General features: G+C 39.9%; 4 protein-coding genes across 12 annotated transcripts in view; 2 read left to right on the top strand and 2 right to left on the bottom strand.

Moving 5' to 3' along the window:
* LOC113583742 (scavenger receptor cysteine-rich type 1 protein M130-like) overlaps positions 1-860 on the top strand; it is an 11925-nt gene extending 11065 nt beyond the window's left edge. The window contains exons 13-16 of the mRNA XM_035528180.1: positions 15-80; positions 184-261; positions 591-653; positions 754-860. Of these exons, the coding sequence (XP_035384073.1) occupies positions 15-80; positions 184-261; positions 591-653; positions 754-860 (314 nt within the window). The remainder of the gene's footprint in view (positions 1-14; positions 81-183; positions 262-590; positions 654-753) is intronic.
* A 19274-nt stretch (positions 861-20134) lies between these two features.
* On the bottom strand, positions 20135-27822 carry LOC113583744 (histidine ammonia-lyase-like). Of its 7 annotated transcripts, XM_027020226.2 has the most exons (21): positions 27770-27822; positions 27443-27614; positions 27304-27355; positions 27057-27087; positions 26849-26923; positions 26500-26572; positions 25141-25207; positions 24864-24955; positions 24646-24771; positions 24347-24486; positions 24134-24181; positions 23892-24039; positions 23589-23684; positions 23355-23410; positions 23155-23235; positions 22163-22228; positions 21735-21900; positions 21497-21631; positions 21243-21351; positions 20903-20972; positions 20135-20826 (listed from the first exon to the last, which is right to left on the bottom strand). In XM_027020226.2, exons 2-21 carry the CDS (start codon positions 27609-27611, stop codon positions 20752-20754), a joined length of 1875 nt encoding a protein of 624 aa, XP_026876027.2. In that variant the 5' UTR covers positions 27612-27614; positions 27770-27822; the 3' UTR covers positions 20135-20751. The 7 variants fall into 7 exon arrangements, with proteins under 7 accessions (XP_026876027.2, XP_026876022.2, XP_026876024.2 ...); XM_027020221.2 differs by lacking the exon at positions 27770-27822 and having other exon boundaries at positions 27443-27761; XM_027020223.2 differs by lacking the exon at positions 27770-27822 and having other exon boundaries at positions 24879-24955; positions 27443-27761.
* A 12822-nt stretch (positions 27823-40644) lies between these two features.
* On the top strand, positions 40645-50645 carry podxl (podocalyxin-like). 2 transcript variants are annotated; one of them, XM_027020253.2, is made up of 9 exons: positions 40645-41058; positions 45133-45702; positions 45981-46289; positions 46514-46617; positions 46739-46765; positions 48329-48446; positions 48560-48603; positions 48691-48813; positions 49251-50645. In XM_027020253.2, the coding sequence occupies exons 1-9, from the start codon at positions 41016-41018 to the stop codon at positions 49449-49451; spliced, it is 1539 nt and encodes a 512-aa protein (XP_026876054.2). In that variant the 5' UTR covers positions 40645-41015; the 3' UTR covers positions 49452-50645. The 2 variants fall into 2 exon arrangements, with proteins under 2 accessions (XP_026876054.2, XP_026876055.2); XM_027020254.2 differs by lacking the exon at positions 49251-50645 and adding an exon at positions 49077-49243.
* Positions 50646-50708: 63 nt separating this feature from the next.
* On the bottom strand, positions 50709-70360 carry mkln1 (muskelin 1, intracellular mediator containing kelch motifs). Of its 2 annotated transcripts, XM_027020251.2 has the most exons (18): positions 70271-70360; positions 69083-69152; positions 66451-66593; positions 66139-66227; positions 65276-65385; positions 64362-64554; positions 63580-63657; positions 63217-63282; positions 62413-62525; positions 60308-60520; positions 59791-60012; positions 59196-59325; positions 56371-56518; positions 54998-55112; positions 54428-54567; positions 53721-53823; positions 53335-53389; positions 50709-53193 (listed from the first exon to the last, which is right to left on the bottom strand). In XM_027020251.2, the coding sequence occupies exons 1-18, from the start codon at positions 70348-70350 to the stop codon at positions 53072-53074; spliced, it is 2190 nt and encodes a 729-aa protein (XP_026876052.2). In that variant the 5' UTR covers positions 70351-70360; the 3' UTR covers positions 50709-53071. The 2 variants fall into 2 exon arrangements, with proteins under 2 accessions (XP_026876052.2, XP_026876053.2); XM_027020252.2 differs by lacking the exons at positions 69083-69152; positions 70271-70360 and adding an exon at positions 68576-68869.
* Positions 70361-71890: the final 1530 nt, after the last annotated feature.

Here is a 71890-nt window from a genome sequence, read left to right as displayed (position 1 = left end):
TCATCTTTTTCCAGAAAGGTCTGTGACTGTGGACCAGCCTGAGTATTACGATGATGTCACCACCACCGGTGACCTCATAAGTGAGTTCCTTTATTAACTGATCATGTGATTCTACTTCCTTAAACCAAACTATGAAAAGATGGCTGGACTGTTTTAAAGACAGTCTGCTTTTATTGAACTTAGGTGACATAGAAAGAGAGGACATACCAGAGAACTACGATGATGTCATCACTGCTGGACCCAGCCCTGATATTGTAGCAGGTGTGGTTCTGTATTGGGGATTGTCTGCCAGACAGAACAAACATTCTTACTACAAACCCATAACTGTTCATTTGTTTGGTGTGAATACAAGTATGAATTTGTATGGGGAGCACTTTTATATTCAGTCATCATTAAAAACATCTGAGATCACAAATAAAATAAAAATTAATAAATAACCAAACAAATAAATCAATAAAAAAGAAAAGAGAATCATTAAATTATCTGTAAATTAATGATGCCTGTGCTACGTTTATGAAGCTTTTCTCTGCTTTAAGAGCTGCCAGCTCAGTTACATCTGTTTGTCTCGGTATATCTGTGTTTTGGTGTAGAGGACGTATCTGAGAATTATGATGATGTCATTACTGATGATCAGAACGCTGCTGTTGTGACAGGTATGACTAGTGATGTTACAAAATTGTAGCCTCATACATGAAAGGGGTTGTTAATGAAGTACATGCTAATGTAATTGTATTTTCCTCTATATATTAACAGAGGAGACCTATGATAATGTTATTACCACAAGACTAAACCCAAACATTATAGCAAGTAAGATTTTTAATACTAGACAATTTGTTTCAAATGGAAGCATCAAAGCCTAAAAATAGGTTTTGTATTGTAATACATATTTTATTGATATCAGTATGTTACCTTTCTTGGTGTAGTGGCCACACAAGAAGATTGTGGTGATGCTGGACCAAACCCAAACATTGCAGCAAGTATGTATTTTTAATGTAGAAAATGTATTTAATCAAACTGTAAATATATGGGTTTTGTTATATTTTAACATTATAATTGATCTTTGCCTGTTGGTGTAGTGGACACATCAGAGAACAGTGATGATGTCATCACTGCTGGACAGGATGTAGGAGGTGTAAATGGTGAGTGGCTTCCCTTGTTGTGTCCTCCACTACATTCCACCTGTATGGTGGAGTCAGTGTGTCAAATCAAGAACACAGGCAGCACAGTGAAAACATGATCACATTAGTGATGGCATAAGATAGAAATGTTGTTATAATGTTGATGCAGGCCAGAAGGCCCCTCTTTATATAACAACTACAATACAGTCTCCCTTCACTTGCAACACGTTTACCCATATTTGAACAAGTGGAGACAGTTGAGACAATACAGGACTCTATTACCACCTACATCTAAGTGCAACCTACAAATGCTGCATCTGTCTAAGTGCAACCTACAGTTGATGTGTCTGGTACCTTGAACCATGTAAATGCTTAAAACTTAGAAAGATGGTTGTCATAAATTATAATAGGTTACATTTTATCCTTAAGATATTTTATCCAAGGCATAACATTTATATATCTTCACAGAGTATATTTCATTGGAATCATCAAGTTAACCTAATTCAGTGCTGTCTGACATCACTGTACCATCACACACATGGAACTTCTTAGCACAGTGGTGTAAACTCAGTAAACACTGAGACAATTGCTCTTTTTGCCAGTTTGTCTGTTTGTCTTTGGAAGCTGTTAGAATGTGTGTAATAAGATTTGACAGAATGCAATTAATTTCTAATAAATGTAAAGGGAAAACCTATGAGGACATGAAGGAGAAACCTCAGAAAGACATGAATTGTGTGACTGAAAGGCCACACTCTATGCTTTTCCTCAGGAAATTACATTTGAACTTCATCAAACTCAAACAATTATCTGTAACATTTAATCACAATTTGTAACATTCTGTGTGACCTCAACCTTTCAACTTCATATATCAATTTAAATAATCGTGTATGTCAAGCCGCCAGACGCACACACGCACCACATGCCCTTCTAGACCACGCTCCTGTTCCCCATTATCCACTTATTGGTTCATTCCTGGCACCTGTCTCTTGTTGTCCGCAATACTACTTTATCCCCACAGATACTGTTGTTGAATATTCATATAAATGACACAAAATGTATCAATGATCCTATATTTTTAAAAAGTAATAAAGGTTTATATATTTGATTTTTTTAATAGTTTTTTTAGTTATATAAAACTACATTATATATAGGGTTTTATATTTTCATACAATGCTAAGTTATAATCTAGCAAAGGCCATTTCAAAACACCTATATTTTATCAGATGCTTAGCAGTTTATAACTGAATTCTACATGTTTAGTCGTCTACATTTCGACAGATTTCAGTCTTCGGTTCACGTCTACCATTTTAATACTAAAAGCAAGAGCTATAGGCTACACAGGGTTTCTGTAACGCGATGTCGCCCGAGTGCCGCAGGCCCAGGGGCAGGACGCACAGGCTCCAACACCTGGGACGTACATTTATTAACATTTAACATAGAACACTAGCGGCGCTCGCAAGCATTACAAACATTAACACAACCATGAAACGGTTAACATTTAAACACGGACGATAAACACGAATACTTTTAACAACGATAAAACGGCCATTACATCCACAATGACCAACACACTGCACACCTCGACACGGGTTTATACATATAGACAAACAAGGTGCAGATGTGCAGGCGTGGCCATAAACAGATCCTCCCACTAAACGTGGCTGGCCAAACCACGTGATTCGCGGGAGGCGAGAGTTCCGTGACAGTTTCAGAGTTTTAGATAAAAGTGAGTTTTGTTCGCGAAGTAAGGCAAGTATCCATGTATTATCCTACAACATGACTTGACTCAAGTAAAACACTGAACGTAAATAGAAATTCACGGAAAAGTCTGTTGGTTTTACATGAAAAAATGTAAATCGGTTTCACATATTGGGTATGTTAACTAACAATGATGTCTTCATGGTCTCAACATAAAATTATTTGTTAAACCATCATGACTTTTTAATACAAATTTAAAGCTTAACTTTAAAGTATATTAATTATTATATGTTAAATTACCATGGCTTTTTATATCAATTTAAGGCTTTAATGTAAAGTACATTCAATTATCAGCATAATAATTTGTGTAGATTTTTGTTAGAATGTAAATATTGCAATAAACAAACACATTCCTTCACACAAAATATCTCTATTTAGTAAGAATAATGGTAAATGTGCAAGTGTTCTGAAACAATTATAATGGCTTGCTTCCCAACTTTACCATATTCACAGTAAAGAAAGCATAAACAAATCAACACCAGTTATATTATAAAACAAAAAATCTGCATATTTAACAAGGCACTTGGATACAAGGATTAGGTGTGATCACAAAATCAAGGATGAATATCACCAAAAAAAAGTACAAAACTGTGGAAGAAGTAGAAAGGGCAGTGCTAAGGCCAAGTGATTCACTCCAAAACATGATAGTTCGATAATTAAGTATGATTTCTAACATTTGGATTTCTTGGAAAGTGTGTTGCCTTCCAGCTTCATGACAAACATTTGAAGCATTTGAAGGTATACTTGAGTTCAGGATGGTAGTTTAGATTCAGAGCATACATTAGGCCAGACAAAATGGCAAAAGCTCATGGAATTTTATCCAACTCCTGCAACACAACTGATGTCTGGTTTATTACTGGCATCTCTGTTTGAAAACATATTTCCACTGTGGTCTCCTCAATGGATTCCTGGATGAGGGCTTCATCTTATGGGTGCATTCACAAAATGAAACAAAATGATATTACACATAATAAAACACATTACATATGTGTATAGTGAATATTATGCTGAATATCTGCATTCAGTAATTTAATCAGATACAGTAGGAAATGTGAAGCTGCAGAATGTAAGGACAGGTTCTGACGAGAGCAATTCAAAATAAGAGACAGTTCAAGGGTCAATATAAACAAGTGCCAACAAGGGCAGGTCAACAAAAATGAAAAAATGAGTGTTACACCATGCTACCAGGATTGCAGTGTTTACTCGAGGTTTCTAGAGGATTTAGGTGCTATACCTGGGGAGGGTTTGAGTGTTTGTTTATATAAAGAGCAATTCTAAGACGAGATCATATCTTAGAATGAACCATTCTATGGCATTTGCCCAACCTTAAAAAATATGAAAAATTTGGGCATATCAAACCTCAGAAATCATATTCACCATGTGCTTTCTCAAAATGTTTTCTGGATCCTCACTGAGGTACACACAGAGTGCCTTGATGACACATACTCATCCTAAATCAGTGTCATCATCCTATTCAAATGGGATAAGCAAAGAAAGTTGTTTGCTTAGAGCTCTTTTCCCTTCAATCAATATTACATCAACAAAGCAGTATTTCTTTTGCAGAAAGCATATTTACTTGAGCCATGGGTGCTACAATGAGCGCTAGGCATTTGCCTGTTTTTCCTCCTCCTCTTGTAAAAGATTTATCAGTTTCTCTGAGTGCATATCTAACAGACAGAAATCTGGACTGCAGGGTCATAGTAGTAATATGTACAAACTCTGCATTTATCTGAAAACAAGGATGATTACAGACATAAACGCTCTGTACAGCAGGAATTTGGAAAGGCTTTGATCAAAACATTTAACACAAATCAAGTTTTCTTGTGTTGATTGTTCCAATCAGAACTCAACTCTTTTTGTCCAATTATCTTGTGTAGAATGTATCCCATTTTGATGCATCCTATGCACTTATATTTTAAAGCATCCCATGTCTTAAATGTGCATTTAGAATGTATACCTGGAAAAAGTATGGAGCATCTCTTAAATATTATATTGTAAACAAGGTCATTGAGGAAGTGTTACTTTCAGACTAATGCTGAAGGCTCATCATTTTGAATAGGGGCATAAGAACACTGTATAAACCAAGATGGCAAGAAACTGGCACAAAATCTGACAGAAAAAAATATAGATTGCTAGATAAATTATGCAGACTTTGTACAAAAATTATAGCACGATAGCAATAGCAATGAATACAGATACAAGGGAAAATAAGTTATCTAGCTAGCTAGCTATGAATCTTACTGCCAACCTATATGCTAGTTGGGTTTGAGGTGGAGGGGGATGGTAACAGTATTCATATTAACAGGTAATCTCTTATTTTGATTTTTCTGTTAATCTGGTGAAGAGTAGTGCTAGAATACGCCAAAAATGTTTGTAAAACTCATCAGGAAAGCCATCTGGTCCTGGGGCTTTGCCATTAGGGATCTGTTTCAGGGCATTGTGGGCATCTGGTTCAGGCTATAGTTCTTCTCATGATATTTCTGCTTCTAGTGTCTGTTTTTGTTCTTCAGTTAGTTTTGGTTGATCAGTATTATTTTAAATGGTATTTATTTCTTTAATTTTTATGTCCAGGTCTGATGTATATAGTCTTTCAAAGAAAATCCTAAAGATGTTTGTAGAAGCCATTTAATTGTTTGTTTGTATTTTGTTTGATCACATGGAAGTGCAGGAGTAGTTAAAGTTGGCTCCAAGTACCAGCAGTATAGATGGCTAGGAAGTCAACAGTATTTTGATATAATGTTAATGTTGACTTAATGTAACTAAATAAATCCAAATAATTTGCTACAATAAATTAGGTTGGACATACCTGAATCCGTTCTCATATTCACCTTGTATTTTACTGTTATGATGTGTTTGGAAAATAAATGTACATATTCACCGTTTATAAGGGTATGGATGTTTGATTCTTCATTCTAGCATGCCAAACGAATACAGATACAGATGTAGCCAACCTTTGCTACCTTTGCTACCTTTTGTAGCAACTTATTTGTATTTATTTCGTTTTATAGGAAAGTTACTGCAACAGTGTTATTTCCTCTAGCATGTGCATGGTCTTTCCTGCTGTGTCCTTGATTACTGGGATTATTGTTTTTCCTTGTTTTGTTTGATGAGATTAGCTAATATTTTAAAAGTTTTTTTAGTTTATATATATATTATTTGTTTTATTCAGATAAATGAGACAGGTGCATGATGTGAAATGTTCTGATCAGAAAGTAATCAGTGCGTGAGTATGAATGGTGGACTGGTGAATAGAATGTACATTTTTAGTACTTGAGTCTTTATGGTGCCAACCATCGCCAAGACCAAAATCATTCATGAATGTTGTTTCTGTTCTGAGCGTAGTTTCCATTGCTTTTGGTGCTTGTATTTGTTGTTTGTCAAGATATAGGTCTATTAATTTATTAAAATAGTGAAAAATTTGAGAGTAGTGTAAAGGCATTATAAAATAAGGAAGGGCTGTCAATATTTGGCCATATACATTTGTAAGAGTTACTGGGTCATCGCTAATGGTAATATTTTTATAATGCTCTTTGGAGTCTGTGGTAGTGGAATTGTGTTTAATTCTGATATTTTATTTATTAGGATGGCTTCCCCTCCTTGTTTTGAATTATAATGGGCTAAGAATGTGTGGCAACTAGGCTGATTTTAATTTGTGATGGTCTGCTTCTGTTATGTGGGTTTCCTGGAGTGGGCATATATCAGATTTACGTTTGTTTAGATGATATTGAACTCTTTTTTTTTTAATCTTGAAAGCCAATACCACAGATGTTCCAGGTTACAAATTTCAGTGCTGACATTTTGGGTGATTAACTGAAATATCTATGTATGTATATATGTACATTAGCATGATGTTGGGATGTGCATGTAGTGTTGTGTTTAATGGTCTATATATGGAGACGTTTACTTATTGGTTTACTTACTGGTGTGGTTTGAGTATGACCAAAAACTAAAGTTGTGACCTGAGATGTACAACAAAAAAACTGCTACAAAAGAAAAATAAAGGAAAGGAAGAATAGCGGTGCTTTCAGATTTAACAGTTATTTCAGCAGTTCTTTTAGATGTATTTTAAATGCAGTGGTCTATTTTATAGCTATAATTATAGGTGGTGCCTGTAAGCCCATGTTTCAGTGACTGTTTTATAGGGTATCGATTGTATAGGGATACTGTATGTATAAGTGGGTGGATGGACAGATAACAGAAAGATAGTTGTTTATAGTCAGACAAATTGATAGACAGTGATTATATTGATATACAGATATGTAGATAAGCAGGCGGTTAGGTAGATCAATACATCAGTATATACATATAATCAATTATATATCATATTGTTGATCAAGAACTTTAGTGATACCTAGTTATTTTTAAAATAACCATTGCATCACATCTTTGTAGCAAAGATAGACTGCAAGTTATCCCTCTGATCTGGTCAGGGTGGGCTTCCTCTCTCCCCAGTCCCATGGACAGGAACCAGGAACCCTCTGGCACCATAATGCTGAGCAACAAAGCTATAAAATGGCTGATGGCTTATCATGCTAGCCTGGCTTTCTGACCCTTCCCCCTTTTCTTAGGTGTCATAAATCCACAGATTGGAATGCAAGAACCACTTACACCCCTGGTTATACTTCAAGAAACTGTGGCCATAAATTCTATCAGGCTCAAAAACTTTCCATGGCAACCAACTTTTCTCATCCCACCATCTCAACATTTCTCATGTTCACACATGTACATTTCCCAGTTTCACAAAGTAATAACTTACTTGTATACGGCTTTTAAGTGTTGGAGATGTTGTCCTTGAGTTTGAAAAAACACAATGATGTCATCAATATAAACAAAACGTCCTCTCTTTCAACTCACCTAATACATGCTCCATCAGCTGTTGGAAGGTAGCACTAGCATTCTTCAGACCAAAAAGCATAAACTTAAACTGATGCAGGCCTTGTGGAGTGATGACAGCAGATTTTTGCTTTCTCTGCTTGCCATAGCCACTTTCCAATAGCCACTCAAGATATCCAAAGTACTGAAGTATGCCACACCTTCCAATGACTCCAGAATCTCATGTACCAGAGGCATTGACTAGGCATCCAGGCATGTTTTGGCATTCAACCCACAAGGTCCGGTATACTCGCCACCTGACTGGCACCTCATCAGTAGTGTAGATTCAATGTTGCCTAAACTCTGTCTATACAGTAGACCACTTCTGCAGCAGCAGTATAACGATCTCAGGTTGAGAGACAATGTTCTGATAGAGTGCTGAGGGTTGATCTTTCTTTACGGCCATATAAAAGTTGGTGCTAGTCCCCCTTAGTGATGATGTTTTCTTATACTGAAACTGGTGTACCTGGTCATTGGATGTTATATAATTTTTGTGATAAGGTTGGAGGGTGAGTTTGTTAACTACTAGAAAATCTAGTCCCAGCAGAATAAGCATGTGCAGGTTGTTGTCCTTGAGCACGTATATCTCCAACTTATAAGAGGTGTCATGAAGACTGAGAAATAATAGAGCCTTCCCGATATCATGGCTCACCTGTCCATCAGCCATCACAAAAGTTTGGTTGTCACAATGTAGGAGATCTTCTTTATCTCTGGCTATATGTTTCCATAGACTCTCGTATGAGGGGGAAGGTACTTCCCAGTATCCAGCATGGCATCACAATCAACTCCCCTGATTTGTACAGGAACCACAAGAAGAGAAGGCTCCGCATGCAAAGTCACAATCTCACCCTCTCTGCTGTTCTACTTCCCACTTTTTTGGGGAGTTTTCTTGGCGGCTTGGTGATCACCACTGCTTGCATTCTGCACTCTGATCCAATACCCCTTAGAGGATGCCCAGTATCTTTCAACTATGGAGCCCAACTTCACAAGCTGGTCCACAGTGGCTATTACTCCGCTTAACCCACTAGCAATACAAGGATTACAGGCATTTAAAATCCTCCTGACCGTCTCCTCCTCAGCCATCTAAGTTCGCCACTTCAGGCACAAAGCCCTATAGTCATAAGCGAAGTCTCTGAGGCACTGGTTCGGGGCCTACACCATTGCAGAAAGCTGATTCTCAATCTCAGCAGAATAATCTTCAGGCAGAAAAGCTTCTAAGAATGCAGTCTTTTACATCACCCAGTTCTATATCTTGGCTCTGGATGCTAACCACCAACTCCGAGCAGGCCCAAGTAGAACAGCATTCAGTGTACCAAACAGCGCAGTGTCATTCAGGGGTCTTAGTGTTAAAAAAAATTCACATTGCTCTATAATATCTGTGACATCATTAGCACGGGTCTATCCAAATAGGAGGAGTAGAAGGAGCACCCATCAGAAAGGCACTTATCTCACTGTGGAACGGTCTTGCTGTGGGAGTAGATGATGTGGACGATGGTCGTGTGGCGGATACATTGTCAGATGTTCTCTCTCATCTGCCCTTCCCACACCCGATTTCGACGGTGTAGGCAATCAACAATCACACGATCAAAATGACTGAACATCTCATCTATGCAGGTCTTGATATCTTCCACTAGTCTCTCCAAGGAAGACCTCAACCCTGCTTCCCTTACACAGGAAGAGTCAACTACATCTTTCAGTTGGCCTTCCACATCATCCATTCTCTCCTCAAGCTTTGTGAGATGTTCCTCCAATATGCCCAGATTATCCTCGTCTCACTTTCATGATTCTCCTTATTTAGTAATCCGGGTGGCCTTGGCTCGTCTATGCATAGTTGTTCCAACAAACTAGAGACCTCGGCGATGTCGCCATGGGGTTGCTTGCATGTCACATGCTTAGGGGTCTCACCAAGGTGTACTATGGTGTGTATAGGAGCGAGTATGGCCCTCAATATCAGCTCAGCCTTACAATCATCAAACCGAGAGAAACGGAGATCAAAAAATAATAATAATAACCCAAAGGGTTACAAAAAACAACGCAAAAAAGCCCCTAACGCCTAACCCCAAAAGTACATATAACACATCACAAAATGTGTTATACAATCCCCATACGGAACACCACTATGTGATGTTCGCCATGTTTTCCTCAGGACTGTCTCACAAACACAAACATAGGGTGGTGCGACTAACACTCTAGCACTGTAATATTTTCAAATGCACAAACTAACGCTGAAAAGTAGGATGTTTAATAACTTCCCCAAACATGTGTATACAATAACTGTACAAGTAGTCTTATAAAAAATATTCCCAAGATAATATCACACGTCAGGTCATCCAACACAAACACTTTGACAAATAAGGATTCATAACAGGGAAGGAATGAGCACACTAAATCAAGATGAAGACTCGGGGTCTCTTTACCAATTCTCTTCATTGCTCACCCCATTTACTGGGATTGCCTATTTCATTGCCTGTCCATTTGCGATCATCCTGCCCATTGGGCAATCAGTCCCAACTACAGTCATCTGCTCCATGAGGGACGAGCCTTGAACTCATGTACCACGATGTTCCTTTATGGGGTATGCGCTCAACTGAAAACACAAGTAAAAAAACAAAAGGAAAAAGGTTGATACATATGTACACATTATTTATCATATGTGATCATTAGAATTATTAAGTGGCATTATTCATTATAATCAATTCATTTGTATGTTACTTACCTTGTGTATAGTGTAAGCAAATTGTTAACCACAAAATAGTTTATAGCTTCAAGAAAATAAAAAAGGAATTAGACTGACTCTCCATCACCTCACCATCCTGAGCTTTGATACTTTGTTTGTAAACTTCATTTTTGGACCATGGAGGTATGAAACTGTTTAAGAAATATGTGGTTATTTTCTTTTGTATAACTGAATTGTTGTTAACTTTGCTAGAATGTCATACAGGTGTGTTACCTAATCTTATGAGACAACAGGGGTCTCTTTGATAAAGGAGTTAAATTTATCTTACTTTTAGTTTTTCCTTCAACTTTATCTTTATCCATGCTGTGTATTTGATTGTAGTACTGGTCAATGAAATCTTCTAGTTCTATTGCCTGTTTGTGCTGATGCAATGCGAAGTTGAGTTTTCATATAGAATTGTTTTGGGTTCTGGATCTAGGAGCGGGAGACCACCATCTTGTTTATAGCATTCTGTCTCACCAAAATGTCTCGTAGAAGTGTGCTAGTGCATTCTGGGGCCAATCTTTCTCCCACAAGCTTTGCTGTTTGCAGATACTGCAGGTTCTTGTTGTCTGTAATGATTAAAAAAAGGGTGTTGTGCACCCTCCAGCCAGTGCATCCACTTCTCAAATACCTGTTTGATGCAGGTGGAACTTGCACATCTCAAGCTTACAGTGCAGATTTTTGCAAAAAAAAGTGTGACGGACCTGGCATACATCATGAACATGTTGGTCTAGGGAGGCAGAGTAGACCAGAATGTTGTCAAGGAAAACAAGATGTAGCAGAGAACACCCCCCCCCCCCTTTCCAACTGAACTCTAAACCTTAATTGACCCTAACAACTCCCATCAGGAGGTTATTGGGAGCAGATAGTTATAGTTATAGGAGTAGAGTTATCGGGAAACAGAATGCTACACAGCTATAGCAAGTTTGAAATCCACCTCTATTATAAGGTTTTAATTTTTTAGCAAAGAAAGGTTCTGCAAGGATACATGGCCCAACATTATTGACCCTTTAACTTCATCTCATGCACTCAGAAGACATGAAACCACCCTTGGAATTTAGGAATTAGGATTTACATTCTAGACTGTTCAATGCTTTATAAAACTACTTTCTTGGATAGGTATAGGATAATAATCCTGCCTGAAGGATGCAGCTCTTCATGGACATTTGAATGAGAACATATTTCACTATCTTCCATCGAGGGACCTATAATTACATATCTGATTGTTTTGAACTGTGGACCCACAGTGCCATCCAATGACTGCAGCAAGATTGTCAACATGAACAATTAAACTGTGCATTACCCTTTTATAAACAGCTTGTGATACATAACATTTTAGAATTGTGTTTAATCATGAATAATAACCAACTAGATATTATTACTGTGAGTTATGTGGCTGCTTTATTTGTCAACTTATACTGATTTTTATTTTCATGTCTATTCATGCCACGTACTTGTAGAAATTCTGGTACACATACCTTCCCAATATCACAGAATGTGCATAGCAACATTGTAGCTATTATTAATGAAGTTGGTTGCCTCCTCAGTTTAGGCAGAGCAGGCTGAAGAAGACTGAGTCATGGACATCTCTGGCAAAATTCTAGAATGTTTACCTATTAATCAAGTTTTCTGTCTTTAAGTATTATGTCTTTAGTAAAAGTGTATAACTGTTTTCCTTATATATTGTGTTTTATATTACACAGAAGACTATCTTAGGTATGGGTGTTCTCAAGTGAAATTAGTATGATAATTATTTATTTATTATGTATGTTTATATAGTAATATTCTCTCTACAGAATTAGATTTATCACTATTTTATAGTAGGTATTAGGTACAAAGTTAAATTCCCTGTTATTCCCTGGGCAGGGTTCTCCCTTTCAAGGTATTTTTCTTTTGATTTATTTGATTTGTTTATAACGCTTTTTCCACTGTGAATGTGTGGATTAAATGGTTTATGAAGTTTCAGTTTCATGGTTTTGTTCATTTCTTTAAGTGTTCTCTGTATGTTACTGATTAGTTAGTATAGTTTCATATATCTGAGTCATGTCTGTTTACCTCACATTTACTCTGTCTTATAATGATAACAATTTCTTGATATTGATTAATAAATAACTTCCCATTTACTCTTTGAACTGGTCAATGTAGAAAGTTTAATTTAAACCAGAGGCTTCAAATCACTGCATACATTTCAAACTACCTTCAGAATGAGACTGATAAAGCATTAATTAACCTTGAGTATAATTAATCGTTAACAATTAATAATAATTTCCATATATTTAGGGTGGTGCATAGTTGTCACTAGTTTATCGATTAGAACACATACTGCTAAAATGAACAGATATATCGAGGTACTCCCAGAGGACCCCATTCATGTACACCTGAAACACATACTCCATCACCTGGTTCTCCTCTTGGGAAAGAGGATAGATCTTTCACTGATGATAATAGCCCATTATGGGGTTTCTGTGTGGAGGGAATTGTCAAACATGGGTTGGCAAGCCTAAAACCTCTGCCAGGTCTTGGTAGGATGCTGGAACTAGAGTTTTGGAGTCTGCAAGCAGGCTCTTGATGGAGGTGGACAGAAGAGGCAGGACCATGGGACTAAGGCAGTGTGTGGAGGTAGGGGTACCATTTAATAATCTGGTTATCAAACCATGAGATGGGCAGGTTGTGTGTGTGCAGCCAAGGGAGCCCTAGTGTTGCACACATGAAAAGGACAGGAGCCTCCACGATTCTTCTTTTTTAATTCTGTAACCCAAATAATTAAGTTAGCCATGTAGCACCTCTTCACCGTGTTTTCATCACTGTAATGAAACTAGTTACATAATGTACAAAAGGATTTTTCCTCCTTCAACATGTTCCATACAGTTGTTCACTATGTAATTCACATTTCACTGACTCTTTAATACAACGGTTTCCACCTTGCACCCCTTGTTAACACAAACGTATGGTAGTGTTGTTCCTAGATCTCCCTAAATTCAAGACAGTTTATTAAATACACACTAAATATAAATAAAGATGCAGACTCTGGAATTAATTGAAGAGAAGGGCTGGTCTTGTCTTTATTCTGAGCTCAATGTTACAAACGAGGCATTGTCCGGAGAATGTCTAACAGTCTCAGGTAGGCACACCTTTTATACAGTTTCTTCATAACCATTTTTATTTTTTCATAAAAACTTGGCCAGGTTCCACTATTGTTCTCCAAACCATATTCAATACTTACACCAACCTGTTCTTGGTACCATTAGGGTCATCCTGAGCTACTTCTATTTTTTAAACAGGCAATCATATTGTATATCACTGGCTGCCCATATTGGTTGTTCCGTTGTTTGGCCGGGCTGTCCCGTCCTTGAACCAAGGCTCCCTCCTCGACTGAGGCCCCTAGAGGCCTGTCAAAGAGGCCTCCTGATGATTTACGCTGAAGCCTACAGAGGCCTTTCCTGCATGAAACCAGTTTATTCTTGACCATCCCTATTTTTCAATATTATTTTATTACCTTAGTAGCTACCAGCATTCAGTACAAACTAGCTAGCATCCATGCTAGCCCATCAAAACAGAGATTTCTACAGCAAAACTTCAATGTCATATAGATTAAATGACAACTCTCAAATGACAGTCATCTTTTAAAAACACACAGGCATTTAGCATTTTATATAAGTGGCTTTCAAATGCTCTTTTGATAAAGGACTGATTTATTTTCTTTTTTCCTACATGTGCCTTCCTCTGCACTTCTCTTCTGCTCCCTTGACCTCTTGCCCTCTTTGTTCTGTTTACGCCTTTACCTCTTTTTCAGGTTCTCTCTCCAGCTTTCTCATCTCTTGCTGGTTCTCTCTCTACATCCATCACCTCTCACTGGTTCTCTCTCTCCACCTCCCTCATCATCTTTCTGGTTCTCTCTCTATCTCACTCTCTTCCTCTCATCCACATGAGTTGTTGGCACTGCTCTAATAATGACCCAGACTGCTGTGCTTGTTTGTCTTACTTATTTTTGCCCTTCTGCTGATTTTATTGCTTTTATTTTTAAGTGTCACATTTTAAGTTTAAAATGATGACGTTTGCAGTAAGTTTAGTCCTGATAGGGTTTTTTTTTGGTTTTGTTTTTTGCTCTCGCTTTGCTCTGCGAACCATTCACCTGCTGGAGGTTATAAGGCAGCAGAACGTATGTGAAAGAGAGTGGTGAAAAAGAGGCAGGCAAGGTGGCATGAGGCAGCGGCTATGAAGGCGCTGCCCTCCATTGTACCGAGCGATAAGAGATCACTCAAGAGTAAAATGGAGGAACTCAGAATCAACATAAGGGCATGTATTGAATATCAAGTATGAAGTTCACAGAAACCTGGTCACATTAAGATATTCCCCACTCTTCGGCACTCTCTCCCTCGCCCGTGCTGACGGAATACATTTATCAGGGAAGGACAGAAGTGGTGGTGTCTGTGTGTTTGTGGAAGGAGTACGAGGTGAGAGGGAGCGTCTGTAATCCTGATGTTGAATTCATCTGTCTAAACCTGAGTCTGTTTTAATCTACCAAAGGAGTTTGGGAGCATTATTGTGTGTGCAGGGTATACTACTCATAATGTAAATGCTGCCAGAGCTGTGGCCTGTACAGCAGACTGTGCTCAGAATTTGTCACGGCAGAACGTTTGATGATTTCTCCTTCTCTGTCTAATAAGGTAACAGTGAGTGTGAATGACAGCTGTGAGGACTTCTCTCTCTCTCTCTCTCTCTCTCTCTCTCTCTCTCTCTCTCTCTCTCTCTCTCTCTCTCTCTCTCTCTCTCTCTCTCCCGCTCTCTCTCTTCTGAGATGAACAGAGTGTGTGCAGGGCATTGGGAGATGGAGAACTGTCTGACTTTAATCCTTCTGATGTCCACAGTCTCATTCACTACTGCTTGTAAGAATGCATTCAATTATGCAAAACATTCTCATATCAGTAAGAAGTAGTCAGCACTGTGTTTTAATTTAATTAATTTCTAACTTTTCGATTTTCATCATTAAAATGCAGCTTTATTTATTTTAATTCTTAATTTATTCTGTCTTTATTTTCATCTTTAATCTTAGCACATGTTTAATTTGAAATCTTTTAGCACTTTCATTTTTACCATCTCTTTTAGTATTGGTTTAGCAATAGTTTATTATGTAACTTGTTCTAAATAAATCAATTTACAATTTTTATCTTTTATGTGAAGCACATTGAATTGCCATTGTGTATGAAGAAAATGCTACATGAATAAACTTGCCTTGTCCTAAATGGATTAACAAATTGCTATATCAGATACTATAAATGTAACTCTGTAGTGGGGTGAAGCCTGGACTCTCCACAGGCTGTGACAGAGAGGAGGAGGAGGAGGAGGAGGAGGAGGAGGAGGAGGAGGAGGAGGAGGAGAAACTGCACTCAGTTCCTGAGCCCCTCCCTCCCTCCCCCACTGCACAGTACACTGGTAGAGCTCAGGATCTCCTTCAGTCCCCTTCATCAGGACAGAGAGCAACACTGAACATCTTCAACCCTCTTTCAGACCTTCACTCCTTCACATTCTCAGTGCTAATGGGAGATGCCACCATTTCTCCCTGGTTTGTGTACACACAGTAATATCTAATCACACAGACGTCTGCAGGAGTTTTTCTCAGTAGGTCATCTGTGTCTCCTCAAGAGCAGTTCTAAGTTACTCATGTTCCAGTACAGTTCAGTACATGTGAATACTCTCTGTTCATTATTTATACAGTCAATAACTGATATGCAATAACTTGCTCAGTGAGTAAAATGGTCATTCCAGAAATTGTACTGAAATAAAGAACTTTGATCAAGAAGTTGGTTGGAGAGGGGAAACATATAAAGACGTGCAGAAAATAATAGGCTGCTCAGCTAAAATGATCTCAAATGCTTTAAAATGGCAAACAAAACATGTGGTAGGAAAAGAAATACTACCATCCGCGTAGATCATAGAATAACAAGAATGGCAAAGAAGCATCCAATGATCAGCTCCAGGGAAATCAAAGAAGATTTTCAGTTACCTGTGAGTACTGCAACAATCAGAAGACACCTATGTGAAGCTAAACTATTTGCTAGAAACTCTCAAAGTACCATTGCTGAAAAGACATGTTGAAAAGGTTACAGTTTGCCAAAGAACTCATGTCTCTGTGGTTATACTTCACATTCCCTCTGGGAATCATTTAAGTTCATGTTATCATCTTTTATCAGAGGTAAAGCAGATCAATTGGAATCAGCAGTCTTTGTTGTTCTTACCTCTAGATGCTGCTCCCAGTAGTCCATCCATGGTTCTAACACTCTAAATTCTGTCTCTGTCTCGCTTTCTCTCTGTCTCTCTCTCTCTGTCTCTCTCTCTCTGTCTGTCTCTGTGTGTGTCTGTGTGTCTCTGTGTGTCTGTCTCTGTCCAGTGTGAGCCTGGTGGATGGTGGTAGTCACTGTGCTGGGAGAGTGGATGTTCTTCATGAAGGACAGTGGGGAACAGCGTGTAGAGGTGGCTGGGATATGAGAGCTGGATTGTGGTGTGGCTGTAGATATATTGCATAATGCTCACTTTGGTCCAGGGTCTGGACCAAGATTGAAGGGGTATGCAAACTGTTGAGGATCAGAGTCTACACTGAATGAATGTTTGGTTGGTCGTAAGATTTATTACTGTACGTCTCATACAGGATATGCTGGAGTCATCTGTTCAGGTAGGCTGCAGCCATTCATTTCACTATCACACCAGTTGGTAAAAATGTACTTGTATGTCTTTTAAAACTTTGGTCCTGCAAAGCAATTTCTTAGAGACAACCATGATTGTGAAACACCATAGTTATATTGTTTTGATATAGTAATGATGCACACAAAAAGAACTTTACTGTTTGTGGCTATTTTAATTGAAATCTGTAATATCTGTTTTGTTAGAATATCTGTTCTGTAATACCCGATTTGTTATGTAAAATTCTTTTAGTGGATGTGTTTGCTCATAGTTATGAAATCCAAACTATCAACTATATAGATACTATACTATATGAAGTATTTCATTAGACATTGGACTAATGACCTCCACAAGGTCACTGAATAGATTTTCCTTGGACGTGTTCTCTCATATTCTTGTGTGTTTGAGGTGTTATCAGTTCACTTGTGTTCTGTTCACACTGTTAATACAAATATGCAGCTTACAGGAAATCCAGACTTACCAACGGTCCTCACCTGTGCTCTAGGAGAGTGGAGGTGCTTCATGGGAAGACCTAGACCATAGTGTGTGATGCTGACTTTGACCAGCAGGATGCAGAGGTTGTGTGTAGAGAGCTGGGCTGTGGGCCTCCTGTGGAGGTGCTGGGAGTAGCTGCTTTTGCAGAGGGGAGGGCCAGGTGTGGACAGAGGAGCTTCATTGTAGAGGCAACTTCTGGGAGAGTATGTATGTTAAATGTCAGTGTGTTGTGCTTTTATATTGACAGACCGACCCTTCTACTACACCCACACCAACCACCAGCACCTCCACCATTACAGGTTCCTACTTTGTCTCTTGGTCTTTTTCATAAATGGTTATGGATGTATTGTAAGATGTTCTGTAGCGTTATGTTTTTTTTTTTGTCCTGTTCATCAAGCATTACAAGCATTAGCCAGTCTTCCACTACCTCCTCCAGCAGCTGCTCTGTCCACCCCTCCAGTGGTCCTGCTGGTACTGGGAGTGCTGCTTTTCCTGGCCTTAGTGCTTCTCTCTGGGCTGGTTTACCAGAACAGAGTGCTCAGAAGAGGTGGGATACATTCACACCATCTACTGTCCAGTTTCTGGACATTCTCTGAACATTAGTCCTTGAGTCTGTCTGTCTTCTGTTACACTGAAATGATACCATGTTTGTGTATTTCTCCATCCAGTGATCTCTAAGAGGAGGCGTAAGACTCTGCCTGAGGCAGTCTATGAAGAGATCGACCGCAGATAAATCAATAAAAGAAGCCGTATCTCCACTCGAAGTGGTGGGTAATGTTTGTGGAGTCTTTTAACTGAGAATTAGTGAATTACATCTTTATTGTAACTGAGAGCTTTCTTCCAAATAATCAAACTATCAGGATGAGGAAACCACAGAATATCAGGTGGAGAGAGAGAGCAAATGAGACAGAGAATGTGTGTGCATGCCATCTAACCAGCCCACTTGACTATGATCCGCAGAGGTCATAGATTTGTGGTTGATTGACGTTCTGCCACATCTTCTGCTCTCCTCTAACCGGAAGTGTCCTTTCTGAAGTCCAGCATTCGGGATATGAGGATATGGATCAGGAGCTTCTCTCAGGTAACAGGGCCACCGCATGCGTGTGTCAAACTGGATCCCATTTAGAAACATTACATTAACAGATAAGAAATTAAATATTTTTTATTAAAACTGACCTAGCTGAACCTTAGTTATAATGCTATTCCAGGAATGGTTACAGTAAATATAAAATTTCTTCAGGAAATTAAATTTTCAAACTCAAAAATTGATTTTAAACATTCTTTCACAATATGTAACATTTTATACGACTCCAACAACCTTTTTAAAATGGTAATATGTAATACATAATCAAAGCTTAGTAACATTTGCTGACTGCCTTTATTTCATTAATAGCACCTGTTAATTTATTGAAATAATATTGTAATCTAATGTAAGACTTCACGTTTAATTGTCCTGAAAACATTTTGTATCTGCGAATAAAATGGTCCTTCTCTAATGTGGAGCGATCAAGAGGTGGACACATACGTTGAGAAGAGCAAGATTTATTAAGGGCAGTTCCAGAGGCAGAGACGTTAGAACAGTCCAGGGTCAGTGAGCCAACAAGTAGAGTCTGGGAATACATCTTAACAAACAAACAAAAGCGCACCATGACAAAAAGGGAGCAGGCTATACTATGATACAAGTAACGAAAAGAACAAGCAACTAACACCAGTGAGAACGAGGGCTAGATAACGGGAACAACAGGCAGAGAATAACACAAGATAAGAATACGAACAGCTCGAATTAACACAGAATTTACCTGAAGAGCAGCAGGCAGGTGAGAGTGCAGGGAGAAACATGGCTGCAGCATCAGGACTCACTCCTGTGAGAGAGAGAAACATAGAACAGAGATGAGGATTACATGAGGTACAGGACAACAGGTCTTCCTGCTGGTTATGTGGATCAGGGCTCTTCTCATTGGCTCTTCTTGGCTTGGTCGCCTCCTCCAGTGGGGCCTCAGGCAGTTGATAGTCCAGTGATAGCACCTGCATCGGCCCTGCAGGTGGTGAGAAGATGAGTAGACAGAGGGGAAACAAAAGTGGAGAGAGAGAGAATCTAATGACAGTACTGATACACCGTGCCAGTACACCAGGATCACCTCCTCTTGAGCAGGAGGACTTTCGAGGAGCAGCGACTCCAAAGCTGGGAGCAGCTTCCTCCAGCAGCTGTTGACCACACTTACTGCGGCCAGCCAGTGAGTCTGATCACAACACCAGCCACTGATTTTCCCTTCTCTTTCTAATAAGGAAATAGTGAGTGTGATTTGATGACTGTGGGGAGCTCTCTTGCGTTCTCTTTAGGGGGACTGAGAAGACACAGTTCCTTCTGTTTCTCTAAGGAATTAAAGGGACCCACACATACTTCTGTACTGTAATCTAGTGTGGGTATGGATGGTTTAGGAAAAGTTTCACTAAAAGAAGTAAAGGGAAAAAAAATTGAACTAATTCAACAAAATGTTTTAATATTTTTATTCACGTATCATTCATATTTTATTCACGTAGGGCTGGAAATCATTGCCCATAGGATCACACTATCTAAAACAAATAAGAAATCCTCATGGTCAAATGGACTGACATCTTCCCTTGCAGAGAATAAAGTCTATGGTGTGAGACAGTCCAACAAGGCTTATTTTTGTACAGATAAAATTATACTGAAGACTTTTCATGGTCTGTACCACTTTTAGACACAAGGTTTGAATCACTTTTCATTGTTGAAGACATTTAAACACATACATACACCCTATATTGTTTCCTATTATCTGGCCACATGTGCTTGGTGAATTTATTAGTGTTAATCCAAAAGGCATCATCAAAACAGGAAGTATGGGATAATCTCAGGAAGACAAGGAAAACATCGGCAACTCCATTACCAATCCACAATATCAGGCCAAACCAGATGGAACAGACAGAACAAGGGAATCGATGACCCACAAAATGAAATGGAATTGTTTGAATCTGATAAAAGCATCAGCAGAAAGTCTAGATGTGTTAAATTATTGAATCACAAACATCTTAAAATGTTACCATTTAATCATATAGAGTAAGAGAGAGAGAGAGACATGTGGGTCCATTTCAGTCAACGGAAGAGATGTGGTCACGGTGACTGTCCTTATACTGCTCCATGTATGGTAGCACTGCCTTCCATACCTGCACACAGACACCATCACTGTCAACAGAGAACCAGGTGGAGCAAAGCAGTGGGTATGGAAGTTGTGATACTCACCTTTTCCTCTAGAAGGAGCTTGTGAGCTACTTCAATATCTGAGCTCATAACGCGGTCTTTGTCCCATGGCCTAATGGGAAATGCAGACTTTCAGTAATATTACACACATTAATGAATATTAACAATCAAAACTGCATGTAAAAATTGACTTGAAAACAATTACTCTACCAACGCAACAGGTTTCTGAACACTTTTATGTACAAATATTTAAACCAATGCTAATTTTTTAATAAAATCTTCAATTATGCCTAGGTGATAAGGTCAATAAATGAAAAACTTCTGAGAACACAGTGGTACACCAGAAACAGATATACAGAACTGAGGAGGAAATGGCGGTCACCTGACGACAGTGCGGAGCAGCTCATAGACTCTCTCCAGCGGCGCTGTGGTCCCCAAGGGGCGAAAGAACTCCAAAGCCTGGCAGGCTGCCAGCAGCTCGATGGCAAGAACTGTGTGTGTGGGTGGAGACAGAGATGGAGAGGGAGGCAAAGAGAGAGAGATATTTAATGCCAAATGCTGGATAAACATAAGCCAGAAGAGGCCTGTCCCAGTGCACTGCTATTTATTGCCCCCTGCGTGGGGTTTCTCTCCTACCCTGCTCTACGTGCTCCACCACCCTCAGCGCTTTCCTGGCTGCCCAGCCCCCCATAGACACATGGTCCTCTGTGGCCGCGCTGGTGGACAGGGAGTCCACAGAGGCCGGGTGGCACAGCACCTTATTCTCCGACACTAATGCAGAGGAGAGACATCACTGCAAATTTTTGCAAGGTTTGGACTGGAGCGTTCAGGTCCATGTGTGCTGTGGATTAAGTGAGAGGGAGTCAGCTGTCACCCAGGGCTGCAGCGGTGCAGTGGGCTATCATGAAGCCTGAGTTGAAGCCACCCTCTTTCACTAGGAATGCTGGGAGGTCACTGAGTGAAGGGTTACACATCCTCTCGATGCGCCGCTCGCTAATACTCGCCAGCTCATGCACGCCTATGGACAGGAAGTCCAGAGCCTGTAAAGGAAATGGAGTTGGGCCTTATTTTTATTTTACCATCAGAAACAGTCTGAAGCAGTTTGCCTATTGTAAAGCTACATGGCAGACCCTGTAAGATTGTATGGAGGAATATATGGTAACTCCAGCCTGTTCTTTCCTCTTCAAAGTTATCTTCTTTGGATCTAAGGAGCCCTGTGGAAGCCCTTTTCCTGATCCTTGTGGATTTCCTGATCCTTGTAGATAGAACTAAAAACCTGGTACAGAGCAGGACACTGGTTACCTTGGCAGGATATTCTCCATGGAAGTTTCCTCCTGAAATAGTGATCCCTCGTTCAGCAAATACCAGCTGACAGGAGAGAGGTTAAGAAAGTGATAATATCAGAGCTGTTGGATATACCATTTACTGTCACTTTTTTTAAGAGCCTCATTTGCAAAATTTTCAGTATATTCCCTTTACCCCACTTATAAACATTTAAGGTAAACATGACTTGTTTGTAAGAGAGGCTTGTAACAAACATGACTTGTTTGTAACAGAAGTTTCCTTTATTAGTTACATATCAAAACCATTAAGATCATTTAGCCAGCAGGTATTGGAATTCAGTACACCAAAATGTTTTTCATGAATACTTTCCAAAATCTTAACACACCTACTTCAAACCGCACATAGTTCAAAGTATTTTCACAAAGACTCACTGATGTGGTGTAGGATGTACTATGACGCATAAAAATGAACAAAACTGCTGAGTGTAACAGTTAGCAAAAACCGCTTTCAAACTCATCATGAGACATCCTGTTGGTTTTCTAACTGTTAGACTGGTCTAACTTCTTATAAGTGGCCTACTGCCTGTCTGCTTATCTGTGAACTCAACCAACCATAATCCAACCTAAAACCACATCAGCAAGTCTGACATTTCTTAAGAATCAGCTGTAGCTTCAAGCAAGTGTGTGTGAAGGGTTGTGTATTTACAGAGTGTATTTATGGAAAAGATATTTCAGTGTACAGAATTCAAGTATTTACAAGCTAGCCACAGAGTTCTGGTATGAACATAATAAAAGGAACCATAAGTTAACAAGTAGATCTTGGCTGGTCTGCTACATTTGTGCTGAATGGAAAATTGTGTAAATTTTATTTTTTGTTGAATTATCACATTAAGTTATTTTTATCAGCTCCCTGAACAAACACACAAACTGCTAATGCAAACTGATTTAATGCAAAAGTGTATTTAGATATGACACATATATTATAGAAAGATATAGCCAGTTAGAGGATACAGGGTTATCTGTGCTGCTGTTTAGTTCAGTGTTGAGAATTTTTTTCACAAAAGCAATGGTGTCATTGGCCACGCCATGCACCTGTAAAAAGAACCACAGCTGATTCTCTTGTTTAATCCAGGTATGCCTTCAGCCAGCAGCCTTCTAATCCTGAATCTCTGGTTTCAGCGTCTGAACAGACATAATTTAACATTGGTCACCTGGGGGCAGCATCGTAAGGTGTAGGCATCCTGAACACGATCATAGGGCTTCTCTTCTAAATGAGCATAAAAACAAAATATCAATTACTACAATCATCACAAATTACTCTTTCCATAAAACAAGGAAAGCCTAAATCTGTATAGTCCAGTAGTTAGCCAGCACTGGCACTCAGAGACACTGGCCTACGGTATGTGAACTCACTACCAAAGACTCTGTTGTTGTTTTTATTCTACCTGCGATAGCAGAGGGGAAAATGTCAGAGTGGAGCAGGGCACGAAATCGCTGGGCCACCAAAATCTGTCCTGCGTGTGGCCTCACTGCATGGATATCTGATTCAGAACACAACACAGGAGAAATGGTATACCTAAAATAACAGTTCTAAACAATACCGACTTTGAACAAACCCAAAGCTTTCATACACACAAGCAGACAAAAGGGACCATTTCCTTTCTGGAAAACCAATTATTTCCTATAACTAAGTCCACAAGGAAAACTATGTTACATGGGTACAAAGATGCAAAGATTCCCAGGGTTACCATTGTCAAAGGCCTTGTTCGTTCCTCTCAGAACCTCCAAAGTGAGGGCAGCAATGACATCAGCCTGACGAGCGATGGCCTCTGCTCTCTCTACAGCCTCAGCACCCAGTGATGACATCATCTGAGTGCCATTTATCAAAGCAAGGCCCTAAAATATATAACATCACCACTCAGTAGTTGAACAAAAGTAAGTCATTAAAACTAAATTTCACACATTTCTCAGCAGTACTAGGCATGAATACCTCTTTAGGTTTCAGTGATATTGGAGTCAAACCATGGCCCTCTAGTACCTATGGAGGAAAAGTATGAAAAAAAAAATAATTAAGTGTATCCAAAAAATTACTGCTTCACTAGAACATACTAGTCAACAAGCTTGGGTTGGTGCCTGGTGTTTCAGTGCGCTTCTGGACTTGTTTTATGAGGTAGGAGGTTAACTGTGGTAAACTGAGTTTCACCGTTCTGGCATCAGTCCAGCCGGTATTTGGGGACCACATTTGGCCCTCTCCCATCAGCCCCAGTGCTAGGTGAGCTAGAGGGGCAAGATCTCCACTTGCCCCCACTGTCCCCTTCTCAGGCACCCAGGATAGACAGGATGCTTCAGAAACACACACACAAACACATATACAAAGAAATGTAGGTATTCAAGTTACTGTCAAGAAAGCTAACAACAAACATAATACTAATTAATAAAAAAGAATTAATGAATAAAACAGAAAATAATAAGATAAAACGAGGGTTTCTGGGTTATGTTTACCATTAAATGCTGAGAGCATTTTCTGAAGTGTCTCCAAGGAAACTCCACTATAACCTTTGGCTAAAGTGTTAATCCTGAGAGCAAGCAGCATCCGGGTCCTCTCTGGAATCAGGGCGGCTCCGACCCCTGCCCACACACACACAAGCTTTAGTTACAGGCAGGAACTCTATGAATGGTTAAATACATTGTGGATGTGTTGTACTATGATCAGTTTCTACCAGCAAATAAACTACTACTTAGAAACAAAGAGGACTCTAAGAAAGACTTCTTGCCAGCACAGGTGGAGCGAATGAGATTTTCTTGTAGCTCCCTGAAAGTCACACATGTGCGCATGCGCACACACGCGCACACACACACACACACACACCCAGACACACACACACACACCCACCCACACACACACACACACACACACACACACACATGCCAGAATTTTAGAACAATGAGACATTCAGTCATGGATCAGATACATAATACAGTTAATATCCAACTTACTTGAGTTGATCTTTTGCCACAACACTCCGTGCAAATTTCCCAAAGCCTGTGTTCACACCATAAACAACTACAATACACAAGTTTAAAAAATCAAAAGAAGCAAATGCTACATGTCTTAAGTGATTAGTCAAAGGTGTGCAGTGCTTAAATTTGGGAACAGTAAGCCTTAAACAGAACTAGAACATAACAGGAGGAATTTACTCTATTATGCCCCTGCAAAAAAAGGATTAAATATGTCAATAAAGACCCAGGGAGGATACTGTAAAAAAAAAAAAAAAAAAAAAAAAAGTGAAATGGGTGAAATATTAAACTAGAGTGTTGTACTACATATTCAACAGGTCTTCAATAAAAAAAACAACAGAAATGTGATAAAACTATGCCCAAAAACCAACCACAATATTTCAGCAAGCACCCATGAGTGACAGAGAGCTGTCAGACTCACAGTAGGCTATGCTACTCAGGCAGAGCTGAATGCAGTTGTGCAAGCAAGGCGAATTAGAGTCATACATCAACACACGTACGATACCACCAAATACAAATCTCCAACCAAAGAAAAGTTAAGTTCACTGGTGCTGATGAAATAGTAGGTTTTAATGTTTTGTATTAGGATTAATATGAAATTATAGGCGTAGACACAAATGGCTAGGACGATGGCTGTGGACGATAAAAAATTGCATAGACTTCACTATAAAATAACTTAGTCTAGCACTGACTACCTTTGAATTTTCTGGTAGTTAATGTTGGTGTAGCTTATATTGAGTAAAGCTTACATAAACTGTAACCTACATTAGGATCAACCATTGTACATTGGACAAGGAGAAGTTCTGCTAATGTAAGTTCTGCCAAAGTCAGTAACTGAACTTTGAAATGATATTTGTAACTAAATAGCTTGATCTGAGGTTAACTGATGATTAATTAGAAAAAAATAAAAAATAAATTGGCAGGAGTGGTATATCAATTACACATCACAAAACACACACTCATACATACACAATCTCTTTTTCTAACATACACACACACTTATATACACACACATTTTAAAACCATTTACAATTAAATGCTGCAATACGCAGTTCTGCATTAAGCAGAATAATGTTGCATCTAGGAAAAATCTAATCAGTCATGCTATCTGAATTTACAATGATTCCAAACTAAGACATTGTCTTTGGTGGCTTATAAATTCTTCCCTTAGCTCATTCTTTTTTTTTTCTTTTTTTTTTTCAATGAACTGGAAAGTGGAGAGTTTTATGGATATTTTTTTTTTTAGGTTTTATTTTAATATTTTAAATATAGACATTATAATGTTTTTGGATTCCAAAAGATTGTGTGAGTTTGAGCCTAGGTGTTTAAATACCATACCTGCGTTTTCTGATATGATCTTCTCAATTACGTCTCTGGCCTTGTTCACACATTCCTCTGTCTCAGAGCTCAGCTATGGAGCAGACACAAATCAAATACTACAGGTTCATACAAGGATACTCATTACACTTTATAAAGTACATATATGCAAAAAAAAAAAAAAAAAAAAAAGGAAAAAAGAAGACTTAAATGAATAAAGACAGTTACGTATGAGCAGTTGTTTAATTCAACAATATTAAGTGCTAACCATGCTCATACAGGTTTTGTACTTCCTCTCTGATCTGTTTGATGAATAATTCTCTTAGAAATTACATTCTCAGTGAAGGTTTGTTTGGTGGTGTCTGTGTACCTTAATCTTATAATGACCTTTTCCCAGACTGACCAAATCAGCAGTTGTGAGGCTGTTCCCATCCAGTGAGATATACTATTAAAAAGTTCAAATCAATATGATATGTAACACACACACCAACAAACAAAAATAGAATGGAATGCAGTAAATGATTCAAAACTAAACCTAACACTCATAATTAGTATTCGGACCCATAAGCAAACCATACCTCATCTTCTTCATTTGACTGAATTCTTTTGCTAACTATTGGTTAAGAATGAAAACAAGTGATCTACAGTGAAATCACCAGTGCGACAAGTATTAATTTGATTCACTTTAAAAGTATGAAAGAAAATTCTCCACTGGGACTTCAATTCTGATGCAGCACTGCAAACATAAGTCAGCACAACCCAACAACACCCAACAAATAAGGGAAAACACCCATGAAATAAGAGAGAAAAAAAAAGAAAGGATACATGCAGCCAGGCAGCAGGTCATGAGATCTGTCCCAAGTATCTCCATGAATCCCTGGAAATGATGAGACAAACTCACAGCACTGCACAGGCATTTAAGTAGGAGCTAAACGTAGTACATTTCCAACTTCCGTAGACCTACGGAGCTTGACGAAGTCATTGTCACTCAGCACACTGCTGATGGAGTCCTCCACATCTAGCAGTCCTCCATCCACACACCTCTTGAGCACAAAGCTGGGCTGGCTGCTGAGCACCTCACTGGGGTGAGCCCTGGCATAGCGCCGCAGGGCCTCCAGACCCAGCCAGCGCATACTCTTCGACGGGTCGCCACACGGGACCACAAGCCAGTCGCCACGCACACAGACAGACACACGCATTTCACGCAGAGAAAGACAGAAACAAGAAAAAAGAAATTAAAATGTATAGATAAGAACTAAGAACACAAACTTCAGATGACTAGATGGCTGACCTAATGAAAATCAGTCTAGTCTCTGGTGGAAAAAAAATGGTCCAAAGGTCTAAGGGTGGCTTGGTGAACCATGGAGAGAGTTTCTTTTAACTTGGGTCAATATATGTTTACTGGTATCCCATTACAGCAAGAGAGGAAATTATGTCTGCTCTAAACTTTCAGAGTTTTTGAACATGCCTACTTGGTAACCAATTTTGCAATAAAACCACACACACACACACACACACACACACACACACACACACACACACACACACACACACACACACACACATAAGTAGATAACAATAAAAACTAAAATTATTTAATTACAATGTCATTGTTGGTCATTTTGAGCATTGTAAAACATAACATGTTTTGCAAAAGAGTTCTGTACATTATACATAATTATCAAACTGAAATTACCAAACAAAAAGGTTTTGTTTGGAAAACAAAATGGCACACTCGTTGACCAATTGCCTACAAATGTGAAAACACTTACAGCTAATTTCTCCACTGAGACAGCAGAGCATGAGCACTATAAATGGTCCTCTTGGTCTGGACAAAAATGGGGACAAATACTTCTGAGTGAGGTAGAGGAAAGAGAGTGAGGTTAAGAGGACAAGGATGAGGACATAGAAGAAGTCAAAAAAGCAAATCAAAAATGTGAAAAGGGCCATCCTGGCTGATCATGTAGTTGACCAAAGGTTTTAGTGTGGGGCAAGGTCAGCCAGACCACAGCCACTTCACAGTAGATGGTATCATCCAGACATTCAGAAATGATAAAAGGTTAGTAACCTACAGACTATGCTACTCTATTTATATCACTACATAGAGGACTGCAAAACAGCACTGGATATGCCTATTGTGGCTCTATGATAATGATGTTCACCCAATGTAAAAGAAAGAAATCTTGTACAGAATCTAAACACATCATGTTCTTGAGAATGGACAGACAACCATTTGCTGGTGGAAGAAACTGGCTCTTTGTTCAACAGCAGTAGGAGCAAATTCTAAACATGACCACAAACAATGGTACTCAATTGCAAGAACAACGAAATCACACTCTCACAAACAATACCTTCAATAATACTGCAGCATCAGCAATAGGAAAAAGATGTGGAAGACACTTTCTGCTCCAAAAACACGAACAGAACAGGATTGTTCTCTAAAACACTGAAGGCAGGGAAGAGTTATTAATTAAAACACACAGCACAAACACAGTAATAAAACCGTGCACTCCATGCCCCCTTTCTCTCTCACTGGCTGGCAGTGGACGCCACAGTATCAGTCAGTGTGGTCAGTTTGTCAGTGTCCATACTGTTGTCATTGGTTCTGTATTCCAATGCACCAGATTGACTGCTCCAGTCTTTTTACTGTATTCTGTAATACCATATTGTCATCATGGAGTTAGATGCTACCGCTGTGCATGAAGAGTACATCTATGTTGATGTGGTTGGCTTCAGTTTAGATAAAACAAGGCACAGGGGAACAAATGTTATAGGAGAACGAGCCATTATCAGTGTGCCAGGACAGACAGGGGACATTACTATGTGTGCTGCCACTGGGCATCAGTATGTCTCTTGGCTCATCCAATACCACACGCATTAGCACATCACCAGCCATAACTTTGTTGTTCTGTATCATTCTCACCCACCATATTCACCATTCCTAAACCCCATCATGTAGGTGGAATGTGCGTCATTGCCAGCTCTAAGGACACACACCCCACTCCAGGAATGCCAGACCTGGATGCATCATTCCAGACGATACTTCTCCCAATGCCTTGGCAGAGATCACTTCCCTGTTATACAAATGGGATGCTATGGCCACCCCAAACTGGAGATGGTATACAGCTTCATTTTTCACTAATTCTTTCCTTTTCTTTATTTCCCATGTAAAATCTGTTTCCTGTGTCTTCTGTCATTTGTTTGCGTATAAAACTAATGTTCATGATCTAGTGTGGATAAAAATGTTTGTTTTCAGAAAATTAAAAAGTTCCTTATATCATATTTATATATGTATCATTTACAGTAGACTGATATGCACTGCACAGTGAAATACAAACTGGATTGCAGTGTATCCTTCTCAGTGTCTAGTGATGCTCAGGTTCGGCTATTCATTTGATAGTTTGTGTATAGAGGTGTGGTGCAAAAATACAATTTTAGAAAATTTCATATAGTTTTGAATAAAGTGTGTACTTTTGCAAGATGTGTAACATTTATGTTGTCTGTGTTTTGGGGACTTTGTGTAGAGTTTTGCAAAAATGAACTGTAGGTATAGAAATCTTGTTTAAGCATTCAGAAAAAAAAAAAGGTTATAAGTCATGAATCAGCCACCATAATCAAAGCATGACATCATGAGGAAAGTTTCCTTTGCTAGCTTTCGTGCAAAGATCCAGATGGCATGCAGTTTTGAACCATGTTTACACCAATTAGTACATGATACAACACAATACATTTCTTCAGTTTTTTTTTAAACTGATATATGCAGCAGCAGGAGAAATACCAAAGTAGATTCTGTAGCTCACCTAGTGGAGCAGACAGTGCATGGTATCAAGGTCATGGGATTGTTTCCCAGTGGAGCTCATGAGCTGCCAAACTGATAAATATTTCTCACTCTAGATAAAAGCATCTGCCAAATGCTGTAAATGTTAAAATAATCTGTAGTGTATGTAACATAGCAATAGGCATACAGCATTCTGCAGTTTCCCTGTTTCCCCATAAGATGTAGAAAATCTTAACTAGAGTGTTGAGGTGTAGGTAGAGCATGTGTGTGAGTGTGTGAGTGATTATAGATTTCAGAGCATTGCAGTCAGGAATGCTGGAGGGTAAAGGTCTAGTGCAAGTATGGAGAGGTGAAAAGCTGTAGGCAGATAAAGTGGAAGGGAATTCTGCTGATGGATTCCATGGACCAGAGAGGAGTGGGAGTCTGAGAGGAGGAGGGGTAGGGAGGGCTGCTCAGTGTGCGCACATGGAGGCCTCTTATGTCACTGACAATGCTATAGATATCAGTAAGTTACATATTACGCAAAAGCTAAGGAGGACTGTGTAAAGCAAACCTCACACATACAATACAGTTGATAAGTTAACAATAAATATAAATGTCTCATCTTCTTGCTTGCTCACCACATTAAAAGAGGTAGAAGTTAAAATAATTAAGAAGCAAATTTGCTGCAGTGCAAAATCTGTTTGATGGTTATAGCTTAATAATATGCATTTCAATTAAACTCATTTTGCACCAAGCTTGATATTTCAAAAATCCTATAGGAAATAAGCAATTAAATAGTTTACTGGTAAAAAAAAACAAAAAAACAAAAAAAACCTCTAATACGAGCAATGCAAATACCAATAGTGTGAATATGACATCTGGTCTAGGTTTCCCAAAAGCATTGTAAAACATCGCAAGGTCATCTTTAAAATGATAGAGCAAGTATTACACTGAACACTCTCTCATTTAAGCTGATTTACATTTATCTGATGCTTTTATCCAAAGCAACTTACCATTATGACTGAGTACAACTTGAGCAATTGAGGGGTAAGGGCCTTGCTCAAGATTCATGAAAGACTCAAGACTCTTCTCTGTCTAGGCACCCAGATGGTGGAATGAATGTCCACTGGCTGTCTGAACCAAGGAGTGCTTCGCTGTCTTCAGACACTGGCTGAAACTCTTTGAAAAACACTTAAACCTAATCACAGACCTTTTAATATTTTATATTTGCACTTGACCCATTTTTAAAAGTAATAGTATTAAATTCTCTTGTATTCTATAGCCATGCAATGTATTCTACTGTATTATATCTCACAATCTAGGTTTCAGCATTGACACCTGTTTCTGGTGGTATCTCAGTTTAAGGGTATTTTTGGACTCTATATCTATTTGTACTAGCTAAAGATACTTTTCTGAGAAGACATTTAAAGCACTTTTTTATGCCTCTGGATAAAACCAACTGCTAAATGCCATAAATGTAAATGTGAGAAAAAGAGAGAGATTTGACTTTTGTTACTGTAACGAGATGTGACGAGGGAGTGGGATGCATAGGCAAGTCTGTAACAAAGAAGTGTTTATAACACACAAAACCGAGACCAAAAACACAATGAACAGAACAAAACACACTAAACCACAACAATGTAGCAATAAGCAAAACCAGAAAGCACTCACGTGATGCGTTACATGTAAGGTACAAGGGGTCAAACATCAACAACAGACAACAGAACAACAGGGGGTTAAATACCTGTGCTAACAACGAACATAACTAAGAACAGGTGTGACATGATCAAGTAACATGGTAGGGGCATAACAATGGACAAACACACAAACACACACACACGCAAATGGCAGGTCAGAGGACCAAGCAACTTTACATTGGTCAGCGCAGACAGGACAGAGGCGAGGACAACAGGGACCAAGACAATGACAGACACTGGGACAGGCGCACTGACGGGAAAGGGAATAGATACAAAGGGAGACAGAGAGACTGAGACAGCAGTGACAGGCAAGGACAGTGACAGGAACAGGAACATGACTACCACCCCAGGGGAAGGGTAGGTGGAGGTCCCAGTACTGGCCAACATGGAATAATGGCTGACCCTCCCGGCGCTGTCTGGGGTGGGGTTTCACGAATCCCGGAGGGAACGCCTATTGCCAGCTTGGGCAGTGAGGGCACCTCCGCTTTCCTGGTGGATGTGCCTGGGAGCACTTCCCGCTGTGGCTCACCGAATGACGTGCCTGCTACGGGCTCAGGCACCTTAGAGACCCTTGCCAGCCTAGTGGACTTGTGAGGTGATGCGCAGTACCGGATAACACCTGCACCTTCTTAGAGACCTTACAAGGAAGCGCACAGACTCTGGAGCGCCATGCACCTCCATGAGAGGCAACCAAGTGATCGGATCCCGCATAACAATGAGCATAACTAAGAACAGGTGTGACATGATCAATTAACAAGGTAGGGGCATGATAATGGACAAGGAAAGGGGGGCCATGTTGTGACAGTTACTTTTAATGCACTTTCAACAATAAAGAAGCTTCCTTTATATGCTTATCAATATACCATGCTCTCTTTTTCAATGACTAAAAAAATAAACAAAATGAAAAAAGCACTAAGAAAACTCTCACTGATGTTATCGTGGAATAAAATCACCACAGCCCATTTTATTTGCCATTGACACAAAGCTCTTCCAATATGCTCTGGAAACTCTCTGGAACATTCCAACATTCCCACGTTCTCAATTTACAGGAGGTACATCCTTCCCTGCAGCAAGCAAAGACCACACCCCTAACTAGTACTGCTGAATCAGTGACACTCCTTTACTGAGTCCTGTGAGTGATCAAAGCTGCATATTTTGCCTGGGCAAATACAACTTTTATTGACAAGGCAAGTTTATTTGTATAGCACTTTTCATACCCAGTTGCAATTCTAAGTGCTTTTAAGGGGTATTGGTTGGTGCGGGTGGTGGAGGAGAGGTCAGTGGAATGTGCTGGGTCAACAGCCTGGCTGATGGGAGTTTGACACAGCAGGGTAGAAGTGTTGGAGTCCAGGCAGAAAGCACCTGCTAGCTGGGTCATGTGAGGCAATGCAAGGGACTGACTCTCTGTCTTACCAAAGTCCTATTAGTTAGATTTTTGTGTGATTTCAGCCATCATACAGGGGTGACTGTAAAAGTTTTATTTATTTATCTAATCCTTGATCTAAGTACAGCTAATAGTTTGTTACTTTTAAATATTATAATTATTATTCATTATTTTGTTACTTTTTATTACTCCTCATTCACAGACATTCTAAATAATTACAAGATCAATAAGATCTCAAACCTTCCATTTATTCCAAGATCCTAGAAAAAAAGCAGTAGCTCAGCAGCTAAGCTTAAGCTGAACCAGATACATGAAGTGTTTCAGTCAGGATTTAGGCCTAATCATAGTATGGCGACAGGATTAATTAAAGTAGTTATTAACCTGTTGTTGGCTTTTGACCAGGGTTACGACTCTTTGCTTATATTGCTTGATCTGAATGCAGCATTTGACATTAAAGATCATAACATTTTACTAGATAGACTCAAAAATGTTCTTGGGATTAGGGAAATAGCCCTTTCCTGGTTTAAATCTTATCTAGCTGGTCTCTACCAGTTTGTTAACATAAATGGAGACTTCTCAGCGTACAACAAGGTTAGCTATGGTGTCCCACAAGGATCTGTTCTGGCGCCTTTGCTTTTTTTCTTTATAAATGCTATCTCTAGGTGACATTATATGTAAACACTGTGCTAGTTTCCACTGCTACACTGATGATACTCAGCTAGATGTCTCAGCCAAACCACAGGACATATCAGTTTAGTATTATTGACAAATGCATAAAGGACATTAGACACTGGATGTTGAGGAACTTTCTTTCACTTAATCCTGACAAAACTGAGGTGCTTCTATTAGGCCCAGAGACAGCTATGTCCTCGCTCTCTAATTACACAATGAACCTCAATGTTCTCCCAATCATATCTTCTCCAACAGTTAAAGATCATGGAGTCTTTATGGATCCCAGTCTCTTGAATCAAAGCTCATGTAAATATTTGTAGGACTGCCTTTCTCCACCTCAGGAACATTGCAAAGATTAGGAACACACTCTCCTCACATGATGCAGAAAAGTTAGTCCATGCATTACTTTAAGATTGGACTACTGTAATGCCTTACTATCTGGCTGTACCATTAAGTGCCTAAACAAGCTCCAGCTAGTTCAAAATGCAGTAGCCAATGTTAATAGAACCAGAACATTTGACCACATCACTCCTATCTTAGCTACTTTACATTGGCTCCCAGTAAAATTTTTACTTGGTTATAAAATACTTCTAATGACCTACAAAGCACTGAATGGTCTTGCCTCACAATACCTTAGAGAACTCCTAGTGCATTACAATCCACAATGTCTGCTTAGATCAAAAGGTGCAGGCTCTTTACTAGTACCAAGAATAAGAAAATCTACCACAGGGGGCAGAGTCATTTCCTATAAAGCTCCCACACTTTGAAATAACCTTCCTGTAAATGTTCGAAACTCAGACACAGCCTCAATATCTTTACAGTCAGGCATTTTATTATTAACTACTTCCCATCTTAGATAAAGGTGTAGATCTAAGGGGTCCGTGGCCATTGAGAGTTATGGTAAACTGGGATGTTATGATGCTGTCACGTCACCTCTCTTTTCTTATTCAAGTTTGTTGACTGAGAGCGGCGGAGTTCCCCCATGTCCCAGAGTGCCCCCATGCCCCATGGTTCCTTCTGACTTTATCCTTTTAGCTATGCTGTCATACCTCAATCTGCCAGAGTCCATCTTTGCACATTTTAAATTACACATCCTCATACCTGGACATGCCTAATAATCTATTCTCTCTTTCTGTCAAGGTACACCTACCCCTGATGTCATGATGTTGCTGAGGCTCAACCCATCTCAGCTGCCAAGGCTCCCACCACTCCATGATGTCTCCTGCTATAGCCCACCACACCTTCACCCCAGCCAGCTACTTCTCCTTGATGGATGTTATCTTGCAGGATGGGTTTCGTGCACACCACCAGGACAAGAGTAGGACTTCTAAAAAACTGGACTAGACATTATTTGCTTATTTTTTCATCTTTTATTTATTTTTTCTCTTAAAATTGTTAGTAATGTGGTGGCCATTGTTGGTCAGAGGAGGATTGCAACCCCCCACCCTTTAAGACTTTGTTCCTCTCAATGTTTCTTCCTCATGTTCTATGGAGTTTTTCCTTGCCACTGTTGTCCTTGGCTTACTCACTCGGGGCTTGGACTTGAACATTTGTAAAGCTGCTTTGTGACAACATCTGTTGTAAAAAGCACTATAAAAAATACATTTAAATAAAGAAGCTGGACTGTTTTGTCTTCACAGCAGCATCCTGGAATGTTCAAACAGGAAACCCATCAAAAATGAGCCAATGTTGAGTCATGTTGAACATTCGGGATCAGACATTGCTGGTTTTGTGCTAATTGAGCCACATCTGTTTTCTTTACCACTGGCTTTACCTTTGTTGTGTTTTCATTTCATGGTAACCCTGTCATAGCACCTGCCCGTCAATGTTTTCAGGGACTGTCATTTTTGTATTCAGCTATTGATCTTCACTGTATCAGGTGCCATAAAAACTCAGCTACAGTTGACATATTACTTTTCATTATAGGAAATGGTGCTCTCTATTACCTTATAGGAAACAATGATCTCTATCTGTCAACTAATTTCCTTTCTTTTAGGTAACACATGATAGTGAACTCTTTTCTGTTCCCTCTGAAATGTTTTGAATTGAACCGAGGAAACCTCAGCTGGACTGAGGAAACTCTTGTGATGTATAGACTATTATTCATTCATGTGACACTCCTGTCCTTTGCTAGTCACTTTGGATAGAGCTGAGGCACTGTATGCATAACCCTGTAGTACCAGGCTGGAAATGGCCTGTGGTAGGCCAACACCCATGCACCCCATTTCCTCCTATAGAAAGGCACGGATCGTCCTACTCCTGTTCCTGGGGAAGCTCCTGTTGGCTGCTTCCTGTGCCCCTCCCATCTGTGAACAAATAGAACATATATGGTCTATGGTAGCCATTACCTAAATCCCCCACTTCTCCAAGACATAAAACAGCCTTTTTCCTTTTCTCCCCCCACTACTACCTCCAAGGTCTTTCTTGAGATATTGTGTGCTTACGCTCCCTTTTGCACTGTCTGCTCTTTTAAATCAACACTCACAGGAAAAGGCTAAGAATAAAGCATTAAGCTTCCTCCATCGTGCATTGTTCAGTAGACCCTGCCCCCTCACTTCCAGGGTGGAGCCCTGTCAAAACCACCTGCTCAAGATTGGAGGTTCATTTTTGGCAACTGTGGTGGGTGGGTCTCCTGGGGTGAGTGTAGGACTGGTGTGGATCTCCAGGCCTGGTTGTATCAGACACAGTAGGGAGCCTTTATAGTAGCTGATAAATCCACCCAGCTCTTGTATATCAGGCCAGAGTCAGATGACCAAGTCTGAAAGGTAAACGTCATTGCTTGGCTCCTTCACACTGACTCAGTGCAGTTATCATGGGAATCTTCCATTGTTCTCCCTAAATACCCCATTTCAAACAATACACTGATGGCAGCATATTTTCATGCTACACAGGACAATGCCTGAAAACCAATTTGCTACAATGCCCTGAAAAATACTGTGAGAATACAATAAATAAATAAATATTGCTTAAATATTGTACCTGCCCTAAACAATATTTGTGATTTCTCTTAAATTCCAATAGAGTATAAGATGCATAGTGTATACAACTGCAATATATTATCAGTTATGAGTGAACTCGAGTTTGTAAGCTTCTTCTGCATATCAAAATAAAATGATACAGTCACAGAACAGGCTGGGAGTGACCATACGTCAGGAAGACTGATTATATTAAGGCACTGTCACCTATATCTCCCAAAAATGTTCCCCAAAATAAGCCAATGCTTATGGAAGCATATTGCACAAATATACAAAATGATTATATGTTTGAAAAGCAAAATACAAATTTATAGCCACATCACATTCTAGTCAATAAACATCTCTAGAAAGCTGTACACAAGCTCATGCTGTTGGCCTCCATCTGTCATCTGTGATCCAGTTTTATGCAGGTTCTCTTGCTAGTTTTAAACCTGGACTAAACCATAGCTTCTGGTATCCAGTAAAGCAATGCTAAGCCTCACTGCTTCAGTCTTCCTACTGCACCAATCAAATTTTATGAATATACATTTGACGTTCTTCACACCTTGCCCCATGGCAAGAGCAGAGTTCAGTTTGGTTGTCCATTGTTAGATAATAAAAGTTTGTGTTCAAATTCATTTACCCAAAGAGTGATTATCATGTTGAACACTTTTATTTTACACTCTGAAGCACCATTCAGGTCAGACAGGCTCTAGAAAAATTTCCTCTGGCTCCTATCTCAGTCTTTCACTTATTGTACAGATTCTCTATGATGTAATACCATAACATAATGGGAGGTTCATGCACATTTTGAGGGGTTGTCTGCAACATGTTGAAAATCCCTGGGCAGTTTAAGGAAGAAACACAGCAGGATAGATGAATAAGAAGCATCATTATCTTTGATCAAAAATCTACACGGGTTACTTAGCATGGATTCACACACACAGACACACACATGCAACCACGTAGCACACACAGAGGCTTCCCCCCACAGGGGTCGGCTCCGCATGGTACCAGGCTTCTGATAACCAGGTGCAGAGTGTTCTGTGTCCTGTCAACTCCTACAACTCACTCTCTCGTTGCTCCATTCCTGAACAAGGTCTCTCTCACACACAGATAGCACAAATCTAATCATCCAGTACTCTCTTTTAAGAGACTGTCTTAAAAACCTACAAAGACATACATGCCAACATTAACAATTAAAGCACCAAAGTTGTCATTTATGAATAGTATATTTTAATACAGCATATCATCATGGAAAAGGCAGAGTTTAGTTTATGTCTCCCTCTAATAAACTGATGCAGTGTCATTGTGTCATCACTCTTCCACACTTTAAGTGCAAAACTTTATATACACAACAAAGGTTTTTTAAGGACTATATCATCCCGTTTATCCCATTAAACTGAGAACAATCACCACACGGCAATGCTGGAAGAATCTGTTTATGCTGGTGTCAGTCACATTAACATACAGTCCACATATTATAAACCAAAAAGGGGATTAAAATAAACATACACTACCTCACAACATGACATTATGGCCCAAGAATTCACCTTGTGTGTGTTCTCTGCTCCTACACTTCACCAGTACAGACTCTGTACTCAAAGTACTGTCGAGGACAGCCAGCCTCTTTTTCAGAAGTCAAATGATCTAGTCGCCCTGTTAGCTTCAATTAGCAAGGGCAGAGTGAGGTTTAAGCCGCCACTGACAAGTGCAAGTGAAGAACAGAATTTGAGTCATGGAATGAAAGCTACATCGTGAGATGTATACACACACGAGTTTCTTAGAGATTGCACTGAAGAAGCTTCAGGCATGTCTCGTCAGAGGGGGGGCTCGCCCCTGACCTGCTGGTGCTTGGCACAAGATTACCAACCAATCAATGCTGGCTCCCTTTTCACAAATACAGTGCTCTCCACTTTATTCAAAGTACCTACCTTGTACCTACATCCACTGGTAACTATGTTAGGTAAGCCCAATTTATTCATTAGTGGCATTCCTATTTTCTGAGCAGTTTACTATTCAAAAATGTCCTGCCTGTGGTCAGAAAGTGACCACAGATGAAGAGCTACAATGTGGCAAAAATAACTAGTGTATGACTACTGATGGGATATAGCCTAGTTTCTACCTACTAAATGCATCTAATAAAAGTGACATCAATGTAAATAAACTAATCTTAGCAGCTGAAACGTCACCTCTATGCAACCACCTATAGAAACATGCTATAGCTCTTATTAACAACACACACACACGCACGCGCACACACACGTGCGCGGAATGCTTTACCTCACAGTTACAGGGTAATGGTAGTCAAAAATTTTGAGCAATTTGCGGATTTGTAGTCTTCTTGGAATAAATCAATGCTGCATTCCTGTAACATGTTCCTGGAGTCATGGACATATTATGGTGATCTGATACAGACATTCAATTGTCCACCCTCAACCTTTCTCTCCCTGTCTGACAATCACACAAATAAGTAGACTCTCAGACAGAAAGAACAGCTAAAAAGTACCAGACGTCATCCTTAATATAGCTGTATCAATATACACCAGTCCTTATGCCTGCAGGGTAACAGATAAGCATCACCTTAAGTGCTCAAACTAATGCAAACCTAAAGACAAGGTTTTCAATCCCCGTGAGAGTGCCACTTTCACTGTCCAAAAAAACCCCAAAACAATTAGTATAAACTAAATTGCCATACATAATTAGTTACTGACATCATAATAGCCATAATTGTCCAATATTTAAACAATTAAAATTCACTAGCTAATACCAAATTCATGCAAAAATAATTTTCAAAATGATCCCATTTAGTAACTGAATAAGTCTTATTCTGGTGGCCCCTCTAGCCAGTATAATTATCAGATGTGAACACTTTAATTCAATTGCATTAAAGCCTGTCCAATTTCAGACCAAGACCACTGGCCTATTTGTGACTATTTTAAGCCACTGTTAGGCAGCCAGGAAGACAGACCCACACCCATGTGTTTATCACGTCACACTGCCATACAAACTAACATTTCCCGTCCTCTCCTAATATCAAACACGAGGCATAGCATGTATTAAATGGGCAGCGTCATAACTCAGACAATCGAATTGGATAAATATCACCAAGGGAGCTTTTTTCCTGTAAAAATAAAATCGAATCGGTACCTATAGGGCTATCCTTAACAAAACTCCATGGCTTGTTAAAGTCCATTTCCAAAGTTTTTGAAGCTGTGCTCTGGGTTGTGGCCTGGTTGCCGTGACAATGAGCTTCGTGAAGATTTTGCAGTTGTGTTGTCTTTGAAATCACTTTCTATATATGGTGACATTTTCACAGTAGCCTTCCATGCACTGTGTAGTTTAAATTGCCTATGCGGGAAGCCTTAGAGCCTCAGAAACTGGGGGATACAAAAATGTGCATTTACACTTCAGGATTATCTAATATCGGACCTAATATAGACCTAAATCAAGAACACATTATGGTCGCTTATACAAGGTCCATACATCATACATAAGATGGCAAATTATCATTTTTGATGTATTATTTCTAGTCGGTATAGTACATTTAAATATCCTCCATTTGGGTCTATGCAGAGCCCTGTATAATTAGCGCACCAGAGATAGCTTTTAGACATGGGCAGTGCCGTGCTTGTGTGAGTACCCCTAACGTACATAAACGGACAACGAAGTCCAGACTAACCAGAGACTTTCCCTAGGACAGATCACAGCACGTCTTCAGTCACTCAGGCGGTCTCCGTTTGAATAGCCGGGGAAGTGAGAGCCAAAGACCTCGGCTTACTACCGCGCAGCCAAGGAAACACAGCAAAAACTTTGCCCCAAATCCCCCGACTCAGGGAGGGGTTGAGACGCAGGAGAAAACCGCTAACAAAAGCATTCTTGGCTTTCAGGAGGAAAAGATCACTACTGCTAGGTCATAGACTGCTTCTGATCTAAATTCAAGGAGATAGGCGTAACGAAGTGGCGTCTTGCCTCACTGCATTAGAGAACGTTGGTCGCGTTTTTTGAGAGCCGCAGTCGGCTGACGTACACATTCCGAGACCTTACAAACGTTTTAAAAAAGAAGCAATATGAGGACGAAAACGGGACTCCTGTGGACTCTTTTTGTGTTAGGTGAGTCTTTTTTTATTTCCCGAATTTATGCTGGTCCGATTAAATACTATTAAAGAGGGGGGTTTTTCCATTTATAATCTTTTTAAATGGACCGCTTTACAGAAAACACAGGCAGCCAGAGAGCAGAGTATTCCAAGTCTTTCATAGTTTCAATGCAAAGTTTAATTGCAAACCACGTTGCGTTAATTAATTAGGTAACAGTGTGATCGTTAATATAATTTTATTCGTAAAGAGCAAACGCTAAAATAACGTTTTTCATATACAAATGCACCCGTTTAGACCCAATGTTTGGAGTAAGTCATAACCTGCTGTCATACAATATGCTTTACAGTGGCAGATTTCCTTGATGATCTTAATATTCATTTAAACGTGTTGTGCTAAGCCTGGATATTTTGAAATGAACACTTTGAACAAATTTGCAGCTTTATGGAACGATTCTGAGAAGCGCTAAACGCGGTTTTTTGTCACCATTTCAAGCCTCTTCTCTGAGCAGCTATACTGAATTGTAGAGACTGATTAGGCAGTCTGCTTGGAGAGCTTGCGAGGGAGCACTGTTTTTCTTTAATTACGCGCGCTGCACCTGCCTATGCAACCCAGAAGAAGTGGGCTGAAGTGACAGAGAAAGCAGTTACTCTGGTTTCGTGTTTCCTTAGTTTTCCTTAGTGTGCAAATTGAACCACCAACGACTGTTAATATGCGGACTTATTTCACTTAGCCTAAGCACGCCACCCAACAGCTAGGTAATTAATATGAGAAAGCTGTCTTTTGGGTAGCTCTGTCTATCTTGTCATCTAATGGTTCACCGAGTTTCTATGCAGCTGAAATACAGTTGAGTGGTTGCAGGGAATACGTAAATACCAACAATAAAAGGCCAAAATGCCGATTAAACCTAATATCGCAATTCACACAGTCATATATATATATATATATATATATATATATATATATATATATATATATATATATATATAGATAGATAGATAGATAGATAGATAGATAGATAGATAGATAGATAGATAAATGTCCAGCAACTAATGGAAGCCTCTCTGTGGGACACTGCCATAAGACTGAGAAAGCAGGGAACAATAGATGGGAAAGCACTCTGTCAACATCCTTTTTCCCACCGAAGGTGTGGTATCATGCTCTGCTCTCATTTCTTCCTCTATGTCTGGACTGAACACTATAGCATTAGTTACACAGGCGTTCGTCTGAATGTCACAGCTGTCTCACTATGAGAGAAGAAAGAGCAGGGAATATGGGGTTAGTGGAGTTAAAAGGCAGCAGTTTAACACAGGTCTTCCTATGGCAACTGCTGCTGCAGTGCCTGGGGTAAGAATGAACTCCAAAACCTAACATGTTAGAGAGTGGGGGGGAGAGAGAAGAGGAGTGTGTATGTGGGAGTGTGGTAAAAGAGGCTTTACCTTGCATATTGCTCAATTCCTCTCCTCTCCTCCTCTGTTGGGCTCATTATTAATCACTGCTGAGGCTGGCACTATCTGGGTTTCAACTCTCCTTAAGCTAGGATGCAATTAGATGATATATCAGTAAAATGGTGATCATTTTTCATTATAAGGAGCAGTGCTTATGGGTGTGATGGGTGCAGAACAGGAAAGGGAAAACTGTCTGGTCCATGAGATTTAGAAAAATAAGTTTTTCCATAATAACCGTGGTTACGACACAATTCCTCTGTTACTACTGTTCACAATGTGGCATGCAGAATAGTCATGGGTGGCATGCAGAATGGTCATGGGTCAAATGATGCTTATTATATCTATAAAAAGAAATTAGTTTGTAACACTTCTGTGAATGCATACTTGCATTCAGAGTCTGTAGTCTGGGTGAAAAAAATCACACTGTATTTATCACTGCTACTCTGAAGATGAAGTGTCTCCCAGCTCGAGAGTTTTATTAGCATACTATAATGATGGTGCTTAGTGTTTCACGCCTGCTTGTGCATGTGTGTGTCTGTGTGTTGAGGAATGTGTTCAAGTCAGACACACAAATGCCCGATGACCCTCTGAGTCCTTCTCCCTTTCTCCTGCCATCTCATTATTCATTCCAAGTGGTTTTCCATTCACAGTCCTCTCTCCTCCCTTCAGCAGAGGAGGGAAACCGTAACTCATAAAAGACCACCCCCAACCCCTCCTCTGGGCCTTACAGGCCAGCTCAATTAGCCCTGAATAGGACACCCTCACTGGAAAGGGCCAGGGGGTGGGGTGGGGTAAGGTGCGGGTGGGGGTGGGAGGTGCTGGAGGGGTGGCATTAGTTGGAGGTGGCTGGGTTTCTGAGTGAGGCTGTCCTTGTCCAGGCAAGGAGACAGCAGTCACTGTCAGACAGCTGTGCTGTATGGCATGCAACTTGAGAGATCTGCAAACATTCACACATACACGTGGATAAAAGCAATACAAGGCAGGCAAACTATTCATCAGGTTTCTTCCTGTATCCAGCTGTCATTCTCATGCTGTTTGAGCACAGACCTACCACATTGAACAAGTCTGGCTGAGAGCCTTCAGAAAGAAGATCCACATTTACGTCACTAGGGGACATTCTCCCAGACTGCACGTACATTACACAAAGATACAGACCCACAGAAGGTGTGTGACACTGTAGCACTGCATTAGAGAACTGTGAAGCCATTACTTGATAGTATAAACTGGAAAATAAATAAATCAAAGAATTCGTCAGTGTAAATTATACTATACTATAGTAGCTGTTTTCCAGATAGGAAACAAGGTAAATGGTCTAATAAACACTGCAAGTAAATGTTAAATATTATTAAAATCCATCAGTCTATCAAGAGGTCAAAAGCAGACAGTTACCCTTTAGTGTTGGAGAAATTCTAATAGTATGATTTCACAGGCAAGCCACTATCAAAAGGTAAACACCCATTCTGTTACATAAGAAGTCAGTAGCATGGAGGAAGGCCCACGACCGCCCATAGAGTGAGAGTGAGAGAGAGAGAGAGAGAGAGAGAGAGAGAGAGAGAGAGAGAGAGAGAGAGAGAGAAATGGAGATGGTTAGATGGTTAAAGTAAGCTCCATCGAAAATAAGCATGAGAAGTTGCAGTGAGACCACAGCAACACAGAGAGCCTTTCCACTAGCCTTCGTGTGGGAGGTCGCTGATCTATAAGAAGCAGTGGAACATTTAAGATTGAAAATAAATGGATGGTCAGTCCATCTGTTTCCTGTCTTTTAGCTTTTTGCTCCCTGGGGGATGTCAGCAGATAGGTCGAACTACGCTGACCAACATTTATCGGTGGGAAAGATAACCTTGGAACACTGAGAGTGTCTGTGCTGCAGCCTGTAGCATAGTTACAGGGAGGATGGGGTGATAGTAATTGAGCCACAGCGGTGATAGTAATTGAGCCACAGCAAGGGTGTCCAACGAGTGTGTTTGAGAAGATGCAGGTGGCAGAACAGAGGCTACCACAGCCTTCCACTGATAAAGGCTGTGATGAGCTGACCCATCAGTAGGTGAGGACTGTGAAAGTCAGAACTAAACATTAAAAGTTTATTGTCCATTTTTAACAGAAATTTGACATTTGGGTTTAGAGCTTATGTGTCTGGGTAATAGAGTTTACCTACTGCTCTAAATGACAACCTCCTTCATGCCCTGTCTGCATGGTGTTTTTTTAACTAATGGCCTGAATAACCAATCCTGCCACAATTTCTAAACCATAGTAATTGTTTTTCCAAAAAGTTCCATGTTTGATAACTCTGGGACATGTGACTTTCAAGTGTCTAATTGTGGTGTTATCTTTGTGTGTGTGTAAAAACATTCTCATCAGTCCCATAACATTAGTCACTATTTTTTAGGCATATGTCACAGGAGTGACATATGGGAGTTTCACTCCCTAGCTTATTGGCTGGGCTGTCCTTCCCTGGTAACTATTACTAGAGTAGCTGCTGACCTCTCAGTTCAGGAAATAAGAAAAATAAGCAAATAAAGCTCTAAGCACCAATCAAGGGGCCAAGCAGTAACACATTGTTGAAAATGTGTTCTCTATGTGTTCTCTGTGTATTACTGACACCCTATATTTATTTTCCCAACTTGTTGTGGTCTGTTTTGTATAGGTCTTCACCTGAGGCTAACACATGCTGAAAACAGTCAGGCAATGACCATAACTTCTACAGCTGTCAAGGAAAATTCACACAGCACCACCTCTGCTACAATAGCTCCTGTTACTTCTAACCCTGCCACCCCTGCCACAACTGCTACCCCTGCCACCACTGCCACAACTGCTACCCCTGCCACCACTGCCACAACTGCAACCCCTGCCACCACTGCCACAACTGCAACCCCTGCCACCACTCCCACAACTGCTACCCCTGCCACCACTGCCACAACTGCTACCCCTGCCACCACTGCTACAACTCCTACCCCTGCCACCACTGCTACAACTGCTACCCCTGCCACCACTGCTACAACTGCTACCCCTGCCACCACTGCTACCCCTGCCACCACTGCTACCCCTACAACCGCTGCTACCCCTACCACCGCTGCTAGCCCTACCACTGCTGCTAGCCCTACAACCGCTGCTAGCCCTACAACCGCTGCTACCCCTACAACCGCTGCTACCCCTACCAGAGCTGCTACCACTATCAACACTGCTACTACAGCTACCTCAAAAAACAAGAAAGAAGGTAACAGTAATCCATCCAGCACCATCTACTACTGTGTAGAGTTCTGAAAGCAGTCACCAAAGCAGTCAAAGTCTACATTACTATGGATCCAGATACAGACCACAGTAGCAGCACTCTGATAACAACCAGACACAGCATGGTGCCTACAGCTATTAAAACCATTACTCAATACAGTGTCCATATCAGAGCATTATGAGCAATAACATCAGTTCTATGATTCAGGAATCTTCATGGCCTTGCTTGTGATGATCTGCATTCCATGTGTTTTCTTTTCCAAGGTATTACTGGAATCCCCAATAGTTCAACAGTGCGGCAGCAGTCATCCCAAGGACAAACTAGCGAGCCATCTTCTACCACTTCCTCTTTTCATGCAGTTTTACCTCCAATGTCAAGGGATGCAACTAGTCAAAGCTCAACCATGAAGTTATCAGCCACACCTGACAGAAGCACATCCACAATTAGTACCCCTACTGATAATAATGTATTCAGTTCCAGTACTTCAGGGAGCACTAATCAAGAGAGTTCCACTACACATACTTTGGAAGCATCCAAAATAACCAGCCAAAGCACAGACCTCACAAAAAAAGGTACCTTTTTATTCTTTATGGTCAAATAGGCATATTCATAAAAAATAATAATGTATTATTAGGACATTTATAAATGCTTCAGTAAATTCATCCAGCATACAGCCTGTCCTAATTAACTTCATGTACATACTTTTCAGCCAGAAGATACTGTTGAAATATGCTTAGTTTTACTAGGTGGGTGAAAATTAAAAAAAATCAACAATTTATTTATTTATTTATTTTAGAATCAAGAGTACCCTTCCCATGTCATTCTTCAACAACTGCATTTACAGTGTCCCAACAAAGAACATACAATCTCAGCATAAAAGAATTCATTCAGACATATCCAGTAAGTACATTTGTAAATTTTTCTTATAATGTCTTCATACTGATCATCATTCAGTGTTCTCATAATGACCATAATATTCTTAATGAGTATTAACTCAGTGCTGCCATGTTTTTTTGTGCAGCATCCAGGAAATCAAGATCAGAATCAGGTGAGGTTACTTGCATTAAACATTTTCTCTGTAAACTAGATCTGCAACAGTATTAACCATAAATCAAATACATGTATGACACCAGTGCTAGTTGTTAAAAAGCTTGTTGCATAAAAATGCACTTATTTGACTTTTCTTTACCCTGTCAAATAGTTTACACCTTCCACCAACTTCATGAGAAACAACTATTTATTAGAAATATCTTGTAGTTGTGCAGTTAGGGACTATAGCCCATCGGTTGCCATCCACCATATGTCAGCTCAATGTTCATTTTCATTAAAACTGCTTATGGCTGTATTATTTTGGGTGATAGACCACAATCAACCCAGCAATGGCAATGACACATGTAAAAACCCCAGGAACACTACAGTGCCTGATTGATCTCCACTACTATGCCTCTATAACTTCTGTGCTAAGAATGGCCTCTCACCCAAACAATACTCGATCAGCAGTGTTTCTCGGCTGAGAACCTGGCTGCTACCAGGAACAGAGTATGGCTAACAAATAGAGTATGGTAAAAAAAAAAATGGCTATAGTCTGTAATCATGCATCTCTAAGACTTTTTAAGGTGTATGTACAAATGGCCAGTGAGTGTAGGTCCAAGGTAGGTCCAAGGCGTAAACCTGCAGTATTCGCTGTTTTAACTTCCATCAGACTAAGCTGCAAAACAAAGGAGTCCACACCTCCCTTCAACACCACACACTCTATTCCAACCTTTTTTTCAAAGCCCCTGTCTCCAAAACCATGCACTCTTAGCCTACCCTTCTATGCTGTGTGCACTTGCAAAGTAATTGTCTGGCAGGGAGGATTGTTTCCTTGTAGAGGAGCTTCCTGAATGAACCTGCATTCCTGGGTACATTTTTTTTCCTGAAATATTTTAGGGTGTAAAGTTTAGGACTAAAGACTTTTAGAAGTTAACTTTTAGGGGACATTTTGGTTTTAGCAGGACAGCTATTGTACCATTCCACCTAAAAAAAAGTCTCCTGAACATTCTAAACAACTTTTCATTTGAGCCAGATAATATTTCTTGCAGTTTCCAATGTGACCATTTCCAATGTGATGACAATCCATTATCCTTTTACCATATGTCTTTTTACATAGATAAAGACATGTGGTTTGCTACCACCAAACCACTCTCCCATTAATCTCTGTACTGTGTAGCTCCGACAGCTCCAAGAAAATAGATATAGCAAAGATGGAGTCTGAAACACAACCTAAAGCTTCTAAGTTGAAATAGAGCAATTGCTATACTGATCAGGACTAAGAGCAGATCTTACAAAACTATACTAACGTGACTATAATAGCTACTGAAATTTGGTTCCTCTGAAGGTTTTAAATTCCATACTCTTTAAAAAAAAATCTCATTCAGTACATATAGTAGTCTGCACATACATCAAATGTCCATATACTGAAATGTTATTGTTATGATATCATGTGAATCCAAGGAGACTGTTGGTCTTTAGTCTGGTTCTGCCTTTATTAAAGGAAATGCTTACTGTGGGATATAGGAAAAAAAATTAGAATACGTCCTTGGAGCTTTTCATGCCCTTTTTCCCTTCACAGTCAGACATTCTTTTCAAAGTTTGCATGGAGCACTTTAAAGATTTTGCAGTAATTTCGTGCACTCTGCAAGGAACTGAACAAAATGGTCAACACAATTTCACCTCCGTGACAGCAAAAGGTAAGGGCTGAGACACTTTTTTTCCCCGATCCCTCATTTCCATCCAATACAGCCTTTGCATAAATACGTCTACTGCTGATTCACTGTCTGGTCCTCTTGTCTTCACTGACTAGTTGATCCATCATTGGTACAAGAAATCTATGAAAACATGAAAAGGGTAAGGCACGTTACATTAGCATGAATATCATATACAATTGGTGTAATATGATTCAGTCCTGTCTGAACGGCCCTCTCTTGCTTGTAGGAAGGGCATAAGGAAATCCCCACTCTGATCATCATCCTGGCCTCATGTGGTGGCCTGGTGGCCATTCTTCTTGCTTTTGCTGTGTACTGTACCTGCCACCGCAGGTCCTACAGGAAGAACCAGGTAGCAAATGCATGTTCATCCTCTTACTCAGCAAAGGCTCTGATACCATATGTTGCTGGTATCGAAAAATAACACCCACTCACACACGTTTTAACAAGACATTAAAATAAAGGAATATGAAAATTATAGTATTTTTAATACCTATTTCTTCAGAATCAGAAGCTCTGATTTGAACAGCAGTGCTAGAAATCTGTGCTGTCTAAATCACTCATTTTTTAATTTTCTCTTGGTGCTGAAAACAAAAATGTTGCCTTATCTTGCAGTTGATAAGTGAAACCACCAAATCAAAGTCCAGCTATTAAAAAGCAATAGCAAATTAAACTATCTGGATCATGTTAGTAACATAACAGCAACCCCAGAAGGACATTAGCAAGAGCAAAACAATGTTATGGTGATGTCACAATGTCCCATTCACCAACCACAACCACCACTTCTAGCTACAGCAACACCTAACTGAAGAGCTGCAGACGGTGGAGAATGGTTACCACGACAATCCTACTCTGGAGGTGATGGAGGTGCAGCCGGAGATGCAAGAGAAGAAATTGCCACTGAACGGCGAGTTTAACGACAGCTGGATGGTGCCCTTGGACAACCTGGTCAAAGAGGACCTACCTGATGAGGAGGACACTCACCTATAAAGGATGTTATCCCAGCCTATTGACAGCTACCAGGACATCATCCAGGACCAATCAGAATGCAGAGATGACACAGACTGCTATAAAGACTGCCAATAAGCCAAGCAGTAATTGGAAAGTATTATTCACAATTACAAAACATATTTAAATGCTGGGTGAAAACCCCATAGTGGGAAATCTTTTAAAAGGACTAAATTTAAAGGGACTGTCCAGTTGGCATAACACTAATATGTTGGACTCTTATCTCTTTAAAGAACTCTCAACATCTGAGATTTTTTCAACATTGTTTCAAAGATTTTAAGGCATGTTTCATGCTCTGAAACAGTTAATTTCACCTTACTGTTGACTTCTAATGCTTGAAAGGAACATATACTGCTTCTAAGTTAAAAAAAATAGAACTAGACCTATGGATATATACCGATTATCCTGGTATTTTAGAGTACAGTCCTAACTGAATCACCATAAGGCTAGATTTTAAGGCACATGCACATGTATTCATAAACCCACAAAAATGGGTTTCAATTCACCTTGTTACTTGTACTCCTTGAGAAGACTGTACAGCACCTATTTTGTGTCTTGTCATTACCACATCTGGATTGACTATATTCACGCTAGACTGAGACCTATGGATAAATATTGATCATCCTGGCATTTGCAACTGCAAACCTAATTCAGTCATGGTGACAGCTGCGACATAAGTCACAGTCATAACTTTACAATTGCAAAGCACTTCACAACAGAACAGCACACAACATTAAATTATCTAATTTTTGACAAATGTTCTGACAGGGTCTTGACCAGAGGGTGCTTTGTTTTGTATATAAGCTGTTATTTTTAACTTGTTTGAACAGTATACAGCCATTTCGATGGTGGTTGCAACTGAGTTTTTTTTTCCCCACAAGCTTTTATTGAAATATTTAAACTGCCCAATGTTGTTTAGAGACAACAGCTTTTAGTACACTCCTGGCATGCTCCAGGAATGTGGTTTTTAGGAATCTTCTTCTGCGTCCTTTCATTTTTACAGATACAAGTATTTTGTAAATATTTCATGTGTTATATTAAACTTAGTTTGCCGGTGAAGGCAAGCAACAGGGGTCTGATACACTGGAAGCCACTACTGTTGATATATTTTTGATTATTTCACTTCTTTTGCCAAGGAATCAAATGTCTATATAAAATAAATGTTTCACAAATGTCTACCCTCTGCAAGTTGTGTAAAAATAAGGAAAAAAAATGAAGACATTGGGTTTTACTTAGAAAACCTGAACAAAATACAATCTTTATTCATTATGTACATTAAATACAATGCTGTTTTGTAATAATATGTTCTACACATTCTTGTCAGCCACAGTGTAGTGTTCACATAGCCCAGTAGCCTCAGTCAGAAAATGGGTGGCTTGGTTGGGGGGTGGGGGTTGCTCTCCAGGAGACAAAAGGAAACAGGGGGGAGGCTCTCTTTTATTTTCAGGTACAGAGAATCAACACCAAAAGAAGCGGTTTGGCATCACATCATATAAAGGTGCGAAGGTGCACCCACTGTAGTTTTCCCTCTTGTAGTTTTCTTTCAGAGCCTACATGCTTAACTTTCTTCCTGGCTTAATAATTTTGTACATTTCTAAAGCAGCACTCACAATCCTAACTCAAATCAAGCAACCAGGAATAGAACCTTAATTTATAAAACAAACAAAAACAACCCTCTCCCTCCTCTACAATTTTAAGTATTAAGTGATAGTATTCAGGAGAGTGTTGTACTATACTGAGGTCCCTAAAGCCGTGTATTAGGTACTGATGGAATGAAGCAAGAACAGCCAGGTAAAAGAGCTTAAGGTAAGATGCCCCATGTTAGACTGTTCAGATGTCAAAGTTGTATGTTTTGCATGAATAGGACGACCAATTCTTCTTGTGTATAAATACAGGTAGATACATCTTTGCATTGGTCAAACTTTAATTAGATGTGCGTCATTACGCTAATACAGTATGCCTGTATAAATATAAATGCCAAAGGTAGAATATGTTGGTGTGAGAACCCAGATGTGTTCACTTTAAACTGAAGGACTGATTACTAACACTATTTACCAATCATCTTAATACAATGTCCCAACCTATTAGGCCTGCAGTGGAAAAATGCTCTAGAACCAGGGCATTAGGAATACTTCAATAGATCTTACACCCACACACACACCCATACACCCACACCCCCACCCCCACAAACTAATATGGAAGACTACCTCTAAGAATAATTCTGGCATGTCCAGTAATGCCACCAAAAGATTCTCAAAGCATAACTGGATCAGTGCATGCACATGGCCATCAACCAGGCCAATGGCAATCACCATGTACCTCCATTCTCCATGACGTAATGGACAAGTGCAAACCTCATCCACACACAAACAGACTCATGAAGGGGCAACACAAACCTTTGGTGGTCACCAGCAAGGCATGTTGGGAGATGCCACCAGCCAGCAGCACACTGTAGTTCTGAATTTGTACTGGGAAAACAAGCAGTGCAGGGGTCTGCTGATTTGAACCCTTTCTGAACTGCTGTTACTCTGTGAGACTGCTTTGGTAAGAAACTACTTCTATTAATGACTCCCTGACAGAGGATATACACATCAAACACTGCTACAGCCCAAAGTGGAAATGAAAGAACTGCATTAGTCATTTAGCACCTCTGTTTTCACCACATCATCCAAACCCATCGCACACAACAACCGGGCCTCATATTTTTGTGAAACTCCTGACTGAATATGTACACTGTGGCATGGTGTAGTGGTGGAACTTGGCTCTCTAACTGCTCTGCACCAGCCGCATGGTGTCGTTATCAGGAGACAGACAGCCTGACTGCAGCAGGTTCACTCATGTTCATACTCAGATTAGAATTTGGATTTATCTAAACAAACAGAAAACAGGCAAAACAGAAAACAGAGTGTGCAAAAAGAAATACATTCATAAACTTGCCATTTTGAAGGCTTCGAAATTCAGAGTGCAAACCTGCCATGGAAACGAACTCTGTAACAGCAGTCTCAGCAAAATGTCAGCAGGTGCAACCAAATGCTCCACTCTGCAGTCTGCACGAAGCAGGCCTGCTGCTGCACCAGCTGGGACGGGAGCCGCAGGTTGCAACAGAGAGCTAATGAGCCATTCTGAATTTACCCTTCCTATACAGGACACTAAATAAGCCTTCAAAAACTGACACAAAAGTCAAATAAACCGAGACAGAGCCGAAATAGACTCAAATGAAATAACAGAGGAAAAGTCAAGTACGCTTGGCTAGGCAGATGTGTGAATTTCATCTAGCACTTATAGTCTGACAGATGATGTGGCTGGGGGCCAGGGCTTGGATGAGAAGAAAGAAAATGTGCTTGAGAATAAAGGAAATATGCTTCAATGCCTTCATGATTTGGGTTAATACATCTTCCACATAAATTATACACATTTGTATTATTTTTGTTCAGTCTTTCTTGGTTAAGCAAGCATCAGTGGTACTTCAGAAGCACTTCCTCCAATGTAAGGAGAGCACACATTCACTGGGTGTGGCAATGCCAAACTGGAAGATGTAGAAAAATAACTTCTCTGCAGTGAGAGGAGTCTGCGAGGCATAGAGAGGTGTAGATTGGGCATGGCTACAGGGTAATGAGGTCAACGAGGTTACCCTTGGGTGGGGTCATGTTGTCAGGGAAAAAGTTGACCAATGTGTCAAAGAGCAATGTACGCTGGGCATATGTCTGATCCACATCTGAAAAGCCTAAAAAAAAATTAAAAAATCAGAAGGAACAGAACAACCTGAGTTAACCATGAGTTAAACCTGAGTTAAACAAAAGGCAGCATGTACTACTGGTCATCGGCCTGTAGCTTTGACCGCAACGACTGATAGAGCAAGCCTTACCTAGAGGGATGAAGTCAGAGCTAGACTTGAACAGAGCAGAGGGCAGGAGCTGAAACTGGTGAACACACATTCAACGTCACAAATCAGTGGCAAGCATCCAGCGTTTTACCCGCCCAATCAGGACACTCAGAGGAGAGGATTCCTTTCAAGTTACCTTAGTCATATTGTTTAGCAAGTAATAAACTGGTAATACAGTGCAAAATTACCACAAAATTACCACTGAGCAAAACACACACTAGAGAAATAAACTGCAGAGCCTAATACTACTAGTGGAAAAGTTAACCAAAATACTTTTTACAGAATATTATGCATTTGTCCCACATGTAATTTTTAAAAGCACAAATTGCAGAAAGGAAATGATATTAATGTTGTGTCAGATTCTTCACCTCTTTAGTCTCATCAGGGTCAGAGTGGTCCACAGTTAAAGAGAGGTCATTCTGCAGGTATTTTAGAGCATTCAAGGGCTCCGTCTGAGCCTTCTCCTCAAACCTGCACTCACACCAAAGCACCGCAATAGCATTTCCAACAGGGTTAAAATTAATAGTCAGATTAGTGAGAGAAAAAAGTGATAATGCAGGAAATCCAAAGTAATGAAGTAGAGAACTCTAAACAATAACTCTAATACTACTATATTAAACAAAAATAGGGCATATATGCAAACTAACTCAGCATTACAGCCTTTCCTTCAAATCACTGAGCATGTATCGTAGTTCAAGTGTCACATATTTGACATTCTCAACAACACTAACTGAAGGAAGCCACTAGAGGTTGCTAAATGAGCAGAAATGATACTGAGTCATGGAAAAACCTGCTCTAATAGAATCACCTCTTTCAGCATCAGCAGCGTCATCGTTTGGCTATTACATACATTTACAAAAGAACTACAAATTACTCACTATCAAACCTAAAATTGACAGCACTCATAGCTACATATGTAAGTATATATAGTTTATAGACCAAAACACACACACACACAAACATAAATAGTATATTTATATCTGTTATATATTTATAATATGAAATATGAAGTTTGGGACCTGCTGAAGTGTATACAGCATAAAATTATTTCAAAGTAGTTGTTTTTGTGAATCACCTGTATTTGCGAATAAGGTATTTGCAGTGTCTGAGCAGGTACTCTTTAGAGGGCCGGCACAGTTTCAGGGACCAGAAGTCATCCAGTCGCATCTTCGGAGAGCTCGACTTGCCAGGGTTACCCCCGAACAGGTAATGCACCTGGCACAAATGGATCCACAAATATGCTTGGCTAAATGAATGCAGTTACAGCAGTTTGTGCACAACATACACTCACAGGCTTGATATGATTTTCAAATCTGAGTTTAAAATGTATTTAATTTTCAACAGTTTATTTTAAAAACCTATTACTTGCATGTCCTTGTGCAAAGATAAAACAATTGAGTACAACCGAGCTAGAAACAATAAAAACCCAAACTCACATAAAACTGCACATAACATATAATGAGAAGTTAAGGGAGTAACAACAATAGTTTTTAATTTGAATACATTGTTTCAAACATTCTCTTTCTTTCCTCATTTTCTTTTATATATGCAGGTTACAAGTGGCAACAGTACAAAGCACTAGTTAAAAGGTGAAGATCTCACAGTTCCTTTAGGTATTTTCAAAGTCACAGATGCTGGGTATTACCTTGTGCAACTCATCATAGACTAGCTGGTGGGCGAATCGTGGACAAGGCTCCTCCTCCTGCAGTGCCTTACTGGGGTTCTCCTTCACGGCCTGGTCATTCTTATACACACAAGACCTACAGGAATTCACATACAACACAAGCACACACACAACTATATTTCTCTGGACCTGTGCCAAGTCTAATACTAATACTTGGAAGCAGATCTAATGAACTTGAAAATCTGTTTTACTGCATCAAGTTTCAAGTTTAGTTTATTTGTCACATACATAGTCATACACAGTATAACTCATAGTGAAATGGTTGAGAGATTTTGCCAAAGTGCTGCTGCTTTCCCAACAAGACAGACTCACACATGATGCATTTGCGAATATAGAAAAGCCTGATCCATCAGGCAAGGATCTCACTGGAGATAGGACCAGCTAATTTGGCACTGTGGAGCCACTTTTTTGTTTTGTATGCCACGCCACGATCATCAAGAAACAACAACAACAACCACCACCACCACCAGCGGAGGATGAGATCTGAAGCACAGTGGCAATCTCTGAATCCCATAGATATTGCATCAGTGTAACCCAAAAGCAATGACAGAAAAAAGAAAAAAATTCTTGGTTTTTAATCCTATAGTTAAAACCACATGTCAACTAGCACATAGTGCAGACACACTTTCTCTTTACTGTATAGTTTAGGGATAGAAGCAGAAGGTTTTAGAACATAGAGGCTATAGCCACATAAAACATGACTGAAGCCAGAGTAGCATAACCAGAGGAAAAACAAATATTTTTCTTTCAGAATTATACAGGAAGACTTAAATTAGCAAACAGAGAGAACAAAGGGGTTTTCCCCCCAGGCTCACACACATATAAACACTCTCAAAGGCTCACATGTAGGCGTAGGCACAGACACACGCACACACAAACAGACTGTCCTATTTTATGGGCAAACAGATTGTGAAGGACGGGCCTTCAGACATTACTAAAAGGGTGTATGCTCTGTGTGTGATAGTGTGGATGTTACATTATAGGTTACAAAGTGTTTGATAATCATATGCTGATTTCTGGGTTCAAAAGAATCATTTTAAGATTTATTTTGGTGTTGATCTATTTCATTATAAAGATTCAAGAGAAATATTTATATGTAGGTTCAACTGGCAGACAGCATTTTGGCTTAAGTGCAAAAGGGCTAAGAATGCTTGCATGTACATGAGCATTAGTGCTCTTTAACTCATTCTCATCAGCCATTGCTCTGACTATAGGTCTGGTCTGAAAAACTAACCCTGACAAGAGAGAGCGAGAGCGAGAGAGAGAGAGAGAGAGAGAAAAATGGACAGTAATGCTCCAGTGTTGGCTGCTGGAGAAAGAAAGCACCCACCCACCAGTTGTTGCGGGCAATGTCGTAGATCCAGAAGGAGTTGCGCACATTCTCTTCTCGCTTGTCCTTGTCTTTGCTGAGGCCTGAGAGAACGTGGATCTCATTGAGCTCTGGGTCGATGGTGGCACGCTGGGTGAACCCAGTCATTGGTACTAAAACATACAGAAGAGGGAGTGTTTTTTGGGGTTTTTTGCTTGCTTGTTTATTTACAAGTGCAACAGAGTTTCCAGGACGCCCAGGCCCAGACAGGCGGGTTAGTGTGCACACCACTGCCTGACTGACAGTGTTAAAAGCAGCTTACCACCAGGAAGACACACATGAACGGAACAGCTTGTCTGTTTGGAATCCTATTTCCAAATGTCCTCGCTATGCTAGGCAGCAGAAGGGATTGTTTACACTGTAACCGAGGGAGGAGTCATCACTTTTGTTAAGTTAAGCAATCATCACAGGAAGTGCATCACAGCATCAAAGAAACTAGACCAAACTGCTGCAGTTCCACCTGTATGACATTAAATATATGCTGTCTGGGGTCAGAGCATCACAAAAAAGCATCCTTTTGACAGAATTTAAATATATAACAGAAATTATTTTGTACGCTTCACACTACTTTGCATATATTAAATCCACAGCCAATTAAAACTGACAGCCAAGTGATTTTAAAAATAAACAGAACAGACTGAGCAAGACAAACACACACACATCACCTGGTTTCTCAACAAAGTTGGCCTAGGAACCTGTTGTTTCTAAGCTATGGTGGCTTAAGTTTACACAAGCAAACAATACCTTCATGTGACCATACAGAAGCTTTGTCAATAATAATTAATTAAATAAACAAACAAACAAACAAAAACTAAACCTAAAAGAGAATTCCATACACCATAGTGTGATACAGCGCCAGTCTTCCAGGCTACTAGAAAAGATCACGTACGGAGAAACTGATGGGGTCCTGGTACTGGGCCGCAAAAGAGCCAGGAGAAATAATAAATTCTTTTATATCACTCAGAAATGATGCATGGTAAACATTTGAGACTGATTGTGTGCACAATGTTAGGACTTGCTGCTTGAGCGCTGCCAAAATACATTCTGTTCTCTTCTCTACGTGCTGTTGTTCTCTTTTTGTCACCCCTTTCTCTTTTACTCTCTCACTCGCTCACTCACTCTCAAACACAAACAAAACTATCACAGAAAAAACAGGCCATTTTATACTTTTTGCATCGTTTCCTATTGAGATTTTACTGTTTATGAGGACAGGAAATGTGTCACTAGCCTGTGTAATTTCTTTCTTTAACTCTTGTTCTACCCATCCATAGAGATAACTATCTTTTTCACATCCACAACGTTATCCTCATCAGTGGCATAACATTAACGGTGATGTTGCACACTAAATAAAGACAAAACGCAGATAAACTGCTATACATAAAAAGAGATGCTCACTAGCTGACCCATTAAAATCAGCTGACAAGCTTTTAAAAGTCTGTTCTGTTTATGAATGCTTAGTTTTTCCTCTTTTTTTGGTAAGATAATAAACATGTGAATCTGTGGTGTCAAGACTGAGCAATCAAATTATTGTGCATGTCACATTTGCGAATGACCACAGTCGTGGGTATACAGGGATTTCTAAGAATTCGGTCAGTCCTCTAGAAAAAGGCTCAGCTTTTCTCAGAAGGCAATATTTATCTACTATATTTAAGCAAAGTGAAGACTAACACCCTGACTGGGGCCAGGATCATGTTCCCAAACTCTGGGGCAGTCTTGTTTATCATATCTCCAGGACATGAGTTTTATTAGGATATGGGACTTTACCTAATTGCAACTGGTGTACATGCAAGTGGAGTGCTTAAGTTTAGGCCACAGTCAGTACTGAAGGCTCCAATTCAATGAGAAAGCTCAGCTGGGGTGCCCCCTATCGGCCAAAGGTAGGGTACACAGGCACATGAACATTGTCACTGGACCCGAGAGTAGGAGGTCAATTTTACCTCATAAGAAACTTGCCAACATCACTCAGGGCATCCTGTGATAATCCGTCAATTTCTAATTGCTCACTTGTTTGTTTTAAATAACAAGATTTTTGAGCAGAGGACAAATGAGACTCGAACACTTACAGAAAAGAATATCCTGTATTAATTATTGTATTAGTTCTTAATATTCATAATACCTGGCAATGAGCAAAACACAGACCATATGTTTGTTATATGACACTTCTTATAATTTCATATTAGACTTTACCATGAATAAGGCAGACATTTTCTCTGACAAGACTCATGACGGACACATTGGGTAAGGAACAGCTAGCTCTTCGTTTACAAAGGAAACAGTGTCCAAATACCACGCAGTCTGATCTCTGAGCAATGAAAGATTAGCATTCTGAGGCAAAAGAGAGCAGGGTGGTGCAGATGTTGTAGAGTAAGGGGTGAGAGCACAGTCTTACTACGCCTCTGTGTTACGGTACATGGGGTGAAATCATCGCTGCCTGGCTCCTGTCTATTTCTGAGAATGAGGTCACGCTCATGCCTAAGATTCTTTTGTTCCCTTTTCAAGCAGGGCTTTCTGATAACTCTGTCCTCCAAAGGGCATCCTTACATCACTTTAAGGTGACATAATGTCTTTGTCCTTAAGGTTTGATGACAACTACTTACGTCATATACTAATCCGTTCCAAGTTTTCAGCTTTTGTGGGTTTTTACAAGATGTTCTAACACTCTGTCCTCATCTAACATATAAAAAGGCAACCAAAATGATGCAAATCCAAAGTGCATTAACCATGTATGGTATAATTTCTAGAAAGAGCAAAGCAGCACTCATGCCAGAGGCTAGTGAATCACATTCATACCCATGCCCGAGTCTTTCTTGGTGCCATCTGAGATGATCTCTACATGGTCCCCATCCACGTCATAACTGAAGAAATCGTTCAAGTATGTTTTGGACCTCTGGCCTCCAAACACGTACAGACAGCGATTCCTCTGAGAGAACGAGAGACACACAAACAACCTATAATCACCATCAAGATCATCATCCATTAACATTCTACCCCACGCATGCTCTCATAGCTGAAGAATCTAAGCAATACTGAGATCCACTTTAACAAAAAATGCACAAAGCCATTCAACTGCTGGTTTCAAATGATACTTCATTGCATTGGGAGAATGTAAGAATGAATTTCTACATATGCAGCCAGTCCTGGAAAAACAGGTCTGATCTCATTTTCCTCAGTGAGTTTCTCTTATTTCTTCAAACTATAACCACCTCAGGATCTCCAAATAAAGAGGACCTAAGCTGTGATTTTTAAAGGATATCACAGAGGATTTCTTACACTGAACATCACTTAAAAAAGTAGCATAAATCATCATCTGCATTTCACAGAACAAACTATGAATGACTAGACTCTGGGAGTGGCGTGGACAGGGGAGGGGTACCCTAGGACTGACCGTGTGGAACAGCATGCAGTGGCCGATTCGGGACTGGACATCCTCGGGACCAGCGTTACAGGAGTCGTCCCGAAGCAGACTCCAGGTGCTCGTCTGGCAGTGGTAGGCATACAGGCCACTGAACTGTGGCTCTGATGTCCGCCCGTCATCCACACTGCCATTACATGTCAGGATGCGCCCGCCAAATGTGTAGATCATGTGCTTCTCTGAGTCCATGCACATCTGTGTGTGTGTGTGTGAGATTGAGTGAGTGAGTCTGTTTAAACCATTACACACAGTTTAGGACAATGCAAATTAAATATTTAGAGATATACACTTTACAAATCCCCATTTTCATCTTGATTGCTGTTTCACAGAAGTCATGACCTTCTGGTAAGAATCGTCTAGCAATACTGCTCAAAAGGCCCATAATATCCACATTCAACTGAATTGAAATGATAGACAGTGTTGATTTTTTATCTTCAGCTTGTGAAAGGGAGAGTGTAGCAGAAAGACAAACAATGATTTGCCTGCACACCTGGTGGTCGAACACAAGCTTGGGGCCGCTGTCAGCAGACGTGTCCTCACTGAGCAGAGTCCATGTGTTGGCGTCGATGTCATACCGGTAGAAGTCACTCTTCAGCGACTTGCTGTTTCTGACAGAGGAGTCCAGGTAGCGGCCTAGCGTGTAGATCTGCCTCCTCTGAGAGTCGATACACATCTTATGGCAGGAGCGAGCGCTGGGACCATTCTGAGAGGAAGGAAGCGGAGTAACTTTTTTACTTAAAACATCCATCAAGGGCAGCCAAAATACAGATATTTAATATCACTAGATTTGCTCCAGCTTGAAAACCTGCCACAGTTTTGTATCAATGCAGTATTGTTTGGAATAGTGCCTTGCTTGAAAATAAGCAAGAGACTTGAATTAGCATGACGAGACATGACAACTCTCTCACTGGATCATGTGCTCCTGTGTTTTGTCTTGTACTCAGCTGTGTTAAAACTAGTGTTAAAGCTGCTTCAAGTGACTTTACAGCATAATTAAAAATAGTCAGGGTAGACAGAAAAACATCTCTTCATACATCGTACCTGCTATATGAAAAACAGGAGACAGAAATCAGTAAGCACATTTTGCAGTTTCAGCTTAAATGGTATAAAGTAATTATTTTTGGTCTCAGAATTACTGGCCTACTGATATAAAGTTCTAACCATGCATACACCATTTAATGGACTTATGGTAACAAAAGGCTCATAATATGAAGAAAGGGACATCAATTAAAGCTATCAAAAACAGACAATAGAATACATACACAGAGCTAGTTTATTATACCCTAACACTACTTACTGGCCTCCCTTTTCTATTAATTTGATGTTAAGTAGAAGTTTACTGACTGATGGTAACTTGCCATGTTCTCTGCACATTTATTCCATGTTTGAAAATTGCTAGGCAGTTTGGGATTAAATACATATTGTGATCAGTTTGACCTGCAATATTCATCCATTCTTTGTTCGGGCTGCTTCATCAGCTCGGATCTGTTTTATGTGCCAACAACAGTCTGCTAGCATTGCTGACTTCGGGGTCTGCCAGTCACCACACCACCTCATCTAAATATTCACCTCTCTCATTTTGACCGTTTTATGTAAGCTACAGCTCTTTTTCCATTGACATGTACAGACAAATACAACTAAAGGGAACTTCAATGTGATGGCATCCTGTATAAACAGAAGACATTGGCAGGGGTGTTGTTACACAGGCTAATGTAAATGAGTCACATTAAACCTCTTCCCGTCAAAGTGGATGTGGAGTCCCCATCCTTTGTCTCAGCATTGGTCACCTCTCTTCTCACTATTCACACTGGATATTATGTGAAGGCACATACACACATGCATATGTATACAGTTCACACAGTATACATATGTGCCTGCACAAACACCATTTACAAGTACATGTACAGTATAAATGTATATTGAAATTATCTGGCCAACACCTTCCCTTTTACTCACACCTGCTTACTCATGAAAGAGGCCTGTGAAGACTGACCGACCAAACAGAGTGTAAAAGGCTCTGGTATGGTCAATCACCTGACTTCAACATATACTACAGGTGCCAGCACTAGGAGTGCTAACAAACTAATTTACAACCTGTTGGATACAGTTTTGCAGCTGTACCTTATAAATTGATCAATGAGCAAATATATTCATTTCTGAAGCCTGTGGAACATGCAAACAATACTACCCTACCGTACTGACTGGATTCCACAGCTGTGTTGTAATAGTTTGTCCAATCCCTGACACTAGCCTAGCATGCAGCTGATAGTATCGCACTGCTTTGGCCAGTACAGGATTAGCTGAGGGTGGGGAAGGCTGTTATCAAGTGCCACTGTGTCCTGAGGGCTGGCTTCACTTTAGCCTGGGGAATGTTTTATGCAGCAGGCCCAAGGCTTAGATGCCAAGACCTGAGATGATTCATGAGTTGCGTCCCTGTGGAAGTTCCCATTCTTCTATTTTTGCTAGGCCAGCACTGAAATTGTTTCAGTCAGTTGCTGCTGACTCACTACTTAAATACTCTGTTCACTGTTTTTTTTTTTTAATCAAGGCACAATGAAAATTCCCAATCCATTATTCTTCCTTGCATTGGCGTACCTCTTTTTCCGTGTCTCTGGAGATACAAGCCCACTGGTTCTCCTGCACGCTGTAGGCCCAGAAGTCTGCCAGATCCTGCGTGCCGTCCCATCCACCAAACAGATACACGGTTTCTGGGAGAACAAGAGAGGGCGATCAGGACAGACTTGGGCAGAAAAACACTTAAGAGCCTCCAGGTGCTACGAGAGACTCTGCACAACTTGAGCCCACGGTCGTGGTTTATTCTCTTGTTATGGAAAGAGTTGTTGAATGTTGTTACGTTACTGTATGCACCTCATCTATGACACCACCGTAGTAGCATATAGTGTAACAGTGCCATTAAGAACAGCACTATTACAGTAGATGTGAACACCCACTGCAGAATAAAACACATGCACTTCTGTAAGGTGTGCTGTAGAACTTCTTTAAGCTCTGCTTACTCTAACAAGCTCATTATGGTGAAATAGTTGGTGGTTCAGGACAGCAGCAGAAGTTGAGAGGCCCAGGTCACCATGGTAGCATTGCTATGGTGATAAGAAGAGAAGGCCCAAAGCAATTGAGTTCAGCCATAGCAGGGTAACTCAAGGCCACTCTGGCTAGATAGGTTACGCAAGGTCCCTGGACCTGATTACTGCTCTCATCAGTTAAATCGCAGAGCTTGCTGTCTCTGGTTCGTCACACAACACAAATGGAAAAAGACACAGATTCACATTACCCCAACACCCCTGTACACAATGCCGGAAAGCATTGCATTTCAGGTACACTCACTGGAGCTGAACAGCATGCCACTGTGGCCCACAGCTTATGTGTGACAAGAGCACATACCTGTCTGCACATCTATCACCATCTGATGGCCACCCCTCATTCCAGGCCTGCTGTCGTCTCCGTCTCCTGACCAAGAAAAGAGGTGGAAAATGAAGCTCAAGTCAGTGAGGTTAATTGGAAAATATAAAAAGAAAAGAAAAAAAATAGAATAATTGTGAGATAAACTTGAAGATGTATGAGAAATAAAAACAGTGCAGGAAGAGGTGAGGTGGAAGGACAGAGAACGAGAGAATATCAAAACAGCCTTTTATCTTTCAGGCATGCGAGACATTTAATACTTCTGCTGTGCGTACCCCACAGCCGGGGGTGGGGTTGGGGGCGGCCGTTAGCGTGAGCGCTGCCCGCCGGCCCTGGGGGCACTACCTTTGGTGCATTTGGGGATGATCTGACTCCAGCGCGGCTTGTACTCCTGCTGGCTGATGTACTGATTAAATAGGCCATCTGCAAAACAGGCAGAGGGAACACAGACAGAAAGACAGAGAAGTCAAGTGCATGGAGAAAAAAGGAACAAGAGTCATCGTGGCTTTTACCATGAACTATAAATACTTCCCAACCCTGATACAGTCATTATGGCAAAAAGGTCCACTATCAATTTTTCTAATTTTTAAAATAATTTCCTTCTAACTAATGAATCGGATACATGTGCATCCTGCCTTTTACATTATCAATTACTAGAAGCGCATTAGTTGCAAGTCTTGGCCAAGTTGTCACTGCAAAATAAATAAGTCAGAATATTAAAACCCTGGAGGCAAAGCAGCTTGGCTCAGCAAGCGCACACTCCTGTACTAAGCACACGCTGAAACTTTGACAAATTGATAGCATTTTCCTTCAAGCTCTGAATCCCTCTCACTTGCTACGAGCGAAGCAGCAGCTCAGCCAGCCATGAGGTTTATTAAAAACTAGACTTGACAAAATCACAGTTATGCGGTCATATTTGCTATACCATAGACAACATGTGCTCATGCAGGCAGAGGCACTGCCAGGGTTTTTGGGCCCCATAAAAATATATCACATTGGACCCTACCATTTAACAATCTAATGATATTTAGGACCCCTGTCAGTAATAGGCCCTTTCCTCCTCCATGCGGCAGCCATGCATGCAGCGACCGGTTCAGAGCGAGGCAGTATTAAGCAAGCCAGCCAACCTCTCACAGCCTTGTCAATGAGCTCCTCGCAGGCGTCAAAGTCACCACGGAGGACCAGGCGCTCGTGGAGGTGAGTAAGCATGGGGTGCTCTAGCGCAATGCGTGTCTTCTTCTGCAACGACTCGAAGGCCTCTGTGTAGTTGTGCTGCCGAAAGTGCTTCAGACACAGGCGGATGGCCTCCTGCTCTCGGTACTGCTCAGGGGACAGAGAAAAGCATAGCATCACTTAAACCTCCAAATACACTGTGAGACAAATGCTAGTCACCGACTACCCTACATGCGTTCCACACAGTGGACTAAAGCACAATCAATGAGGACTCACTTTGACAAAAACTTAATCTTTTTCTAGAAAAAAACTTACCAGGGGAGAAAACAGATCAAGTGAGCAAATCCAAATTATAGGACTACCTAATAGTTTAATGAAACAATTTGTGCAAATACTTAATTTAGCTGACAACTGACAAGTGTGCATCTCAAACTTGCTTCTCACCATTTATCTTAATTGGACAGATAACAGAAAGTGATGGGAGCAATGAAATACTTGTAGGGTCTACATAGATCCAAACAATAAGTAACTATCCAGTTCTAAGTTATGTACAACAAGAAAGCAAATAAGAGAGATTTTTCAAAATAGGTGACTACGTTTTACATTCAAATGTTCAGAGAAGTAAACACCACATATCACATAAGTAAACACATATCACATAATCCTCATGAACAAAACATTCAAAAATTAAAAGAATGCTATAAATGTCTCACAGAGATACTAATTCACTTGAGGGGGTAACTTTACCCAGTCAGATTAGTGCTACAATAGCAACGTTAGAAGGACAGAAAGCCTGGGATTATGCCATTTAAAATACGTTTCATGTTTCTCACTGAACTGTTAGTGTCTATTAAAGATAAGAACTCACCTTGCTGTACCAGTTAAGGCAGGGCTGGACAACATCTGGGTCTTCTATCCCATGCAGTTCAATGTACCAGATACTGAAGTTAAAACTGGGCCCCCATGACATCAGAGGCACTGAACCCCACAACACAATAAATAAGAACACGGGCAAGGAATCACCAGCTGCTGCTGCAGGACAGCCAGACTTTTTCATTAACTGGTTAATTAAGAGGGATGTCATGCTAATAATTTAATTAACACTAAGACAGGTATTCTATGAGAATTATTTTTCATCAGTTGCAAGAGATTATTTTGGGGTTTAAAAAAAAAACAAAAAACACAACACATTTGTATTACTTCCAGAGTTATTATCTGGGATACACCTTTTTGATTCCAGGATGGCAATTTTGCAGTTTTGGCAAGTTGGCAGCCATAAACATTACATTCACGGCCTGTCTACGGTATCTTGTACAAGATGTAAATAAAAGGAATGTTCACAACTGACATTTCTTAAGAGGCAAGGCATCTGCTCTGAGCAACCACAGGGAGGCAACACCCTTCAACAGACATGGACGGCAGTCCATTAGTGGAGCCATTACAGAAAGCCATGCCACCAGTGAGTCAGCGCAAGCTTTTTTTTTTTACACAAGTGAAACACTGAAATGCTTTATATACAAAAAGGAAGTACATTCAGTCTTTTAAAGTATTCAGTGTTCAGCTGATCCAGTTAGATTTAAGTCACTTGTGTTTCCATTAAATTAATCCCTTCTTAGTTTCCTTTTTCTTTATTTGTACTATCTGCAGTGGCTGGGGCAGAGACGGGTCCTGGCCCTCACTGCATCACAAGGTTGAGCTCATTCTTCTGTGATGGTGTGAGGGATCTCTCACCTATTTTAATGTATCTGCAGGGGAACATCTGCTCATCTATCTTGTGCTTAAGCGTGAATGTCTCCTTGTTGAAGTCATTCTTAAGGCCACTTTTGAAACAATGACACAGAGAGCCATGTTAAAAGTAGACATATTTACAGAAAACACAAGGGGAATATGATGAATATGAAAGGCTGTAGAGACCAGTACAACCTGAGCAATGTCTCTGTCTATAATTTCTACTCATTCATGATTGAATAAAAGATGCCCAATGTCAATGCTACAGCAGAACCAAAATTGATGCTGCTCACTAGATTAATTCTCTCCACTTACCTGGACAAGAGTTCTGTCATGTTTTCCTCACTCATGCCTCCAAACACCTTGAACTTCTTGAGATTGCACACATGTGTTTTCTCATATTTTCCATAGGTGATGCTCAGTACAATAGCTGGTCTCTCAAGTTTTAAAATCAAGTACTGTAGGTGGCAAAAAATAATTACCATTAGCAATCAAATACTTGCTCATGAAGGTATATTGCTGTGTGAAATTTCATCTGAGTAGCACTAAACAGTTAGCCTCTCTCCCACTTTAAAGTCTATACAAAAATGTCAAAAACTGCCATCTAAAAATTAGATTGTGCCAACATCATAAATAAATAACTTTTCCCATCAGTGTCTTGGAACAGTTAAGAATGGATCCCTGATGGAGTGGATGATGTATTTCAGAATTATTTTACCACTTAGGTTGCGCTAGAAGACAGAAACATTAGTCAATATGCCATTTCGCTGGTTTTACGGAGAATTAATCCATATTCATAACACATGCATACTTTCGGAAGTAACATATTATATATTATTTAATCTGACCAATTTTGACAAAAACATACCTGCACCTATGGTATATACAAAGCTTTTTGGTTATTATCTTTTCCAAAAGTATCAATATATTGTATACCTAATTTATTGGCCAGTTTAAATAATTATCGGGAAGCCAGCAAGTTTTTACGCCTGCATTCTTTCTCTCCCTCACTATTGCAGATGTCAAACAAGTATAACATAACTAGAAGCCTCTGCACAACCCTACAACCCATATAAAGTGTAAGCAAATCCAGAGACTTAAAAACGGATTTACTTACACCCCCCACCCCCCAGAAATTACTTAATTTACCTTATTTATTTGAAAGATATAATCTTGATTATATTTCATCACTGCATCAGCATGGACACACAATTTGTCTCCATTTTAAAAAATCTAACTCTTAAATTATATTAATGCACTTGCTATATTCTGCTATAAATAGCTTTATTTACATGATGTGTTACTGAGTGTCCTCAAGAGACATTTGCTTGTTATGTACAGAATATGAAGGGAAACATGTAAAAGAAAAGCAATGTGCTTTAGGATTGAAGACCCATATCACAGCCACTCATTCCTTCATGTCAAGCAGGCTTTTACTAATCAAGAAGGGACACAAACATCCCTGATGGGAATTCAGTTGTAACACTCATGCCATCTCTTTGAAATTGCTCCTAGGTTTATAATGCCAAATAGATACTGTTGGCTGGTAGTATATTTTAACCAAGGTGTTCAAAACCAACAGAATCAATTCTGCATTTTATTACCACACAGCCCCAGTCTTAATGAATAGGTGTAGTGTTGAATTAACAACTACAATGCAAGTGTTAAATTAACACTGGGGTTTCTGCTTGGCATAAATATTAATCATTTAAGTACAATATTAAATATTTAATTAAGGTGAGAATTGCTGAATATGGGTTTAGTTGATGACAGGTTTCACTGAATATCTCAGAGATTCCAAGACATTTAAAGCAGGCATATCAGAATGCATGTGACACAAAAACCCCAGCCATACTGATGAGGTATTTAGTCAAGATGTGGTAAGATGGACACAACATTTATCCTGCATTTACCATGCTTTAGAAAATGCATTACAGCATATAGGGGAAGGAAGCTTAGTGTAAGAACAGATGTTAAACTAGATCATCATATCCAATTTTTTTTTTGCAAAGCCAATACTTTAGAGGAAAAGGATGAAGTCAAAGCTGCATTATTTAATTATAGCTTCTTTAAAGAGCATAAAGAAAGCCAGGAATACTTTAAAAAATGAATTAGCTATTAAAAGTTGAAGTCAGAATATTTGACATGTATTTCATTGTTACTCTGGTGGGAAAGTTTCTTCTCCAAATCAAAAAGGCATTTGTGTTATGAGTACAGAGAAGTCTTTTAGTTAACTAGAACAGATAGCTTACATCCAAAGGCCCCATCATAGCAGCTTTTCTTCCTTTCTGAACAACGCTAGAGAACGCCATGAAATGCGCCAGGCACAGAAAGCTCACATTTAACATGCTGGTGCACTTCATCTTGTGAAGCATTTGCTAATGCTACTCCTATTCTAAATGTAACACTTGAGACACAAACGCCTGTCTACATGACTGACCCGATAAGCCTGTGGAGGATAAGGAAAGGGTGGTACAAGAATACCGCAATATCAGAGGCTTGCTGTAAAAGTAGGGTTTAAAAGATGAACATACATATGAACATACCACTTCCTCTTATTATATTTATACTTCTAACTAGAGATGAGCCAGAGCGGGTCATTCACATAGGAAATACACACTGTGGAGATTTATAACAAAAGGATTCATAATCTGTCCAATAACTGCATAAGCAAGCAATCTGGAATCCCGAGGATCGGTATTTAAACGGAGGTACAATTCCAATACACGGATTTAGCTCAGTACAAAATGTATAAGTAATCTGTATTTAATTAATGAAACTGTTTAGACTAGTTATCCTTCTACAGTATTCTAGATCATTTTGGACTCTAACCTACTGTACTAGGATGTATTTTATGAGTAAATGACAAAGCACTTTTCTACGTCGCTCTGGATAAGAGCGTCTGCTAAATGCCGTAAAAGTAATGCAGTGCCACATAGCTATATACCTGTGGAGGATAATTGCTTTCAGACGACCACCTGGAAGACTGGTCATTGGGCTTGTCCACCAAAATGTTCCTGAAACGCACGTTTAAGAAAATACAAGAAAAACTGTATATGGTGACACTGTTTTGGATACAAGGGCAGAGACAGAATGCAAAGTAAAATGCAAGGTAAACCACAATAAACTCGTTTATTTACGCCATCGCGTCCAGCTAGCTACGTCACTATTGGACATGTCCAAAAGCGTTCAATTCTACAAGCTAGCATAAGACAATGGCTGCATAAATTTGTATACTAACGTGTGCTTTAATAGTCGACTGGTCACAGAAATAGCGAGTCAAACGCAGGTCACTGGCTGCTTCTTATGGTGTCATGTTACCTCACTGGCTAGCTAGCTTCACTAGCAAGTAAGCTAGCTAGCTATATAGCAGTTAGCTAACATTAGCCATTCGGGACTAAAAATGACGTCAGTTGTAATACTGGAACAAGTTAATAATATGACGAGCGATATAGAACCTATAGAACCAAGGATGCATTTAGACCTGTTTATCTCCACGACTAGGACTTGTTACAGGAAATGGTCACGGAAATGCATTATTACAGTAAGTTAGTTAGCTAGCTCGCTATCTCCAAGCTGCCAAGATAATCTAAGATAACCTAGCTAGCTAGCTGTCAGTTTGATCATCACCTATCGCGCAGAACGGGTTTTGGGGTGGTTGCAAATATGCCGTTGCGAATTACACAGTGAATGGTTACCTTAGTTGCCAATAATATCGGTCTTAGCTAAACATTTCTGAACACTTATAAAGCTAGCTAGCTTCAGAAATATCCACCTAGCAAATAACGTTAGCGGCTAGCTAACGCTAATGCTGCAAACTTCTCAAAGGCTCTAGCTAGCTAGCTAGCTAGCTAACTCTCTAGCTATCTTTATTCTTTATTCCTAGATAGGAATACAATAAACAGATGCCTGGCCGACTGCAACAGCCCTGCTATACTGCACCTTCGCCAACCAGCCATATATTTTTAGAAGCTAGTCAGCGAGCTGGTAAGATAACCTGGGTGCCTAGGAGGAGGAGGAGGACTTGGCCCGATTTTCTAAGTTAGGCCACGACTTCATAGTTAAAATGATTTGATACCTACATTCAGTATGTGCAAACAACAGAGACACAATCACATTCTGTGGCGTTACTCACTCTGGTAAATATGTTGAAGAGTAAGAACTCCATTTATAAACACTATAGGAAAGGACTCTGCTCTCAGGAGCCACCGCCATCTTGTTGAACAAATAACAAGTAGCGAGTCTACAAGTACATTGTGGGAGTGACAACTTCTTAAAGTGACAATCCAAAATAAAACCAGAGATGCTGCATTTCTTGAACCAAAATATCTAGATTACCATATAGTCAAACAACAACATTAACAACATCAGATATGCACGATATAAAATGGGCTAATGAATGCAGAATTATATATGCACAATTTATTGGTTAATTGGTTGATTATTCCTAATGTTGAATCTATGCTATCCTAATGTTTCAAGTTTCAAGTTTGGTTTATTTGTAACATACATAGTCATACACAGTATAACTCGCAGTGAAATGGTTTGAGAGTGCTCTGTCCAAACTGAGGAAAAAACATGGGTGTATAGGGAAATATCTCTCTCTCTCTCTCTCTCTCTCTATATATATATTATATATATATATATATTATATATAATATTATATATTATATATATATACAAAATATATTAACAATGTATGTACAATATATGTATAATATGTTTATATACACAATGTACAATGTATATTTGGATATGTGTAAAAGTATGTACACAATGTACAGTTCCAGCTTACAGTTGACATATTTACAGTTACATGGTGGTGGTCCCCACAGTTTATCAGTTTCCCTGATTCAGGGCCCGAATGGCTTGTGGGAAGAAGCTCCTCTTCAGTTTCTCTGTCTTGGTCATCAGGGAGAGCGAAAGCGCTTCCCTGACCTCAACAGAAAGAAGAGCCTATTGTTGGGATGGGTGGGGTCCTTCACAATCCTCCTGGCCTTGGTCTGGCACCGCTTGTAATAGATGCTCTGCAGGTCAGGAAGTTCCGTATGAGTGATGCGCTCTGTTGAACGCACCACCCTTTGGAGTGCTTGTCTGTCCTGCTTGGTGCTGTTCCCAAACCAGACTGTGATGTTCCCTGTGAGGATGCTCTCGATAGTGTAGGTGTAGAAGTTCCGCAGTACCTTGGAGGGCAGTCTGAAGTCTCTTAGGAATCTGAGGTGGTAAAGACGCTGACGAGCCTTCTTTGCCAGGGAGTTGGTGTGGCGGGACCAGGACAGGTCCTGCGAGATGTGAACACCAAGGTACCTGAAACTATCTACTCTCTCCACCGTGGTTCCACTGATCCTCACAGGTTGGTAGTGCCAATCTTGCTTCTTGCTGCAATCCACGATGTTGAATGTTGAATCTATGCTATGTATAGATATTATTTATTACAATATGATTTAATATAATTTCATTCATTTACTAATTGTGTATCGGACAACCTTAAAGAAAGCACTATATCTGGACTTGCTGTTTGCACCAAGAGCTGGGGAAGCAAAATACTGATGTCAAGAACTCTACAGACTGGCACAAATGCAACTATACAATAACTGTATCTTTATTGCTGCAAAGCAGTCCCATTCATCTGCTATCCAAATAGTATCAACAAACATTAACTGAACAAATCTAAAGTTGGTACATAAAATCTTGATTCTGGTATCATCATTGTTGTAGATGTTCTTTGTATGTGTTTAATGATGCAGCTGAAATC

The sequence above is a fragment of the Electrophorus electricus genome, chromosome 7 (assembly GCF_013358815.1).
Source record: "Electrophorus electricus isolate fEleEle1 chromosome 7, fEleEle1.pri, whole genome shotgun sequence".
Classification (NCBI taxonomy): Eukaryota; Metazoa; Chordata; class Actinopteri; order Gymnotiformes; family Gymnotidae; genus Electrophorus; species Electrophorus electricus.
The sequence above is the reverse complement of the archived record's forward strand: the minus strand, read 5'-3'. Positions and strand labels throughout refer to the sequence as shown.

Bases quoted from the DNA above. Each gene is read 5' to 3' on its own strand.
- LOC113583744 (XM_027020221.2), bottom strand. From the start codon at position 27,677: ATGCGTGTGTCTGTCTGTGTGCGTGGCGACTGGCTTGTGGTCCCGTGT. The intron at 24,772-24,863 runs GTAGAAACTGAT...GTGTGTGGGCAG, and splicing joins AAGTAGTAGTTTATTTGCTG to GGGTCGGAGCCGCCCTGATT. The intron at 23,236-23,354 runs GTGACCAATGTT...TTCTTTTTACAG, and splicing joins CCTTACGATGCTGCCCCCAG to GTGCATGGCGTGGCCAATGA.
- mkln1 (XM_027020251.2), bottom strand. From the start codon at position 70,350: ATGGCGGTGGCTCCTGAGAGCAGAGTCCTTTCCTATAGTGTTTATAAA. The intron at 62,526-63,216 runs GTATGTGCTCTT...TTGTTCTCCCAG, and splicing joins GGTGATAGATGTGCAGACAG to AAACCGTGTATCTGTTTGGT. The intron at 55,113-56,370 runs GTGGGTGGGTGC...GAATTCCTGTAG, and splicing joins GACATTGCCCGCAACAACTG to GTCTTGTGTGTATAAGAATG.
- podxl (XM_027020253.2), top strand. From the start codon at position 41,016: ATGAGGACGAAAACGGGACTCCTGTGGACTCTTTTTGTGTTAG. The intron at 41,059-45,132 runs GTGAGTCTTTTT...TGTTTTGTATAG, and splicing joins GTGGACTCTTTTTGTGTTAG to GTCTTCACCTGAGGCTAACA. The intron at 46,290-46,513 runs GTACCTTTTTAT...TATTTATTTTAG, and splicing joins CACAGACCTCACAAAAAAAG to AATCAAGAGTACCCTTCCCA.